General features: G+C 39.3%; 1 protein-coding gene and 1 pseudogene across 2 annotated transcripts; one reads left to right on the top strand and one right to left on the bottom strand.

The window, feature by feature from the left end:
* Positions 1–25,064: 25,064 nt before the first annotated feature.
* LOC308705843 (aerolysin-like protein) lies at positions 25,065–25,999 on the top strand (annotated as a pseudogene). Its single transcript has one exon. The product of its transcript is annotated as an aerolysin-like protein (transcript).
* A 9,309-nt stretch (positions 26,000–35,308) lies between these two features.
* Positions 35,309–53,952, bottom strand: LOC308705838 (uncharacterized protein; the record flags this gene model as incomplete). Its single annotated transcript, XM_081391082.1, has 7 exons — positions 35,309–36,677; positions 49,295–49,349; positions 51,548–51,631; positions 51,825–51,892; positions 51,978–52,061; positions 52,321–52,418; positions 53,892–53,952. The coding sequence occupies 7 exons, from the start codon at positions 53,950–53,952 to the stop codon at positions 35,604–35,606; spliced, it is 1,524 nt and encodes a 507-aa protein (XP_081247208.1). The 3' UTR covers positions 35,309–35,603.
* Positions 53,953–72,089: the final 18,137 nt, after the last annotated feature.

Below are 72,089 nucleotides of genomic sequence, written 5' to 3'. Positions count from 1 at the left end.
AAAAAAAATTAAATGAGATTTAAGACGAATAAGTACAGTTTTTCAACCATCTAAAGTTTTTTGAACAGACATTGTTTAGTAAAAATAATACAATGGGTTAAATTTAAGCAAAATCATTTATATCATACATAAGTCTTCTAAAAGATAAATAGAAGATACAAATGTATTCAAACTTTAAAGATTTAATTTAAACAGTCTTTTAATTTTAAAAGATCTAATTTAAACTTTTAAGGTTATGCTTTTAAATGAGAGAGAGAGAGAGAGAGAGAGAGAGAGAGAGAGAGAGAGAACCACTCTGTGATTTTATATTATATTATATCATTTATATACTTTTAAAGAATAGAATGATTTATGTAAGATGGATTTTATTTTTGTTTATCAATTTTAACAATTGGTTTCAGTAGATATTTTTATAACCATTTCATTTATATACTTATAAAGAACAGAATGTTTTTTTTAACTTTAGTTAGTGTGAGATACACTTCACAGTTTCACTGTTACCTTTGGAATGCGAAGGAGCAGAAGGAGGGGGGTGTCACGGGGGGGGGGGGCCTCTGTTTGAGAGACTTTTTAATTAAGACTTTTAATAATGTATTGAATTTAAAAACATTATTACGACTTTTAATAATGTATTAAATGTAATAAAAAAAATAAAAAAAAATAATAAAAAAAAAACATTTTATAAAGATATCATTTGAAATAAATTTAGCCCTAACACAATGTCTCATTCTGATCGCTGAATAAACCCTAGGAGTCAGAGACCGTCAGGTGGTGCTGTAAGAGAGAACCACCCTGTATTTTTATATTATATTATTAAGCAATAAATTTATATACTTTTAAAGAATAGAATGTTTTTCAACTTTAGATAAATTAGCAAGATATTATTTTATAACCATATCATTTATAGTTTTAAAGAACAGTATGTTTTCAACTTTAGTTTAATTAGCACGATAATTATTTTAAAGGATAGAATGTTTTTTGTATGACATTGTTTAATCAGTGTCTGAACACCACGTTTCAAATGTCAGAGCTCAAATGCGAAGGCTGGGAGAGGGAATCCTGTGACAAACACAAACAAAAACACACACACACACACACACACACACACTCTGGCTGGTGAGGCATTCAGGAAAAACTTCTTTTTCTTCTCACTTTTCCAAAGGGGTCCACAATGCTCTGGAATGCGGAGGATATGCTGACACATATCCTATATATATATATAACTGCTTGTATAATTGTTTTTCAATGGTCGTGTGACACACTTACACAGTCTTTTTCTTCTCACTTTCCAAAGGGGCTCACAATGTGCTCTGGAATGCTGACACATTTCTTACATATATATATAACAGCGCCTTCAAACTTTCTGGCATACAAACATCCTCTTCAAAAACACATGATCTAGGGATAAAAAGGTTCAAATAGGGCAAAAACTTTCTGTCAAACCACATGATCTAGGACTAGCTACGTCAATAGGGCAAACCATAACAACATATGCCGGAAAGACACCGGAAGGCCAACCTGTCAAAACACATGATCGAAGGGGTAGGTAGGGTCAATAGGTCAATCCATAACAATACAGGCCGGAAGGTCAACCGGAAAGGTCAATGACAACCGGAAGCCATCAATCATTTTGACACATGGTATAGCATATTAACTACTCACACCACCACAAACTTCACGAGGGCTGAAATCCCCAACATTATGTTGCACACTGTGTAAATAATAACATCAAATAATAATCACTAGAAAAGCTTGAGACATTAAAAAAAAAATGAAGTGTATAACATTTCTTAACGCTCAATGAACAGGCCGACACCACATGGTGTGACGTCATATTAGCACAGACATTACACACAAGATAACTTTTTAAACTTGACAGTTCTCTGAATTGACACAAAACCATAGATCCACAAATGTTATTCATCAAAAAATATAAGCACAAAACATCTTTACCCATGGATTAACTCAAATTCTCTACAATTTCCCGAGAGTGCTCCCTCTCTCTGCCCAAATAGTGAGAGCGTGCGCGCATTGTATCGTACTCAACACACACACAGGACCCACCCCCTAACTAGGGCAAGAAGGGCCTCAGTTACCATGGCTTATAACTGATAAGAAGGTTTATTGCTCCAAAAAAAATGTTGTCACACTGTAAAAAATAAAACGGTGTTTTATTCAGTAGAGTTGATATTTTTAGTATTCCAGACAGGAAAATGTGTATTAATATAAATGTATGCAGAAAACCATGTTAGACCAATGTTTTGCATATCAATGATGTGTAAACATGTTTTTGAGAATAAACTGAACATAGAAAACGTATTAAGCACAACAGCCAATTAGAATGCGAAAAGCGCATGCGCATGTTGTCTGACATCCGGGGTTTCAACATGGATCTCAACGCGGGCTTTCCTCTCCCTCGAAGTTGTCTTTCTCTCATCTGCAAGTTATCCAGTTAGGACTATCGGGATTGACGGCGTAAAAGTAAGTATTAAATTACGTTTTGAAACTACACTTTAGTTGTGGAATGATTTAGAAGAATTGGATGATTTTCAAAAAAAGCATTTAATCGAAAATATTTCGTCAGAAGATGTGCTAGTTTGAATTGCACTGCCATCGTTGTAATACTAGCAACCTAACTTAACATCCCACCAATTTTTTTTTCGGTGTAGAATTCCACCATTAAAGTGTGGTGTTCAGATATTATACCTATGTGGCCAGAAATATATTGTAGCCTATTGTTTCAGTACATTTCGTGTAAGTTAATTGTACCACATTCTAAGTTGATGAGCTAAACTTGATGAGGTAGTCATGCCTGTCTATCAAGAACTAGAACATATTGTCTAACTTGCAGCTAGATGCTAACAGCAGAGGTGGTTTAGAAATCATAGTACTAGACTAAGTTAGCTAACTAGCACGAAATCAAGGATCTTTGGTAACAGTTAGCCCAGCATCCAGCTATTTTGTTCGGAGTAACCTATGTTATATGGCTAGTGAAGATATTTTTTCAGCTAACTTGTCATTGTAATATTCTATTAGTGGTTTTACTCTTAATCTGATTTACACCTTAAAACATGATTAATGGCCTTACATTTTGGTTATGGTATATATACTTTTATGGAACTAAAATCACATTATTTACTTGTAAAAAATGCTATGGAAACACACTTTATTTAGCTAAAGTAAACTGGCATTTTAATTATTTCCTTGAATGAACAATATAGCCTCCGGCTTGATGTAACCTAAGCAGTTTTTTTGCATTGTGTGGGTCCTATGTAATATTTTGTATTATGTAATATTAAGTCTTTGAATGTCATAATTATATGTTTCAGGTGAGAGAATTGGCACCACATGCATTGCAAGTTTTGCGATTATTCCGCAGACCAAGACAGTCTCATCAGACATCACCAGCTTAACCACAGAAGACCAAACCATTGGCCGTGTGTTCACCCCAACTGTGTGTGTGTCTTCAAAACTCAAGGAGCTTTAAGGTCACATCTTTCAAGAAATCATCGCAAAGGTGCATCTGTTCACCATCAATCTAATTATACATTCAAATGTGAATGTTGTGATTTCCAAGAAATATGTTCTGAAAGAGATTTTTTTAAACATCTTGGAAATCACCTTAAAATTCAGGAAAGTGTTCCTTGCCCGTTCTTAGGTTGTGAGTTTAAGACAAACACATATTCAACATTCAACTCCCATAAATGTAGGAAACACAAACATTACACATTGAAAGATTTTAGAACTGTGATTCAGCCTGTTGTGATTTCTGGAGATGACATTGCTGATGAAAGTGTAGGTGATGAAAGTGTGGCTTCAACGTCCTTTCAAGATGATGTGTTGAGGGAAGACAGAGTAGGTCATTGTGAGTATGAAACAGTAGAACACAAAATTGCAAGTCTTTTCCTTTGTATGCAGACTGTTTTACACGTCTCAAGAAGCGCAGTTCAACGAATAGTTGAGGAAATTCGGGATATATTGACATGCACAAAATTCCATGCCTTTCGCTCCGTAGCAGAGGTTATTGAAAAACACAATATTTCAACCGAAGGCACTCTGGTTGGGGAAATAGTTGATTCTTTATTTACATCCACCCCATTAGTAACTACAACCTCTGTGAAAGGCTGTCTATCTACTGACCACCGAAGAAACTTATATTTCAAACAAAATTTTCCTCTGATTGAGCCTGTAGAATATCTGTATAGACAGGGCAATAGGAACTCATTTGTCTATGTACCATTGGCATCAGTGCTAGAAAATCTTTTGAGACGCTCTGATTTTTCAGGTGCATTAGTTTTCAGACAGGAAAGCTCACCAGGTGTTTACAGGTCTTTCCAGGATGGTCAGTACTTCAAGCTGAATAGTGCTTGCCTTGGTGAAGATGTAGAAATCAGCTTAGCTCTGTACATCGATGAGTTCGAAGTGTGCAACCCTTTAGGTACATCCAGAAAGATCCACAAGGTAGTTGCAGTGTATTGGGTCATCTTAAATTTACCAGCAAAGTTCAGGTCAGGTCTGACATCCATTCAGTTGGGAGTTTTAGGGAAAAGTGTTGATGTCAAGAAATTTGGGTATGACAGATTTTTAGAGCCACTGATAAAGGATCTAAAGCATGTTGAGCAAAATGGGGTGTTTGTGGAGGCTTTACAGAGGTCTGTTGGAGCAAAGCTGTTCTGTGTCTGTGCAGATAATCTTGGAGCACATGGCTTAGCAGGGTTTCAAGAAAGCTTCACAGTAGACAAGTTTTGTCGTTTCTGTTTGGTCAGTCACAGTCAAATAGGTACTATAAAACCAAGAGAATTCCCTTTGAGAACTATTGAGCAGCACAATAGGTTTGTGGATGACATAAAGCAAAACCAAACTCTTACGAGTGTAAATGGGGTAAAACAAGAGTGTGTGTTAAGTAAGCATTTGGCTTCCTTTCATCCTGTGACAGGATTTCCCCCAGACATTTTACACGATTTTTTTGAAGGGGTCATTCCAGTGGAATTGTCATTGTGCCTCAAAGATTTAATTTCTAAAAGATTTTTCACACTTGACAAGCTTAATCACAGCATCAGTTCATTCCCATACAAGAACACTGACCAAGTCAACAAACCAAAGATCATTACTAAAGCAGCCCTCTCAAAGGGTACTATTGGGGGCAATGGGCATGAAAATTGGGCGTTGTTGCGATTACTTCCCCTCATGGTTGGTGGTTGTGTTCCAGAGAATGAACCATCATGGGAAATATTAATGGATCTAAAAGAGATCGTTCAGATTGTTGTCTCTGACAAATTCACAGAGGAAACATTAAGCTATCTTGCATTCAAGTTATCAGATCATCACTTACTACTTACAACCACATTTCCTAATTTTGTGTTGAAGCCAAAACATCATTTCATTGAGCACTACACACACCTCATACGCTGTTATGGTCCGTTGGTGGACCTCTGGACCATGCGGTTTGAATCAAAACATGGTCTCTTCAAAAGAGTTGCCCGTAATGTGCATAATATGAAGAATGTGCTGATGTCTTTAGCTACGAAGCATCAGCAGTTGATGGCATACCATTTGGATGGGCAAAGTGTCTTCAAGTCAGACCTTTACATTGACAAAGTCAGAGCTGTTCAGGTGGGATCTTTGGACATTGCACAGAGATCTGCTGTGTTAAGAAAATTCCCAGATGTGGAAACAGTCTCTGTCACTCGTAAAGTGCAATTCTTTGGAACAGAATATGGTCAAGGCATGATCATCACAGCTGGGCAATGCTATGGTCAGCCACAGTTTTTCAAGATTTTGAGCATTTTAGTTGATGCTGACAAAGTGTCATTCCTATCCAAAAAGCTTGTAGCATGGTACCTTGAACATTATAGGTCTTTTCAACTTGATGACAGCAGCTATGGTGAGGTCATCGTTCTTGATATGAATGACTTGAATCATTACTATCCTTTGACAGCCTACTCTGTTGGAGGAAAGCTCTGGGTGACCCTTAGAACACATTCGCGCTGAGAGAAAATGGTGAGCTATCTTAAGATTTTTTTCAATGTCAATTGATGAAGATATCAAAATTTTACTCTAAGCTAAAAGTCATTGTTGTTGTTTCTTTGTAGGCTTTGCTACTCCGTGTTGTGGTTTCTGATGATGAGGCACGGCGTGTTCATCTTTCACAAGTGCCAGAGTCAGTGGATGCCCTTATAGACGTGCTAAAAGAAAAGCTACAGCTACAGGGAGACTTTACATTACAATTTGAGGACCCTGATTTCGCAAACGCACTTTGCACTTTGTCAAACATATCCGAACTACCCCATGATCGTGCAGTTTTGCACATTAAGTGGAAAATTGCATCCCAGCCTGACAATAGTGATAGTCAGTCCCTTGGATCCATATCGTCGTTGGATACGGCAAGCTTAAATTCTCCAGTGCACACCTCAACTAACCCCTCACCAACCACTTCAGGGAATTTGCGCAGCACTTCAGTTTGGCCTTCTCCATTTACTATCCCCCCTCTGTCTCATGATGTGGAACTGAAATTAAGAAAGGCAAATGAAGCTTATGAAAAGACCAAAACAGGGATTGATGTGACAAGAGACATAAAGACGGACATTCTGGACAAAATTACTCAAGTGACTTTTGACATTACGGCATATCCTAGGCCTCATGAAGTCGAATCCATTGCTGTCGCTTTGATATCCAAGTACCCGTGCCTCAAAGAGAATGATGGCAATGGTTATGAGGGATGGTTGACCAGCATTAGGAATAGGTTCAGTAACTTCAGAGCAAAGCTCCGAGTGGCTGGTTGCAGTGAAGTCTCTATCAATAGCAAATCCAAGGGAGACGGTGACATGACATACACTCTGAAAAGGGCTAAACGTGGTGAAATTAACCATTGTCCTAACCATCCAAATGAACATGATGATGCTTCACTTGAGGAACAAAGAATGCTCTTGGTGGAAGCATCAAAGAAAGCCCGAGTAGATGACTCACTTATCAGAGTGAAGATGGACCTGACATTCTCCCTCAGGAGAAGGGAGGTAGTTGAGGAGCAACCCATGGTCATGGTGATACAAAATCGATGGCCTGCTTTATTCTTTAAAGAACAGGTATGTTTTTTACAAAGCTGACAGTAATGTTTTTACTCTTGTCATTTAAATAGCTGTAAACTTTCATTTACATGGTAATATTCAGAGCAACACTATTGCTTTACTCACTGTTCTTCTGTACATGTTAACAGATTGGTGAGGAGTTTTTTCGCATCACCAATAAGAACTTACTGGGGACATTTAGAGCTGCAGTGGAGAAATACACTCCGAAACTCCTTCGGCTCTACCGTTCCCGGAAAGCATCCTTTGGAAAGGACCTAGAACACATCCTGATGAAGCTTGATGATGAGGTATGAGTTATAGTAGAGAAAATACCTCTGCTCACTGAGGTGAATGTTTCTTTGTCTGATATAAAGACATTTTTCCCGTCTTTTTTGATAGACCTCTAATATTATCCGGCACCGCCAGGATGCTGCACTCAGAGGACTTCCCATTTTTCTCTGTGAGGAACCTGGACAACTTTTCAAGCAATGTCTTATAAGTGTCAATTATCATAACAGAATAACCACTCATCATTCCAGAAATACATGGAGAAAAAAGTAACATAGAAAGATGGGATGGAAGAAGATTGCCTCAGCTACTAGTGAACACACAGAGCACACAGTGAATCGAACCTGCAAGCCTTCGATTACAAGCCCGAACCCCTAGCCAGCAGGCCACGGCTGCCCCATTACAATTACAAGATGAAGATGATGTGTGTGTTTTGTGTTGTGTGTTGAAAATCACCTTTTAATGTTTTGACATCTCTATTATAGGAAACTGATCCAGATGATGTGGCCGTAAAGGGAGTGGCTGTGGGGGTGCTTTATGTCCTCGAGGACTGTGCTGTGGAAACCTCCTCTCCAAAGGTGCAAAACATTTCATTGATTGTGGAGGAATCTGTAGTTCTACAGGACATCGCTGATACTCCCACTGCTGTGGCATACCTTTTTGGCCTTTTATACGCCCTCAACATTTCCTACCCAAAACATCTCAAGTACACTTTTGATACTCTACAGAGCGTCTTTATGGAAATGGGACCTAAATGCACAAAGCGTGTCCGATCGCTTAAGAACAAACTAGCATTGTGAAATACTGGAAAATGAGGCCAAGGGCAATTTCTGTATAGGCCAATAGTAATATGAATGTACTGTTCTTATTAAGTAGCTCATGTTAACAATAGTTTGCACCTTCATGTGTGGTTGATTTCAATGTTTTGTTTTTTTGCACAAATGCAAGAGACACTTATGGCATTCTTAAGGATATCGTTAGGATATCTTTCAAGTTTTTTGTTTTGTTTTTTGGTGTATGGTGCTTACAGTACCATACAATATCCCAGATCTCTCCTGCCTTGGCCTTCTCTTCTGTTTTGCTCCTTGGCAACTCTAATGCTGATGGACTCTTCTAACCAAATGTTCAAACTTCCACACATCCCAAGAGGATTGGTTACAGTTGCTCAATAACCATCATAATACATGCATAAGATCATCACAGACAAACATTTACATTAAACACACAATCATATGCACACAGCCTAAAAAAACACCATATTTTATTTTGTATCATGATGCTCTAACGTAATGCTGGATGGGCTCTTTTAACCAAAATGTTTTTGAACTTTTCGCATTGCCCAAACAGTAATTCTGTGTAAGTTTCAGGTTTTTGTGGACGTATTTGATGTCAAATTTTATGTGTATTAATAGTTTTTCATTTATGGTGGTTGTGTTGATTGCATATTTACACTTTTCACATTTTAATTGTAATTTGACCTGTATAGGCCCATGTTTCTGAGCCCCAGAAGTTCTGGATTGTAAACCTCTTAAATTGGTATCCTTTCTGTGGTTTCATTTTGGAGTTATATGGTATGTCATTTGACATGCATTTATAGTTCTTGTATGTTGGTTACAATGGTAACATTTACTCCCAACACGTTTTCATGTTCAGCTACTGTGAATTACGGCTGTTAGGGCTATGTTCTGAGTGCCAGAACACTGTGACAATGTCTACTGTGACATTTATCTTAATTGAAAACATTTATGTGGCCTTTCTGTGTTTATTTTTCATTAATATTATTTTGAAGAGGTTTAATTGCATAGTGCCACCTATTTTTTTGTTTTTAATCAGTAAAATACACCCTTGGTCACAGTGAAATAAAATACTTGAAATGTATGACATTGTTTGTTATGGATTTATTTTAGTTTGTGAATTAAAAAAAAATATGTAGGCCAAAGGAAAATAAGTGAGTTTCCAGTATAGTGGAAAGAGAATCAATATATTCTTGATAAACATTTTCTAGTGCTGTGAACGAGGCTATTGACTGAGCAAACATATATTCATTGGTAGAACGAGGAATTTAAAGTGCTGTTCATCAACAGAACTAAGTAATATTAGTAAGGACAACAACATTATTGTTGTTGGGGTAATCACATGGCTAAAGCGCTGTCCCTTATCAGAACTAAATAATATTAGTAAGGACAACAACGTTATTGTAATTGGGATAATTACATTGCTAATCGTTGGGAAAACATAAAAATGTGAATGCAATGTGTTGCCTTGAATTTTTCAATATTAGCAATGATTTTTTTTTTACAGTGCAGGTGGAAAAAGCAGAGGCCATATAAAAGCCCAAACCCAAAGCCCTTAAAACAGACTTTCCTGCATTCATTTATAGACCAACTGATCTATAAATGAACAGGCATCCCAGGACACTGTGTGAATGATTTACTGTCTTATGTAGTGTCTTTTTATTTTTTATTATTACAGGGACAGTTGCATATTAATAAACATTCCTGTTAATATGCCAGAGTTAGCCAGAAGGCTATTCTTCATCTGCAGTCCCTAGACAGAGGGTAAAAGTCACTCTAAAAGAGAATTACATGTTTACATAACAATATAAAAATTACAATACATTTAGTAAGAAATACTATTATGTTAAAATGTGCAATCGAAACACAGCAAACCATCAATCAAACAAACATCAGACAAAAACATGACACACACACACACACACAAGGCAAGAAGCCAGCAGTGGGCAGCGAGAGCAGGTCTAGAAGTAAGTTAATGTTGACAGTTCTGATAATCAACAACCATTTCTTTAACTGGATCTTAAATGTACTGTATGTGTTTAATTTCTGATGCTTCCACTTGTAAGGCCCGCTATATTGGCCCAATCTGCCGGTCCGCCAATACACGGGGAAGGTTATCACGTGTTCTGTCCTCACTCATGCAAAGTATTGGTTGGTTAAATTTACAATACATTTAGTTATGTATTCTCTCGTTTATTTCATCTGACTCCATAAATGAAAGGGTTTTAATAATATCTGTGCCTCACTAAAAGTGAGTGAATGCTTGACTATTCCTTTTAACCATTAAATGAACAATGTCAAGATCAGTTAGAATAATCACATTAGGATTTATTATGTGAGGTAAATGTATCATGCCAATTTCATAATCAATTCAAAGATAATCGATACAAACATCAAATGCTCTGGAATAGAGAGAAGATGCAAACCCAACTTTAAGAAATACGTGAGGCTGAGAGATCTATCTCTCTCAGCCTCACGGACCGATCTGAAGTACAGAAAAGGCCCCGATCTCCCTGCTGTACTCCATTAAATAGACAGACCTCTTTCACATGTAAACATGTGCTAACAATAGTAAATTTGCATTCAGAGATCACACCTTCATGGGGGTGGGAGACCATTTGCTTGAGAGACTATCTCCCTTTGTGTGTAAACTCTTAAAACCTTATTACCTTTTGTTTTACTTATTCCGAAATGAGAGAATTGTACCCGTCGCACTGTGACATTTTAAACGATACCAAACATGAATATACTCTGTGATCATCATTCACATTAAACTATACATTTTCTTGGGTGAAATCAGGTGATCATCTGAGCATGAGAGAGAGGGGGTGAAGGGAGAGGGAAGGAGATGTAGATTAGGATGACTCGGAGGTGAGACTTTCGTCTCAATGGTGCACGAGGAATGGTAATCTCCAGAGAGGTCCTTTTGTCCTCTCAGGGCCTGGTCACCCACAAAACAGACTGTCTGGAATTTCCTAATTTATCAATTCTTACACACTCAGTAGCAGCTCGAACAGAAAAAGCAGTTTGACCAAATACACATTTCCTAAAGGGAATGATACAATCTCCCCTTGCTGTGATCAGCTGTTTGGATGTTGACAAACTGATGGAGAGGAGGGGATGTTAAACCATGAATCATTTTATACAGAAGACATAGATTTGAATATTTGACCATGTTTTCCCAGCTGAGTAATCTATGTTTTTGTAATATTGGACAATGATGAGAAATTCTTTCTTTCTTATCCAGAATTTTAACAGTTCATTTGTAAAGTGACTGCAGAGGTTTCAGAGATCTAACACTATAGCTTGTGACCAAATGTAAACAGTAAGTGATATGTGAGAAGATCATAGAGTGCATGTACACTTTTGCTGCCTGTGTGGACATTTGATGGCGAATGTGTTTAAAGTTACTGAGGTTAAATCTGAATGATTACAGACCCTTTTTACATGTGTTTACTACTTTGAATCAATTAAAACCCCCAGATATTTGTATTCTGACATGATATGCAGCCTTTCCCCTGAAAAAAACTCCGTATTTATACCCGCACCGCGGAGTGTGTGTTGCGAATTGCATTGGCTCGTTCAATAGTACTCGAAGATGACAGGCTCCCTAGCATGATCCCATTCAGTCGACATCGACTACTTTGAACGTGAACGAATGAAAGGGAACCAACATTAAGGGTATTTACCACCTGGTTACATTAGTAAATGTTGAAATGAACATGAACTAAGATTAATAAATGCTGTAGAATTATTGTTAATTATTAGTTCATGTTAAAGTAGTTAAAGGTTGTATCAGCGATTTCAGGCCCAAACATAAATTATCACATTCATCTAATCTTTCCTAACGATCCACTAGCTGCCCGCCCCATAAGCAGGCTTTAGATCTCTGAGATCTGCACACAAAAACAATTGGTTTCACCACCACTCAAACCAAAATAAATAGTGTTCCAACCAATCACCGACAGGGGGTGGGTGTTGTGAGGTTTTGCGCTCGTGCACGGCTGCACGCGAAAACCTCAAAACACCCACCCACTGTCGGTGATTGGTTGCTGCATCGGAGAGAGGGCCTGTTTTGTTCCGGAAATGAGAAGCTGAGTTCCCACTGTAATAGTGTGTGTGCTTTTGCTGAATCAGATTCAGAACTGACAGCCATGCTTTCCCGGGTCTTTCTCGGATGTGCATTGAAAACTTAGCAGTATGGAGCTATATTGGTGCCAAAATATGGAACGCCAAAAGTGCCAAATTCTGCATAAGTTTTCACCTCTCTCGCTACCCTGGATAGTGGGGTGGCTGTGCCTCTGGCGAGGGTAGTTCTGTGCTGGAGTTGAGCTGCGCTTGTCGACTGAGCAGCTGAGATAGATCAGATAAGCTATTTCAGAATCTATCTATAGTGGTTGGAAGGATTGTTCTGCCTGGTCGATAACGTGGCGCAACATGACAAATTTCAGCAGTACGTAGTATGCAAGTTACCATGTAATGATCAGTGACATCATCACTTTGCAGTATAATATCTATATCGGTTGGATTGGTTCCATGTGATATAATTAAATCTAGTGTATGATTAAGACAATGAGTGGGACCAGTGACGTTTTGCTTGACCCCAAAGGAGTTTAATAAATCTGTAAACGCAGCCCCTAACGTATCATTTGTGTTATCTACGTGTATGTTAAAATCTCCAACAATTAATGCTTTATCGACATTGACCAAGAGATCTGAGAGAAAGTCTGCAAACTCTTTTAGGAAATCAGCATAGGGCCCTGGAGGTCTATATACAGTAGCCAAGGCTAGAGATAATATGGATTTCTTTCTTACATCTAAGAGCGTAATATTTAGCACAAGTACTTCAAACGAATTAAACCTGTGACCTGTTTTCTGAGTAACATTAAGAATATCTCTATAGATTGTTGCAACACCGCCGCCACGACCAATCAGACGGGGCTCATGCTTATAACAGTATCCTGGTGGAGTAGACTCATTAAGACCAAAATAATCATTTGGTTTAAGCCAGGTTTCAGTAAGGCAAAGTACATCAAAACTATTATCTGTGACCATTTAATTTACAATAACCGCCTTAGGTGTGAGCGATCTAATGTTTAGAAGACCTAGCTTTAGAAATTGGATTAGAAATTAGATTTTTCCTAGATCCTACAGTAGATTTAATGTTTGACCTCACTAAACGAGGAATAGACACAGTTTCTATATAATGTTCTACATTGGTACTTATATCAATTGAGTTGGGACAGCAAAGACTGTGATTTGGACTTTGACTTACTAGTCATATGGTGTGTAACGTCTTGGAGATGTTGTCCAACAGAAGAGCCACTCCGATTCTGCTGGGGTGAAGGCCATCAGCACGGAAGAGCCTAGGTCGCTCCCAGAACAGATTCCAATTATTTACAAAGAGCAGCTTCTGTTCATTACACCATGACATTAGCCATTCATTTAGAGCAAATAATCTACTGAACCTTTCATGTCCTAGTCGGTACGTGGGAAGCGGTCCAGACACGATGATCGTTGTTTCAGGTGATGTGCTGCGTACCGTCTCGATCAGGCTCCTGTAGTCCTTCTTCAGAACCTCCGTCTGCCACAGCCTGATGTCGTTCATTCCCGCATGCAGCACGACAGCTCCGATGCGCTCGTCACCGTTTAGGATCTCGGGGACCTGCACAGCGACATCAAGAACACGAGCACCAGGAAAGCAGTGAGTGCGCACCTTACCTTTACCTGAGGAAGCGTGGACATGCTGGACGATGGAACTGCCGATGATCACAGCGTCGCATTCCGTCTCGCGTAGAGGGGAGAAGCGGTTCCGGTTGGAGATCTCGAAGACCGGGAGGGGCGGAGAGGTCCTGGCTCTGGTCCTGGCTCGCATCTTCCGCTGTGGAATCACCCAGGGTCCATGGTGTTGTGTCGGTGCCGGAGTGAATGAAACCAGGGATGATCGCGTCCTGGGTGCTCGGGTCCTGTGCAGAGAAACACACGGAGTAGACGAGGTCGGAGTCAAAAAGTTACTAACCACTGACTTGTGAGCATCGGCGCGTGATGTTTCAAGCGCTGATTGCTGATCTCCCAGCTCGGCTTGCCTCTCTAGTAGGTCGCTGATCTGCTTTTCCACCGACTCCAGCTCTAACTGCACCGAATGCAGCTCGAACGTGTCCTCACCTGCACTCAAAAGTAACGTTAGACACACATCCGATATATTCGCCATTATAGCAGATGAACAATAAATTAGCAGTGATACTACCAATATCACTACTAATTTAGGACTGAAATCCAATGCTAGCGGGCTAAGGCTAGTAGCGGAAGTTCAGAATGTTGGATATAAGTAATCAAAGCAATCTGATTGTTTTTATAAAGAATAGTATTGGAGATATGTTCACACGCTGTAAAAATAGAAAATTTTCGTTTGTAAATAAATGTGAAAGAAGAAAATCAAGGATTATGAATAAATTTTGACAGAGCTTCAAACACAAACAACACGCTTAGTCGTGACGCATGCGCATGCCTCCTATGACGCAAGGTGACGCAAGTAATGTGCTGTATTTTACACCTTTGAACAGAATACTTTCAATATCATTATGTTGTTCTAAGTCAATTAAACACATTTAATTGTAATCAGACTACACTACTTTTTCACTTAACTAAAAGTCAATATTTTTGTTCAGTGTAAAGTTTTGTGAACTTAGGCTACAGAAATAATAATAATAATAATAATTCATTACATTTATATAGCGCTTTTCTCAGCACTCAAATCGCTTTACATAGAATGGAGGATCTCCTCAACCACCACCAATGTGCAGCATCCATCTGGATGATGCGACGGCAGCCATATTGCGCCAAAATGCCCACCACACACCAGCTTACTGGTGAAGACAGTGATGAAGCCAATCAGTATATGGGGATGATTAGGAGGCCATGATGGACAGAGGCCACTGGGCAAATTTGGCCAGGATGCCGGGGTTACACCCCTACTCTTTCGAAAAACATCCTGGGATTTTTAATGACCACAGAGAGTCAGGACCTCGGTTTTACGTCTCATCCGAAGGACGGCGCTCTTTGACAGTATAGTATCCCCGTCACTATACTGGGGCTTTAGGACCCACACAGACCACAGGGTGAGCACCCCCTGCTGGCCTCACTAACACCTCTTCCAGCAGCAACCTGGTTTTCTCAGGAGGTCTCCCATCCAGGTACTAACCAGGCTCAGCCCTGCTTAGCTTCAGTGGGCAACCAGTCTTGGGCTACAGGGTAACATGGCTGCTGACAAAATGCACCAGAAATGTGCCAGAAATACTATGTCATGATGACGCACTACTTCACTAGAGTAAAACTGCGCTGTTATGTTTCTGTAATCGCGATGCGTGAGGAAACGGAAGCTTCCCAAACAAGAAGAGAACAAAAGGAGCGCCACGTTTGGGTGTTTGCAGATGAGACGTTATACTGCAAATAATCAGTCAAGTAAGTATATCTTGATGCTTTCTTTATTTAAATTTTTTCACCGTAACAGATATTGCGATTAAGAGTGCTTTTTAATGATAGTATACGCAATATACTCGGGAGGTGAATTAATCATGTTTCCAATAATTTATTTATGATTGCATTTTAATGTCTTACATCGTAATGTGCTCACGTGTGTGGGCGTGTTCGAGGAATTTGGCTGCTGAAATGTGTTTTTTTTTTTTTTTACCTACTTTTTAAATAATTTGAAACAAACTAAATGACTTAAAGTTAAATTTGCATGCTGAATGCTGATCCAATATTGTAACACTCTAAGACATGTATATACATTTAATATTAATCAATCTTATAACCACCATACATATTTAATATATCACCCACCTCTAGAAATAATGCTTGTAATGTATTTAATTTCGTTTTGCATTTGAAGGTTGAGTTGTTCAGTTACTATTTGTTTTGGAATATGTAATATTTTTGTGCTTATCTGGATTTAAACATTCATTTTGCAGGATCAGTTCATATTTGTTATTGGATATACATTGCAAGCAGTGTGGAATCACAGACCTGTATTGATGAGGTGATGTTACAAGATTTATCATGAATTGTTGCCAAGACAGCACACCTTGATCAAGCTAAAACACTGCTATCAAGTCACTAACTATCCCTATAGCTTGTAAATGTTTTGAATCTTTTCCATTTGCAAGTAATAAATTCCCACCTGTGCATTTACATATGCCAGTATAATCATCATATATTTTACAGGTAACAAACCAAAGGAAGAAGGCTGCAGCATTGCTGTGTCAACCGTGGTAAATAGCCTAGAGGAACATCCTTCATGTAGATATGTGCGACAAGCTTAAAATTCAAGATTACCTTTCTCAGTTTGCATGGGTCCTGGGTTTGCATGGGTCATATATCTATATTTGTGTAATTGATAAAGTTATGTTTAATTCCCTGTAAAGTAGCAATAAAAATGTTCTCTATTTTTAATTACTTCAAGCCCAGTGTCAGTGAAGATGGCGTGGTCAGTGGAGTCCTGGTGTTTGTGGGAAATAGAAGTAACCTTGCCCAGCTTTCTACTACCCTGATGACTGAGGTAATTCATCACATCACACATTCATCAACAGTTAGCAGTCAAAAGTTTACATACGCTTTACAGAATAAACTGCTTCATCAGGGTAGTATTAAATAAAAAGAGAACATATACATTTTTGTGATCCCTCTTATTGCTAAAATTATTAACATTTTGCAGATACTGCAAGGTGTATATAAACTTTAAAGCGCAACTGTATATCTATCACTTTCATTCATTTGAGCCAAATATAATAATGGATTGGATCTGTTTTATAAACAAATGTTTTCTTTCTGTTTTTTTTTTTTTTCCTCAAGGTATTTTTTTTTACTTTCCTGCCCCTTTGAACATTTCCATTCACATTTACTTTGGAGAGCACCTGGGACATTGACAAAAACAGCACTTTCCAACAACTTAGTGACACATGATTTTGGTTTTCTTGTTTTTGTGCCTTTGGATTTCTTCAGTTTTTGTTTTGTTTTTTTGTTTTTAGACAAACTTATATTCACTGTAATGCTGGAGTAAGCATTTTGTCCTGTTTAATGTTGGTGCTATGTAAAGGTTTAAGAGCTAAAATTAACAAGGTTCGGTAACACTTTAATTAGGTCTCATTTGTTAATATTAGTTTATGTATTAGCCAACATGTATTTTTTTTCCTACTATGGAAGTCAATGGGACCAGTTAACTGTTTGGTTACTGACATTCTTCGAAAATATATTTGTGTTCAGCAGAAGAAATAAATTCATACAAGTTTGAAACAACTTGAGGGCGAGTATGATGACAGAATTTTCATTTTAAAGTGAACTATCCATTTAAAGGGTAACTAAACCAACTTTTTTTAGTTAATGATCTGTAAGAATGGGGCTTTATTAGTGCTGCTCATTGATTCGAGTAACTTTTTTGACATTTGGGTATAAAGTGTTTTAATTCTACAATATATGGTGTAAAAACGTCTGAGTGCTGCCCTCTTCAGGTTGAACGGTGGCTACTGCAGTTGAATTTTCCTATTGGATGTTGCGGTACTGCGTGACGTAAGCAGGTTCCAGCTCACCACGCCCTCCCTTGGTACGAGCTTACCACGCCCTTGGATGAGCTAGCGTAGATTTATCTGTAATGGTAGGTAATACAGTGGTAGGTGTAGTGTTGCTAGTGGCAACAGCACTGCTGGACTGCATAGCTTTCCTGCAGACTTGGAAATTAGGCGCCAGTGGTTGCATGCACTTGGCTTGGAAGACCGTGAGTGTGAAACCTGCATTTTACGCGGAATTGCTTTTCCAACGCAATAGAGGTGGAAATGGGCTTCTCCACACAGCTCGCGCTGAAAAGCGACGCAGTGCCAAACGCTGCTCCTCCTGCATGGACTCCACCACTGCAGCGGCGTCTTGATGTGAGTGATCATATATATTTTAATCACAATTTATGGTTAGGCTAAAGTTAATCCTCTGGGGTCGACAAACGCGGCAGCGCATTTTGCTGGATTTTTTCACATAGCGGCAAAATATGAAAATGCCTATAGAGAGCGCGCGCTATTGACATCAACTCGATAAAACTCAGATGAATGTACTTTACGTCGTCTTGCGACCCTGTGAGTCACTCTCCATTTTAGAGAGTCTGACAGCAGGTCTCAGGTGCATGCCCCCTCCCGCTCACGGTTCGTCCCCTCTATCTCCGCTGGGGTCTGCCCACTTTTCTAGCATTTTTCAAATATTGCCAGTGGGTGGAGTCAGGCTCTCACCAGGGGTTTAGTTACCCTTTAAGGTGTTGTAACTGTTTGTTTATGTATAGTGTTTCTTGGGTTTTTCTTGTGCATCAACAGAAAGGTTTTTATGTATTTATTTTAGAGATTGTTTTGTCAGTAAATGTAGAGGGTTTTAAATTGAATTTGTGTTGATTGTAACTAGGTTATTAAGATATTTTTTTATTCAAATTTGAAATAAATTGCAACTTTATTATTATTTTTTTTTTAAATTACAAATGTATTTAATTATATAATAGTGTACATGTATATTACATTAAAGTATATTTTAGTTCACATTAATTGCTTGTCAGTTCATTAAACAGTACACTTTAACTACTACATTTTAAATACACTATATGCAATTATAAAAGTACTTATTACATTTGTATTAAAGTCCCATGTAAGTTGTTTAAAAAAGCATTCAAAAGTTCAACTAATTGCATTTAATATGAAGTTAATTTGTGATACATTTGAAACTAAATACAAATAAAATGCACTTAAGCGGTGAAAACATTACATTTAATTCACACTTAAGTGTATTGTTAACTGACATTAAAGTACATTTTAGTTCACATTAATTGCTTGTCAGTGCATTGAGCAGTGCACTTTAAATCAATTTTAAAGACACTAGAAGCAATTATGAAAGTAAATATAAAGTTGTATTAAAGTCCCACTTAAGTTGTCCCCAAAAAAATCACTCTTAATGACAACTTATTGCATTTTATTTCAACTTAATATGTGAAATATTTGAAATCAATTACACTTAATGTGCATTCAGTGCACCGAAAACATTGCATTTAAGTCACACTTAAGTGTATACATTTAAAGTATATTATTTGTATAATAAGTACACTTTATAAAAGGACACTAAAGGTCAGTGAGAGACTTCTTCATCATACAGTTGAGTAAAAATCAATGTCACTCAAGTCTTCTTCATTGTGATTTGTTCTGGTGATTGGTTCTGAGCTAATCATATGACTGTTAGTTCTACTGTGTTAAGCTCGTTTTGGTTAAATATATATGACCTTTGGCCTAAGCATCCTTAGTCTGTTTTTCTCTGTACATTTAATTTTGAAAATACCCATTAGTCTACATAAAATATTTCTGTCACAAGACTCCCACAAAATATAGTGATAGGCTTTGCCTTTTCTGCTAAGCTTATCAAAACGTCTCTTTCTGTAGCATTTAATTAAAAGACCTGAGAGTAGAGTACTGAACTCAATGGAGCGGTTTAAGATTCCCTAACTACAGATTAGACGAGGTTTTGTAAAATAGAAGTTAAGTATCAATTTAAGTTAATTTGTTTCTGTACTATGAATTTGTGAAGAATCCTAAATTAACTTGTCAGATCTTAACTTAAGACTAAAGATAGAAAGTTTCTGTAAAATGCCCCCTGGACTAGAGTTAGAGTTAGAGTTAGTGATTCATAGTTTGGCGAGGCTGACCTCTGTTGATAGTTAGAAAAACTATTCTACTTTATTTTACTTTTACATAGGTTTGCATTCATATTTGCATTCAGACCTAACCTATTATCAGAATGTTTTTATTACAAGCTGCATTCCGTATGGTTTTAATATGACACTCTACTTTGTGAGGTGGGGGGAGCTGATTACACTGGAAATCATTGATCAATCACTCTGGGTGTGTTTTAAGGACTGCCTGTCCCTTTCAGAGCTGTATTTAAGCAGCAGACTGACCAAACACATCACACTTTTCCAGCTTTGACCAGGCGAGCTGCTCTTGAGAAGAATTTCAGACTGCAGTCATCCATGTAAGTGTAACCCAGATTAATTCAGTATTATAAAATATTTTTTTTGTAAATTAATGGGGTTCACAAAAACGTAAATAATTAAAGATTGGTAATGATAACAAACCCTTTTCCTAGAATAAATTATGTGGGAAAAATAATTTGTTATTTTTAGGGTTATTGGTTCAGCCAATCAGAATACTGTTGATATGATCCGCCCACTGAGCAGATGCGCAAGACCGGAAAGTGGAGAAGTCTGAGAGAAATTCGTCTAGTTTAGTCATCAAGAAAATTGAGAAATAACTGAGTAAAACTATAAAAATAGTCTTTACATCTCTTCAGAATTGTTAAAAGAGGAAGATATTGAGTGGATTCTGTAGTCGTTTTGCTCCTGTGACGACCGATGGGTTAATTACATCGTCGTTTTGCTGGAAAGTGAATATCTGGATGTGGTGAGTTCATTTATGTATATATGCTGAATTTAATGTTTAAATAAGAAACACAACACTACTTTTGTGAGAAAACAGAAGTTTTTCATTTGTTATGTCCATAAGATTTATGTTGTATTTTTGGAGGTTATTGTACAATTTCATAGTGCTGAGTGAGTTAAGTTATTTTCACTTGGAGTCAAATTGCTTCACGTGCATGTCTCGTGCGCGTGCCTGAAAAGAGAAATGTTTATTAGCAATGTAATATTGTAAAAGGTACTATATTGAAAAATATTGATTACTTTTATTTGTATGTTTAAATGTTAATTTACTCTGATGTTGAGATACTTACCTTATGTGATGCCATTGTTGACTAAATGCGGTGGTGCATTTCTGGCCTTTTAAACAGGTCAGGTTTTTGAGTTTATTCTCATGGATGGCGAGCCAACCTAATCAGATACTGGACGAAAAAGAAGAAAATTCATCTTAAAGGACCAAGAGAGTATTTTGATTTCATTTTTTTTTTCCCTGCTCAAGGTAAAACTTTTCCTGCACAGAGACTGTTTTTTTCCTCCATACGGGACTGAGATACCTAATAGAAGGGACTGATATCAGAGATTGAATATTTGAAAATTGAACCTATCGTCGACGTGTGTGTGATATTACAAAATTGTGGTTGAGTCTGAAACGGTTTTGTCAATTTGCTGTTGGGTACATTATTAATGTATTTCTAGTGTGAAACTGACAGTGATTTGCTTAGTGACTTGTTGTTTTATTTCTTTTCACTGAATTGAAGTAATTCACTTCTAATTGTTTATTTACTTTATTTTATTGTGTTTACTTTAAAAGGGGAAAGGCCTGTGCATTTAAACAAACATTTATAAAAGTTATATACTTACCTTAACTGTGGTGTCCTGTCATCCCTCAGCAATAACCCTCCATCTCCGTAGTCGAACATAACAATCTTCTGATCTCCTAATTGGTCCATAAAGTGAAGTCCAAATTTATAAGTAATAACCCATTACATAAGTATACTTTCACTCAAGGGCACTTGACTTAAGATGTAGCTAGCTAACAGTTTCTAATACTTTGCATGAGATTATCCAGCCCAATTTTCTTCCACTGCGTATCTATAGCACGAGTTCATGTTTTCAGTTGCCATGCTCTTTATGCAAAATTTACCCATTGACTTTAATTGGTTGTCTAGCAACCGCTTTCCAACAGGTCATTTTAAATGAAAAGTCAAAATATGTTTAAGTTTGGTTTAAAATGTTATGGGTAGGTTTAGGGAAAGGTTTGGGGTTATATTTACGAAAATAATTATCAATCTGGATCTGGGCATTTCCACTGATGAGGCAAGAGAGGCGGCTCAAACAACTGGATGAGAAAAAAATCCATATTATAAAAATAAATATAAATCAAAGCAAATATTACCAAATGTGACATTAAAAAGTGTATAAATCACTAGTTTTTCGAAAGTAACACTGTCCAACAGTGGCATCCGCGGGTAAAGTCACAGCGGGAGTCCGCTGTTTTCCTCTTGGCCACGACTTATGTTGAGGAGCTGCGGGAACATTTTAGGCTTGTTGGACTTGAACCGGCGCTGCACAGACCGATCGGTTTATGACATCAAAGTACCGCGAGAGCAACTCAGAAGCATAAGGAGCCGTCTACTCTCTATTCGCTCTCGCGGTACTTTGATGTGATTCACCGATCGGTCTGTACAGCGCCGGTTCAAGTCCAACAAGCCTATTATCAGGAGTGCTGGAGGGCGGGACACGATGCTACATAAACGCTTTTTGACTTTCTCAGTTTGTGTAAATCTATAGGGTTCAGAGTATTTATTTTTCCCCACAGTAATTTCACACATGTCTAGTACAATTATGTGGTTTTGTTTTATTAATACAGTGTATATGTTTTTCTTGATATACCCCGATAGAATGGAAGTGAAATGTGACAACATGCCCCATAGGTGGAGTTCATTGTAACATGACCATTTGACAGCTTATAATGGTATCTGATCTAATAAAAAAATAATAATTAAAAAAATAAATATATATATATATATATAGTAAACCTGTTGTAGGAGACTCCAAAACAACATTAGGAAACTTTAAAATAGCAGAATAGGGGCACTTTAAAGAAACATATCAACTGTTAAATAACATATTGGAGATTAAAATAATATCAGATTTGTTTAAATTTAAAATCAACACCAAAAATAGAGATGCAAAATTAACATGAGAAAGAAATGTACTTTTTCTATGGTTAAATGCATGTTCTTTGATATCTCCCAAAGATTTCTGAAATTTGGAAGCAATTTCAGCTCGTTTCAAGCCGCAACATAAAAGAGGGATCACCAGCGTATTTCACGTAGTATAACTGCGTAGTGCGTCTGTGTTATACGTCACACGCATCACACATGACCAGCATCGGCCAATAGTGAGCCTACGTGGTGAAGTACAACACAGACGCACTACGCTATTACACTACGTGAAATAGCTCGAGGCCCAGAGAGAAGGAAATGAATAGTGGAATAAAGTCGTTATTTTTGTTTACTTTTTGCGCACAAAAAGTATTCTCGTCGCTTGATAAACTTAAGATTGAGCCACTGATGTCACCTGGACTACTTTGATGATGACTGTATTACCTTTCTGGACATGGACAGTATACCGTACATACATTTTCAGTGGAGGGACAGAAAGCTCTCGGACTAAATCTAAAATATCTTAAACTGTGTTCCGAAGATGAACGAAGGTCTTACGGGCTTGGAACGACATGAGGGTGAGTCATTAATGACATAATTTTCATTTTTGGGTGAACTAACCCTTTAATTGCTACTTTCCATGCCAGTCCGGCCCAGCCGGTATGGATATGGTTTCATTTTCCATGTGGGATTGATACTAGCACTCTTTGCAATGTGTTCCAATGTGTCAGTCATTGCCTTTATAACACAAGAGTTACAGACGTATGAGAAACAAATATAGTCACTGCATTCAAGGTTCAAGGTAGTTTATTTGTCATTACAATAACAGGTTATGTAATGAAATGCTTAGATCCCACCCCCACCCAACGTTGCCATACAAATGATAAAATTAATAACCTATCTGGAATAAAAACATCCTATCACATCCACATGAATAAATAAATATACTAACAGTAAGATAAATATAATGACAATAGATTAAACAAACAAAAAAAACAAGTAGCCAACTATGTACAGTGTTAATAAGTGCCAGTGACCATACAAATAATATGCTAGGTCCAGTTAGCTAAGTAGCAATTGTAAAGTGAAATGACAGTATAAAAGACAGTCTATATTTGGTGCAGAATGAAGGAAGTGCATTACGAGTTATATAGCCTAACGGCCAGGGGGAAGAAGCTGTCCCTGAACCTGTTGGTCTTGGTCTGGATGCATCTGAGCCTCCTGCCCGATGGCAGCTTGCTGAACAATCGATGGCCCGGGTGACTAGGATCAGAAATTATCCTCTTTGTTCTCCTCCTGCACCTCTCGTTGTGAAGATCCTGCATGGATGGCAGGTCAGACCCCGTTATGCGCTCTGCTGTTTTTATAATCCTCTGTAGTGCCTTACGATCGTGGGAGGTACAGCTGCCGTGCCATGCGGCGACACATCCGGTCAGGATACTCTCAATAGTACATCTGTAAAAATTGGACAGTATTCTTGCGTCCATGCCGAATCTCCTCAACCGTCGGAGGAAAAAGAGCCGTTTTCTGGTCTCCTTAACCACCATATTAGAGTGGATGGACCAGGTCAGGTCATCGCTAATGTTAACGCCAAGGAACTTTATGTTATTGACTCTCTCAACTACAGACTCATTGATGAAAATGGGAGCATGTTCTCCTCGCCGCTTCCTCCTGAAGTCCACAATTATCTCCTTTGTCTTACTGACGTTGAGTGAGTAAGACAAAGGAGAGTAATTAGTTATGAAGGATGATTGGATATTTCTGTTAGTAACTTGTTTACTACACTCAAATAGCGCACTTGACCAGCTACATAGAGCCAGACAACAGACAAGTGACCAATCCTGAGTGGCGAAGTCACAACATGCATGGTTAGCCAATGGTGCAGAGACTTCCGAGCCGAGAATGGTTATTAATCGTGCCGTGCCGAACCAAACTCGAGTGCAAATATAACATTAACCATTCCTTACCACTCTTAGATCCGTTTGGCCTGACAGTGGAAAAGCGGCTAATGTTTCCCAACCCTGTTCCCAGAGGAATGCCAGAACTGCACATTTAGCATGTTTGCCTATTCAGACAAACCTGATTCAAGTCAGCTTATTAGTAGATACTTCAAGACCCGGAATGAATGGGGCAATTAAGAAAGAAGTCCAGCGTGTACTGTTGTTGTGTCTTCAGAAACTGGGTTGGGAAACACCGCATTAAAGTGTAAAGCTGATGTTAAATCTGATCTGATATTTCTTTATATCTGATATTTCTGTCCGACACAATGAATCTACATCTAATTGGTGGACAAGGAGGTAATACATTCTCATTTACTGGTCAAAAAAACGGTGCCAGTTTAGAGAAGATCGCAGTCTGGGTGGGAGGATGGCAGGTTAGGGGTGTCAGGGTCTGGCTTTCAGATGGGAGAGTTGAAACTTTTGGAGTAGGTTCTGGACCGTATCAAGAGTACAAGTTCACACCTGGTGAGTGTTTCACCTCACTGTCCCTGTGGGGGAACGGAGCAGGAACACGTCTTGGAGCCATCAAATTCAAGACCAGTCTGAGGAGAAAGTTTTTTGCAAAGATGACAAGCTGGAGTTTAAGAAGAGAATATCCCATGGATGTCGGCTCTGGATATTGTTTGGGAGTTGTAAGAAGAGGTGGTTCTGACATTGACAGCATGGGATTCATGTTTCTCAAAGCAGTTGAATCAACAGTTCTCACTGACGTCCACTATCCCACTCTCCACCAACTGATACCAAAGGTGACAATAGAAGAAATCAAATCCCTCAGTTTCAGGAACAACTCATCCACCACGGACAAACAAAAGTTGAAAGCTCAAAGAAAATAACTAACAAATCTTCATGGTCTGTGAGTGCAAGTTTATCTGCAACATTTAAAATGGAAGTGAAGGCTGGGATTCCAATGGTTGCTGAAGTTACTAAAGGATTCAGTGTCACCATTGGATTTCAAAGCACTTATGGTCAGGAGCACACAGATGAGAGAACCGAAACTCTATCTACTGATGTAGAGGTGCCACCAGGGAAGAAGCTGGATGTTTCAGTCACTATTGGCAGAGCCACTTTTGACCTGCCTTACACTGGCACAGTGAAGATGACCTGCAAGAACGGCAGTGTGTTTGCATATGGAACCAAGGGCACATACAAAGGCGTCACTTACACTGATATCAAAGTGGATACCAAGGAATCTCCTCTGTAATGTCAAGACAGATTGCACATGTAATGCACAAGTTCTTTGATTACTTCTAATTGTGTCAATCATGTATCAGTTGCTTTACATTCAGACTTCATTGTATTTTTTGGGGTGGTGTTTGGGTGTTCAGGGGAAATATATATATTCAATATTTGTTGTCTTCAAATAACTTTATATAATACCAATACACAAATATTCATACAGCTTCATACTTTGTGCAATCAATTAAAAATAATCTCCAGATACTGATTCTGTTATAATGTGTTTAAAATGACATTTAATAAAAAATTATATTCTATTCTATTTCTATTTGATTTGACCCTTAAAGTAACTTAGTGATTTAACTAGATGTACCGCATGGCGGTACAAAATATGACCGCCGCTCAGGCCTGCACTGGCTTTCCACAAAAAGAAATGACGTGGAGCAATTTGGCTGTATTGCGTGTTTATGTATATACCTAAAAAAAGTAGTAGTATGTGCATGTCTGTCTGTGTGTGTGTGTATGTGTGTGTGTTTGTGTATGTGTGTGTCTGTGTGTGTGTCTGTGCGTGTATGTATGCGTGCGTACATGTGTGTGCGCGTGTGTGTTTGTGTGTGTGTCTGTGCATGTGGATTTGTATGTGTGTGTGTCTGTGCGTGTGGATGTCAGTGTGTGTGCATGCTTGCGTTTGTTTGTATTCCTGCATGTGTGTGTGTGACAGTTAGGGTTGCCAACTTCAGAAAAGGAAAATGCGGGACAATCGTGGTTATTTATAGGAAAATGAGGGACACTCAAAATATTTGTACTGTATCACACAGTGTATGTCATTTCAGTGTCTGCAGTTAAGTTTGTGTTTAAAAGGTTATCAGACATAAACACATTTGTATTGCTTAACCTATTTATGTATTTAATTCTAAAAATAATTTTAATGTCATACATGAAAAAAGTCACATTACAAACAAACAGTACAAAATAACAAATAGTTCAAAATAACAGCATTTATCTAAAATAGAAAGCTTTTTTAACATTATACACTAGGCTTACAGTTCAAAAGTTTGGGGTTAGTAAGATTATTTTTTTGGAAAAAAAATAAAGAAAGTAATTGCCTACTTTTATTCAGCAAGGATGCATTACATTAATCAAAAGTGACAGTTAAGATAATGTTACAAAAGCTTTCTATGTACTTTCTAAGAGCTTTAAAACATTAATAATAATCAGAAATGTTTTTTGAGCATATTATTCCCTCAGGTAGATTACATGTTTTCTTGCGTGGCTGGATGTTAGACTCATGAACAATAATCACGTTGTTTGCATTCGCCAAAATTGATTAGCCGAAATCAAAACGTGGACAGTGAAAGGAAATTACCGTTAGCGCGAGACGAGTCCGGCTTGAAGCGGAAGCGACCAGACGGCAGAGGATGTTCGCAAATCAAACAATGATTTGTCTCAAAACAGTGATTAAAAAAAGCTGTGATTGGATGATGACAGGTGTCGGTGATCATTCTCAAGTGTCGTGGTCAGCACTGCTGCTGTTGCTGTTGTATCAGTCAGTGGTTTATCAGCTTGTCAAAAAACGGGACACGGGAGGTCACGCAAGGGACAAATAAATTAGGCCCAAAATGCAGAACGTCCCGCCTAATTCGGGACAGTTGGCAACCTTAGTGACAGTATCATCCTAAACCAGCAACCCTTCGCTCAACACCACCATCTACAGGCCGATGAGTGTACAGTCACTAAATGTGCACATAAATTAATTTATTTTATACCCCCCCATGGATGAAATTCTACGAAACTTAGCATACCCCCAGAGGATGTCAAGTTAATCATACACATGAAATATGGTGCAGTTCTGAACATCTCAACTGAAGATAGGGGCGATTAAAGCAGAATAATATTGCATTTTCATTTTTTATGGGAGGGGCGCAAATCACAAATGAGTGATTATGGGCTAGGTTGATGTGGGCCCTTAAGACCAACATACCATCAAAATTTCTTCATCCTCGGTGCCACGGTTCAGGTAGTTATTTAGGAAAAACTGCATTTTTTGGGTTTGGGGGGGCCCAGCACGGGGGGGGAGTGGCCCCCGGGGACCAAACAAATTTTTTCCGTAAAAGTCTAGTGGGGCTACATGCCCACCAAATTTCATGTTCCCCGGTGTTTCGGTGTCCCTGGTATCGTTGACGAAAAATTCAGTAGATGACGAAAAAAAAAAAAAAAAAACTTTGACAATCCCTATATGACCGCTTTCGCTAGCTACGCTAGCGGCGGTCATAATAATACTATACAGTATCTCTGTCGTTCTATGATGCTGTAGTTCATTTGAATGTGCAGAAATTGTTAGGGTTAGGGTTGGGATCTCAGTCAAGGAGTAATTTCTCATAATATAGTGACACTTTATAGTTAACTTAATGTATTACTAACTTACATACTTTGTAACATGAAGCGCCTTTTTATATGGATTAAAAGATAGTCCAATCACAGCGAGTTCTGCGACAAAGTCACAGCCAATGACAACCCATCTGAATAGAGGCCTCACACTTGTTTATTTATGGTAAATTATGACAGATCTCTTTCACAGCTGAAGGGATTGATTCCTTAAATATTTAATATTTAGAATGTTACATTGATTTTTTCTGTAATTAAATAATAATAAAAAAATAAAAAAAAACATTTTTTTCTAAGCAATGTCCTACAGCAGTGGTAATCTTGCAGTATTCAACAAAAGATAATTGCATTTACTAAAGTGCTTCTAACATTTACAGAGTATGTATATCAATGATATAAATGTAACCACTTCTTTGGAATTAAAATAAATGTAACAAACCACTGTATTAAAAGGTTTAATAAAGCTACATGCCAGACATTTTTTAACTCCATCTAAATGTAAATGTAACAGACTCACAGAATATTGTCCAGTGTGTCATTTCTGTAATACTCTCTCAGCACAAAACAGAATTCAGAAGGTTTTCCTGAACATCTTCAATCTTTCGGACAAACTCGATGATGATACTGTACATAACTGTTATTTCTTTCTGTAAAGAGTGTTGCATAACTAAACGTTAAATGCATTTATGTAATAAGTTCACTGATATGTGGATATTTCCATTATTAAAAGTATCTCTTTATTAGCAAGCTATATTCATATGAGTTTGTTAAAAAACAAACAAAAAAAACACGATTTACATACAAGCGGGCCAGCAGTGTAACTGGTCTGATTATGACAAAATAATCGAACATCTGTTGTCATTTCCACTCTTGCAAACAGGAAGGTTATGAGGCGTGGAGAAACATCATGTATCGTTGAACATGAACAGACAGGGCAGTGGCGGTTCTACAGTGAATTACACCAGGACCTTCGTAGTGGGGAGCAGAGAGTAGTAGGTGATGGGCAGGGCACAAGGGGCTACAGGTGGGTGGCAGCGGACGGTGGGCTTTCTCTATGTTCACAGAATAACAGTGGTGAGTACAGAATCCAGCAGTTAACTACGGAGTCTTCTTACCACAGGGCAGCGATGGCAGAATGCAGTGGCGGATATCAGGTTCTCTATGTTCACAGAACAGCAATAATCAGTACAGAATCCAGCAGTTAACAACTGAGTTTTCTTCCCACAGGACAGCGATGGCAGCATGCAGCGGCGGATAGCAGTTTCTCTATGTTCACAGAACAACAGTGGTGAGTACAGAATCCAGCAGTTAACAACTGAGTCTTCTTACCACAGGACAGCGATGGCAGGCAGCAGTGGCGGTTAACGGTTTCTCTATGTTCACGTTAATTCTTGGTTCCCCACCGGGCTGGACGATCTCCGACTGAGCTTTCAGAGTGCTGGTAACATCAAGCTTTCAAATACTCATGCATATATCAAAACCACTATAAATCTTCACACGTGCTCCCTTCAATCGTCAGACACTGCAATGACACACCACTTAAGAGTGAAAAGGGTACCTTCACTTCAGCTCGTCGGGCCGGCAGATCCACTATGGTGATACATTCAAAGGGAGACACCACGTTCGATCAACAATCCAGAATTCAAAGCACACTCGTGCCTTCAAACTGCCACCTCTGCCTCTCGTCAAGTTTCTACAGAAACTGTATTTCGCTACGCTACTTGTTTTGGAACATCAACAAACACCACTAACCACTCGGTGAGTTGCACAGTTTTGAAAACTGTTAAGGGTTGTTTTAAAGACATGTTTGTGCATGCCCATAGACAGCCACTCTGAAGCGGTCAAAGGCGATTCTAAACAAATCAAAAAGTCGAGACAGGACCCATCTTCAACATTTCTGTGTCCACCACTCTATCCATCCATCCATCTTCTTCCGCTTATCCGGGGCCGGGTCGCGGGGGCAGCAGTCTAAGCAGGGATGCCCAGACTTCCCTCTCCCTAGACACTTCCTCCAGCTCTTCCGGGGGGACTCCGAGGCGATCCCAGGCCAGCCGGGAGACATAGTCCCTCCAGCGTGTCCTAGGTCTTCCCCGGGGTCTCCTCCCGGTGGGACATGCCCGGAACACCTTCCCGGGAAGGCGTCCAGGAGGCATCCGGAAAAGATGCCCGAGCCACCTCAGCTGGCCCCTCTCGATGTGGAGGAGCAGCGGCTCTACTCTGAGCTCCTCCCGAGTGACCGAGCTTCTCACCCTATCTCTAAGGGATCGCCCAGCCACTCTGCGGAGAAAGCTCATTTCGGCCGCCTGTATCCGGGATCTTGTCCTTTCGGTCATGACCCAAAGCTCATGACCATAGGTGAGAGTAGGAACGTAGATTGACCGGTAAATCGAGAGCTTCGCCTTGCGGCTCAGCTCCTTCTTCACCACGACAGACCGGTACAGCGACCGCATTACTGCAGAAGCTGCACCGATCCGTCTGTCAATCTCCCGTTCCATCCTTCCCTCACTCGTGAACAAGACCCCAAGATACTTGAACTCCTCCACTTGAGGCAGGAACTCTCCACCAACCTGAAGTGGGCAAGCCACCCTTTTCCGACTGAGGACCATGGCCTCGGATTTGGAGGTGCTGATTCTCATCCCAGCCGCTTCACACTCGGCTGCAAACCGTCCCAGTGCATGCTGAAGATCCTGGTCTGATGGGGCCAGCACGACAACATCATCTGCAAAGAGCAGAGATGAAATCGTGTGGTCCCCAAACCTGACCCCCTCCGGCCCCTGGCTGCGCCTAGAAATTCTGTCCATAAAAATTATGAACAGAACCGGCGACAAAGGGCAGGTCTGCCGGAGTCCAACATGCACTGGGAACAAGTCTGACTTACTGCCGGCAATGCGAACCAAGCTCCTGCTCCGGTCGTACAGGGACCGGACAGCCCTTAGCAAAGGACCCCGGACCCCATACTCCCGGAGCACCCTCCACAAGATGCCGCAAGGGACACAGTCGAATGCCTTCTCCAAATCCACAAAGCACATGTGGATTGGTTGGGCAAACTCCCATGAACCCTCCAGCACCCTGTAGAGGGTATAGAGCTGATCCACTGTTCCACGACCGGGACGAAAACCACACTGTTCCTCCTGAATCCGAGGTTCTACTATCGGCTGGATTCTCCTCTCCAGTACCCTGGCATAGACTTTCCCAGGGAGGCTGAGAAGTGTGATCCCCCTATAGTTGGAGCACACCCTCCGGTCCCCCTTCTTAAAAAGAGGGACCACCACCCCGGTCTGCCAGTCCAAAGGTACTGTCCCCAACCGCCACGCGATGCTGCAGAGGCGTGTCAGCCAAGACAGCCCCACAACATCCAGAGACTTGAGGTACCCAGGGCGGATCTCATCCACCCCCGGTGCCTTGCCACCGAGGAGTTTCCTGACTACCTCGGTGACTTCAGCTTGGGTGATGGACGAGTCCGCCTCCGAGCCCTCAGCCTCTGCTTCCTCAATGGAAGACGTGACGGCGGGATTGAGGAGATCCTCGAAGTATTCCTTCCACCGTCCGGTGATATCCCCAGTCGAGGTCAACAGCTGCCCACCTCCACTGTAAACAGCATTGGTAGGGCACTGCTTCCCCCTCCTGAGGCGCCGGACGGTTTGCCAGAATCTCTTCGAGGCCGACCGATAGTCCTTCTCCATGGCCTCACCAAACTCCTCCCAGGCCCGAGTTTTTGCCTCCACAACCACCCGGGCTGCAGTCCGCTTGGCCCGTCGGTACCCGTCAGCTGCCTCAGGAGTCCCACAAGCCAGCCAGGTCCGATAGGACTCCTTCTTCAGCTTGACGGCATCCCTTACTTCCGGTGTCCACCACCGGGTTCGGGGATTGCCGCCTCGACAGGCACCGGAGACCTTACGGCCACAGCTCCGAGTGGCCGCGTTGACAATGGAGGTGGAGAACATGGTCCACTCGGACTCAATATCTCCAGACTCCCTCGGGATCTGGTCGAAGCTCTGTCGGAGGTGGGAGTTGAAGATCTCTCTGACAGGGGATTCGGCCAAACGTTCCCAACAGACCCTCACAGTACGTTTGGGTCTGCCGAGTCTGTCCAGCTTCCTCCCCCGCCATCGGATCCAACTCACCACCAGGTGGTGATCAGTTGACAGCTCCGCCCCTCTTTTCACCCGAGTGTCCAAGACATACGGCCGGAGGTCAGATGAAACAACCACAAAGTCGATCATCGACCTCCGGCCTAGGGTGTCCTGGTGCCATGTGCACTGATGGACACCCTTATGCTTGAACATGGTGTTCGTTATGGACAAGCTGTAACTAGCACAGAAGTCCAATAACAGAACACCACTCGGGTTCAGATCAGGGGGGCCGTTCCTCCCAATCACGCCCCTCCAGGTGTCACTGTCACTGCCCACGTGGGCGTTGAAGTCTCCCAGTAGAACGATGGAGTCCCCAGTCGGAGCACTTTCCAGCACCCCTCCCAGAGACTCCAAGAAGGCCGGGTACTCTGCACTGCCGTTTGGCCCGTAGGCACAAACAACAGTGAGAGACCTATCCCTGACCCGAAGGCGCAGGGAAGCGACCCTCTCGTTCACCGGGGTGAACTCCAACTGATGGCGGCTGAGCTGGGGGGCTGTAAGCAAACCCACACCAGCCCGCCGCCTCTCACCATGGGCAACTCCAGAGTGGTGAAGAGTCCATCCTCTCTCGAGGAGTGTGGTTCCAGAGCCCAAGCCGTGCGTGGAGGTGATCCCAACTATCTCTAGTCGGAATCTCTGAACCTCACGCACAATCTCAGGCTCCTTCCCCACCAGAGAGGTAACATTCCATGTCCCTAGAGCTAGATTCCGCGTCCAGGGATCGGGTTGTCTAGGCCCCCGCCTTTGACTGCCGCCCGATCCACTTAGCACCGGCCCCTTGCGGTCCCTCCTGCAGGTGGTGGGTCCACGGGAGGGTGGCCCCACGTCGCCCCTTCGGGCTGAGCCCGGCCGGACCCCATGGGGGGAGGCCCGACCACCAGGCGCTCGCATACGAGCCCCAACCCCGGGCCTGGCTCCAGGGTGGTTGCTGTGTTACAGTTTGATTAATGTAAATTATCGAGTTGTTTATCTCTTTAGTGTCCCCTGCATTCACCTTGTATTGACTGCCACAAATATAACATAGAAAGTAATTTGTTATTTAAGTTATTTACTGGCTTTATTCCTTGCTTGTGGTTACTTTAATGACTGTCAAGTTAATAGTATTTGTCGTATTTCTGTAAGTTACTCCGTAAATCAGCACATTAGTCAAAACTCCTTTACAGTACCGCTTGGCAATTGATCATTCTGTGAAGGTCTAATTACATGTGCATCCCACAGACATGCGATTTCATCCAATTTGTCCTGCAATAAAAAATTAAATATTTTAGCCAAGGCGGAGTCGACAGGCCGAGGTGGAGTGATGAGCTCTGATACTGGAGACCAGAAGACCAGAGGCAGATCCACACAACTGAGTGAGTTAGAGAAGTCAAGGGCTGAAGGGAACCAGCAGAGTCAAATAGCACGACGAAGAAGATATACTCAAATAAGCTTTATTTAATAATACAAGATCACTCAAAACACAGAAATACATAAAGGAGACGACATCCAGACTTAACATTGAAGTTAACGAGAACCGAAACACTGAAACACAGGGATATTAATACAAGGAACAAACTAAGGGAACTAGAAGAACACATTCAGAATCTAATAATCAATGATTAACCATAGCAACAAACTAGAGAGTGAATGAGTAACCAAATGAACTAATATATGAACAAGAGCAAACAGAGTGTAAACCAAACCAAAACAGAACATGAGAGAATATACATGTTACACACAAAAAAACTTTTTATATATATATATATATATATATATATATATATATATTCTACTGTGCTTATTATTTATTAAACCTTCATTTTACATTTAAGGTCATAGCCAGTGAAATATAGCAAAAAATAAGTGACAAATGGTTTGTAAAACATAATTAGAGTGCCATAATTAATGCACAAACAATTAAGAATACAGTCGAGTCTTACAGAAATTATTATCTTAGTACAGTATGTGTAGTAAGTGTATACATAAGACATTAATATGAAGTAAGAAGAATATCATCATATTCTGTGTATTTGAGATTACTGTTGGAATCCTTTAGATGCAGGTTTGACTTTAATTGATTTACCCACAAATCACTAAAAACTAATATAAAACACACACTGTTAAATTCTTATTTAACTAATAGAAATCAATAAAAGCTAAACATCATAAATACTGTATATATCGGCTGAGACTCGCAGGCAATCACAGTCATGCTGATATAGAGCCATATCGCACCGCTACTCATGTGATATTGCGTTTATACAACAGTCAATGCATTTTTGCACACGTTTGTCTTATTGTTAACAACCTTGTTTCAGTCCCTTTCAACATAAAAGTCTTTGCTTCTGACTCAGACATCTAATGGTGTAATAATGTAACTTTCACTGAAGTTTTAATCACAATCACTAATGGGCCCTTTCTCAATACCAAATACGACATGTTATTAATATTATTTATTGAAAAATAATAGGTAAATAAACAATATTAGCCATTGTAAAAGTATAAGTAGTTTGTACAATAGGAAATAAACAAGCAAACAGTTCAGTCAAAAGTACAAAAGCAGCGCTAGTTATAGTACAGGATTACAGTTAAATAAAAATATAAAGCTATAAATCTTAACTTTTCCCTTTGCCAAATCAATTTCCTCTGGAACAAGTTATGGATTAATAAGGCCAAAGACTGTCCACTTGATATATGCAAAATACCTCATGTTTAAACACTATCTACATAAGAGCCAGAGACAAATTCCCGAAGGATTGGCGGAGATGATGCTGTTCTCGCGGGTACATGAGCGCTGAACTACATCACCTGATCATCTTTGTTTTTTGGCTTTCTTTGCTGAAGGTCAGGAGCTCACATCTCTGAAAACGTCTAAACAAATTGTCTATATTTGTGATATATATGGTGAAATAGTTCCAGTGCTGATACTGGTAGAATATCGCATGGCTGGAAAAGGCTTTCAGCCAATCAGAATCGATTGGATTCTTGAATTATACTCTTGAATTCTGGTTGATTATGAGCAACATATTACATATTTAGAAAGAAAAAAAAAAATATGAGTGAGTGATTCCTTCACTCATGCTCATGGATAAATCAGTAGGATGTTGCATGAGCCTCCAACTGGAATCATATCTATATCTTTAAACTATTTAAATCATTGTCTATTTCTTTTTCTCTTGCCAATGTATATTTTTTAAATTCCTCTCTTGTTTTTTCTATTTCCTTCTGGACATCGCAAAGATCATTGTGTGTTTTCCTCATGTGAGCGATGGATTTGAGGGCATTGGAATAGACCTTTTCTGGATCATCTACTTTTCCCTTTCTCATCTGGTGAATGTCTACAGAATCCATCACTATGAAGGCGACGTCAGCTATGACTAATAGTCCACCCAACACACCTGAGACTGCTTCTGCTGCCACTCGTCCAACTCTTGCAGTCCGAGTAACAATTCTACCAATGTTTGCCAACAGACCTAAATTCATGAGTTGTGCGCCACACAAAACGTTTCTTTTGTCTACATTGCATGCCATTCGTACATTGTCAACAGCCGGGTTGCCGAAAAACACCCTGAACTTTGTAATTTTTCTCAGTACCTTTCTCAGTCTATTCAGTGGTGTGAAAATTGGTTCGCTTACAGATTCATACTTCTGCTGAATTTGTTCAAGGCTCTCTTTGAATGATTTTTGTTTTACTGTATCAGTAATGCTGGAGGCAGCACCCGCTACACCACCTGCAACTCCAACACCAACACCAACACCAGTTACAATCAGAGATGCTCCAAATGTGAACGGTGCCAAAATTAAACCAGCCAATGCAGTGATTCCTCCAGCTGCCCCGATCACTGAACCTGCCAGACCCCCCGCTGTGGCATTATAATGTGCAGACTCCATCGAATCTGTTATTTTCCCCCACTCACTAACTAAAACCTCAATGTCTTTATTGTGCTTGTCGTAGGCCTTGTTAAAGGCATTAATAGACTTCATCAACCTTTGCTCAAGTGCTTCTGGAATTCTCTTATTTCTCTTTACTGCATCTTTCAGGAATGGTTGTGCTAGAATCTCATCAGCTGAAGGTCTGTCTTTACGGTCACAGCTGAGCATTTGTCTGATCAACTCCCTCAGTTCCTCTGAGTATCTCTCTGAGATGGGAGGGGGGGTTCCTGTCATGCTGGAAGAATGTAGTACTTGACGCTGCATGTGATTTGCCTGTGGAGGAAAAAAATAAAACAAAATAAGTATCTGGTTAGTGTCAGCAGGGGTTGAAGAAAAAACTGAAATAAACTCTGGTTGCTGTAACTGTGCTTGCTCTGGCAAGAACAGCAAGAGAAAATGTGATCAGATGCTGTAGGTTGATTGATGACGAGAACATAATCATCATATAGAGTCTTAATTGACTGATATTATGTCTGAGTTTTATATGGGTGATATGTTATTAGTTTTGTTTTATTGTTGTGTTGGTGTTCTACAGCATGAGTCCAGCACAGTTTAATCAGAACATCTGAATACGTTTTAAAACACAAGTTACACATTTTGAATTCCTGGGAGATTTTCTCACACACAGACATCAAGATTCAGCTTATGAGTCTCAACAATGATGACATGCTTCATGGCGCAATGCACTCTGGGAGCCATGGGTGAGTTTTATACGATTCTCCCAGAATGCTTGCGGCATTAATTCTCATGAGATCAGTAAACAAGGCTGCTTTGTGAGGAGTACAACTGTTAGTCAATAAAAAGCCAACATTATTTGATCACATTTTGTCTTGCTGTTCTCGTCATAAACAGATACAGCAGCCAGACAAATACTGATGTTAAAGAGTCAAACTGCCCAACTAAAGCAAACACTGATCACCATAATGGAGGAATCAAACCAACTATTATTTTAAATAAAACATTAGCATATAAACCTCTGTTAATTCTCAATACAAACTTCTGTAGATGTATGACAGAAATAAAGTCAGTCTGGTTAGTAATAAGTGAAGCTGGTAGTGCTGTTCTTCCTCTGCCAAGATCTTCGGGCTGTTTACATGACTCATTTTTCATCTAAAAATGTAAAACTATTTATGCGGTTTGGCCGTTTGTTTATACGACAGCTGCGTTTTGGGAGCCTGAAAATGCAAACTTTGTGGAAGTCTTGAAAGTGGAAGTTTTTGAAAACGATCTCTGTGTAAACAGCAAAAACCCATATCTCTGAACATGATGACGTCACGCACATGCGTATTATGTGTACAGTCTATAGTGTTTCATCGCCATCTAATGGCCTGGCAGCAGAATATTTAAATTTAAATTAGCCCATGATTTACTCACCCTGAAGCCATCCTAGGTGTATACGAATACAGTCGGAGTAATATTAAAAAATGTCCTGGCTTTTCCAAGCATTATAATGGGAGTGAATGGTTGTCTGTCTTTGGAAGTCCATCAAAGCGCATCTATTCATGTTTAAAGTGCTCGACACGGCTCTGTGGGTGTTAATAAAGTCCTTCTGAAGTAAAGCGATGCATTTGTGTAAGAAAAATATCCATATTTAAAACTTTATCTGCTAAAATAACTAGCTTCCAGCAGATGGCCGTACACAACGATTTACACCAAAAGAGTCACACTTGAACTTGACAAGCAACATAATAACCAAGGGGGTAATCCATCAGCCGGAAACCGAAGCTTCCTCGGGCGCCGCCATTGATTAGCAGACCATCACCTGCTGTTGTCGAATGCGCATGCGTCGCGTCTGAAAGCGTTGTTGTCTTTGGAGCTCCATCGATTTGATTTATAATTCTTGATTTTACTCTTTAAACTTACTTACAACAAACATTTTCTACTTTTCCTCTGAGAAGCACTACTGCTCAAACCTCATAGTTACAACGCGGACTGTTGAGCAGACGCGTCTCAAGCCTATTAGTGATCCAACGCTGGATACTCCTATAGGTTACGTCCGTGGATCACGGCTGAACGCGTCTTCTCCACACTCACTTACAAACATTTTTCGCCTATCGTGCGTCTACTCTACACCCGTACCACTAAAAAGACGGATTATATCTAAGACTTCAGTCATAAATTAGTATTAATATTGTTAGCATCACTGGTAGCGTAGTTGCTAACTTACTGTCCATCTGTCAAAATGGCGAATATATCAGATGTAAGTAGTCTACCTTTTGGTGCAGGTGAGGACACATTTGAGCTGCACGCGGTGCAGTCTGAGCTGGAAGCTGTTGAGAAACAGATCCACGACCTTTTAGTGAGACAAGCCAAACTGATAGACCGGCGGTTAGCTCTTGAAACATCACACGCCGATGCACACAAATCAGTGATTAACGTTACTAACCCGCTGACTCCGACATCGTCTACTCCGTGCGTTACTCAGCATCGGTCCCGAGCGCCGAGGTCGCGATCAGCCATGGTCTCGTTCACTCCGGCTCCAACACGCCACCACGAAGCCTGGATGGTTCCGCAGCGGAAGACGCGAGTCAGGTCTAGACCAAGAAAACTCTCTCCGACCCTCCCGGTTTTCGAGTTATCCACACAAAACCGCTTCTCCCCTCTTCGCGAAACAGAACGCGATGCTGTGATCATCGGCGATTCCATCGTTCGGCACGTCCACGCTACATTAGGTAAAAGTAAGGTGCACAGTCACTGCTTTCCTGGTGCTCGTGTTTCTGAAATCGCTGCTCACGTTCCCGAGATTCTGAACGATAACGAGCGCGTCGGAACTGTGGTCTTGCACGCGGGAGTGAACGACATCAGGCTGCGCCAGACGGAAGTTCTGAAGAAAGACTTCAGGAATCTGATCGATACGGTACGCAGCACATCGCCTGATATAACGATCATTGTGTCAGGACCGCTTCCCACGTACCATCTAGGACATGACAAGTTTAGTAGATTGTTCGCGCTAAATGAATGGTTAATGTCATGGTGCAGTGAGCAGAAACTGCTCTTTCTAAATAATTGGAATCTGTTTTGGGAGCGTCCTAGGCTTTTCCATGCTGATGGCTTACACCCAAGCAGATTCGGAGCGGATCTTCTGTCGGATAACATCTCCAAAATGTTAAATACCTTTTGACTAGTAACCAAAAGTCCAAATCATAGTCTCTGCTGCACCAAATTAACTGATATAAATACTAGTGTAGAACATTGCATAGAAATTGTGTCTATTCCTCGTTTAGTGCGATCAAATAATAAATCTACTGCAGGATCTAGGAAAAATCGAATTGTTATTAAAACAGAAAATGTTGCTATTAGTAAACCAAAACAATTTCTAAAGCTAGGTCTTTTAAACATTAGATCACTCACACCTAAGGCAGTTATTGTAAATGAAATAGTCACAGATAATAGCATCGATGTACTTTGCCTTACTGAAACCTGGCTTAAACCAAATGATTATTTCGGTCTAAATGAGTCTACTCCATCAGGATACTCCTATAAGCATGAGCCCCGTCTGATTGGTCGTGGCGGCGGTGTTGCAACAATCTAAAAAGTATCTCAGAAAACGGGTTATAAGTTTATTTCATTTGAAGTACTTGTACTAAATGTTACGCTCTTAGATGCTAGAAAAACATCCCTATTATCTTTAGCCTTGGCTACCGTACTGTATATAGACCGCCAGGGCCTTACGCTGATTTCCTAAAAGAGTTTGCAGATTTTCTCTCAGACCTATTGGTCAATGTCGATAAAGCATTAATTGTTGGAGATTTTAACATACACGTAGATAATCAAAATGATGCGTAAGGGGCTGCGTTTATAGATTTATTAAACTCCTTTGGGGTTAAGCAAAACGTTACCGGACCAACTCATCGTTTTAATCATACACTCGATTTAATTATATCACATGGAACCGATCCAACCGATATAGATATCATTCCACAAAGTGATGATGTAACTGACCATTACATGGTAACTTGCATATTACGTACCCCTGTAATATATCATGCTGCGCCGCGTTATCGATTAGGCAGAACAATCCTTCCATCCACCATAGATAATTTTTCAAATTGCTTATCTAATCTGTCTCAGCTGCTCAGTGAACCCAAACAAACAGATGAACTAGAGGAACTAACTAGCACTATGAGCACCATTCTCTCTGGAACACTGGATATTGTTGCACCTATTAGACTAAAAAAGGTCAGAGAGAAAATTAAAGCACCATGGTACAACAATACTACGCGTGTTCTAAAGAGAGAAACCCGTAATTCAGAGCGTAAATGGAAACAAACTAATTTAGAGGTTTTTAGAATCGCTTGGAAAGACAGTACGCCACGTTATAAAAAGGCCCTAAAAGTAGCCAGGGCTGAGCACCTCCGCAAACTAATAGAAAACAACCAAAACAATCCTAGGTTTTTATTTAACACCGTGGCTAGACTAACAAATAAACAAGCGTCACCTGAACAAAATATTCCGTTACAGTTTAGTAGTAATGATTTCATGAATTTTTTCACTGAGCGGTGGCTTTTTCTATTTTCTAATTTGTACAACTGTGTTCCACCTGCCCTCCGGACCTGTGCATCTAATCAAGATGACATCCTTCGAAGAAATTAATGCCCATGTACTTAACAGGGCTGAAACTTTTGCCTTCTCACAAACTGATGCAGAGCGGATACTCTTTAAAACCACACACTCCCTAGAAAACCATCCATTGGCAATAGAGGAGACAAAAATCAAGCTCCTCCGCCTGAAGAAGAAAGAAACACGCCTTCAACTCCATGGATATGCACTAAGTGAGTACTGGCGCAATAAACGCATTCCTCAAGGTCTACGCATACAGAAAGCACCCACCATTGGCAAGGAATCAAAAGACTTTGTGAAAAAATGGTGTGAAATCTTGAATAAGTGCTCCATGGACTTGATGCTGCTAATAGTTGAGGAGGTTACAAAGCAAAAAGAGGATGTTATAAAAGACATTGAAAGCCAAGAAACACTAATAAAGGAGAAAGTTGGTGATGACATCTCCCAAATCCTTGATTCGATTAAACAAACCCTGAAAACCTTTGAAGATGGTTTGATGACCACTAAAATCAGAAAGTACAAAAGGGATGCGGATGACTACCAACAAGGAAAGGTCTATAACTTCCTGTGTTCTGAAGACACCCAACCTTCCTCCAGGAGACGCCAGATCACTCAGCAGAATGAAACCACCTCAGCTGAGAGTGACATCCCCACTGACTCGGACTCCTCCTGGGGTTATCAACGTCCTAAGGGGAGATCACAACCAAAAAACGATCAAGGCAGAACAAGAGGAAGACGAGACGTGGGAAGAAGAAACGCAGACACCAGGAACAGGCCCAACACGCGTCTGTGGGTGAAAACCCGGTAATCAATCTCTCTAACAAGGTACTGACCACGCATGAACTCTCTGCTTTATATAAAGGACTAAGTTTTGTTCCTACATGCTCAGTTGATTCTTTTGAAATTAAAATAGATTTATTTCGCTTTTTTAGAAAGCTTAAACTGAAGCACATGTTTGGTGATTCTGATATGCAAAGATCTGATAAATCTGTTTTTAGGAACAAGAGTAAATTCATTCCTAGCTGTGAAAATTCTACTATCCAAACATTTTGCAGGGTGGTTGAAAAAGAAATTCTGGACAAGTACACTAGAAACTATTCCTATTCTAATATGACCTATCATGAAAGATTGGCCATAGAAGAACTCTCTAGAGATAATGATATCATTATCAAACCAGCTGATAAGGGAGGTGCGATTGTGGTGCAGAATATGGCTGATTATAAAAAAGAAGCTTATCGCCAGCTAAATGATGAACAGTTCTACAGGAAGCTTAAGGTTAATCCTACCTTAGATTTTCAAAAGAAAATTATTGATGTCACGAACATGGCTTTATCTTTGAACTGGATATCAAAAGATGTGTATGATTTCCTTAATTGTGAACATCCTGTGATTCCTATATTCTATATGCTACCTAAGATCCACAAGAGCCTTATAGAGCCTAAAGGTCGACCCATTGTGGCTTCTAATGATTCCCTTTTGGAACCCTTGTCTAACTATGTGGATCATTATATTAAGCCGTATGTTTCTAAACTTCCATCCTACATCAAGGACTCTACTGATGTCATTAATAAAATCTCAGAAATTAACGATCTACCTGGTGATATTTTTCTGGTCACATTAGATGTAGAAAGTCTCTATACAAATATACCCCATGAACGAGGATTAGATGCCTTAGGTTTTTACCTCCAAGATCGCACTGATTTTCCCCCCAGTGAATTCATTTGTGAATTGGCCTCTCTAGTCCTTAAGCTAAATTACTTTTCCTTTGTAGGGGAGTTTTATTTACAGCTAAAAGGCACATCCATGGGCTCCACCTTCGCTCCAGACTTTGCCAATTTATATATGGGTATGTTTGAGTGTAACTTTGTCTTCAATCTTGACAGGAACCCCTTTTGTCAAAAAATCCTTAAGTGGTACAGATATCTTGATGATATATTCTGTCTTTTTCAAGGGAAAAGGGAAGAACTCTTAGAGTTTGTGTCTTTTTTGAATGGTGTTTATGCTGATTTAAAATTCTCAATTGAATATGATCTACAACGTGTATCTTTCCTTGACATGTGGATTGAGTTAAAGGATGGAGGCCTCATTACCACACTTTACAGGAAACCCACTGACCGTAACACCTTCCTTTTGGCAAGTAGTGCCCATCCTAAAGCCTTGAAAAATGGCTTACCTAAGAGTCAGTTTTATAGACTAAGGCGCATATGCCATTCTGATGAAGATTACATAGAAAAGTCTTTGGAAATGAAACAAAGGTTTCTAGAAAGGGGTTATTCTGCTCAGTGTGTTGAGGACGCCCATCAGGCTGCCCTGTCGAAATCAAGACAGATCTTATTGACAAAGAGTATCCAGGAAGAAAACAATTTTTCAGTAACTTGTATTACCACCTATACCCCTCAGGCTCACATGTTTAAGAGTACCATCCTTAAATATTGGCACATTTTGACCTCAGACCCAGCTCTCATCCAACATTTTAAAGATCCACCCCTTTTTGTTTACAAAAGAGGGCCAAACCTACGAAATAAATTGGTTAGAGCCAATATATTACCAAGTCCCAGACAGACACTTTTAGCTCCCCTCAAACATGGAAATTACCCTTGTGGTAACTGTGCCCAGTGCCACAATACGTGGAAAACAAACACTTTCACACATCCTAGAACAGGGAACTCTTTTCCAGTAAGAGGGGTTATCACATGCAACACTAAAAATTTACATTTACATTTACATTTATTCATTTAGCTGACGCTTTTATCCAAAGCGACTTACAATTGCTATACATGTCAGAGGTCGCACGCCTCTGGAGCAACTAGGGGTTAAGTGTCTTGCTCAGGGACACATTGGTGTCTCACAGTGGATTCGAACCCGGGTCTCTCACACCAAAGGCATGTGTCTTATCCACTGCGCCATCACCACCCATATGACCCATACACCCATACAAAAATGTTGTATATATGCTTAAATGCACGTGTGATATGATCTATATTGGTAAAACTATTCGCCCTCTGAAGCAAAGAATTAGCGAACACAAAAGTTCAATAAGACGAAATGATATGAATTATCCTGTTGCCCGCCATTTTAATAACCACTCGCATCCTCTATCTTCCCTCAGGTTTCAGGGAATAGAACAGGTTACTTCTCAGAGAGGGGGTGATGTTGACAGGCGACTATGTCAGAGAGAGCTGTATTGGATCTATATGTTAGAAGCACTACAACCACTGGGTCTCAATGAGGAGTTTGATATGAGCGTGTTTCTTTAATCTCATCACTATAGACTATTCTATGTTTTATGATGGTCATAGCCTGATATTTACATAGAATAGTGGTTTCTTTCTATTTGTGTCGATGCAAGGTTATCTTGTAATGTATTTTTCTATTTGAAGTTTTGATGTAATTTATGTGTTTTTGTGTTTTTTTTGTTTTCAGTAGACCCTGTACCTAAGGCTATACTTGATATAGGCTATGTTGAACTACATTTCCCATGTTCCCTATCCCTGTAGCCTTAGCCATGTTAACACAGGTGTCTGGCATTATGCAATTAGGAGAGGTGATTGGCAAGAGCCCTTTTGTATGGCCACATTCACTTTGTTTGTATGCCTGAAGAAGGTTGCAAGACCGAAAGCTTGCTAATAAATTGATCTTGCACAGTGTTTGAGTGTGCGGCTGCTGTATTTGTACAATTTTCATGAATTTTTTCACTGAGAAAATAGAAAACATCAGAACCACAATTGTAAACGTTCAATCCTCAATCGCGCCTTATAACTCAGCCTCGATTATCACCCCGCAAGAACAATTACAGTGCTTTACAACTATAGAACAAATAGAGTTAAATAAACTTATCACTTCATCTAAAACAACAACATGTTTATTAGATCCCATACCAACTAAACTACTGAAAGAAGTGTTACCTATAGTGGAAGAGCCTCTCCTCAATATTATTAACTCATCTTTATCTTTAGGTCATGTTCCAAGAACATTTAAACTGGCAGTTATAAAACCACTCATTAAGAAACCACAATTAGACCCAAATAACCTAGCAAATTATAGACCCATTTCAAATCTTCCTTTTATGTCTAAAATACTAGAAAAAGTTGTGTCCGCCCAACTGGGCTCTTTCTTACAAGAAAATGACATCTATGAAAAGTTTCAGTCTGGATTCAGGCCGCACCATAGCACTGAAACTGCGCTCATTAAAGTCACAAATGATTTACTCTTAGCTTCTGACTAAGGCTGTATCTCAATACTAGTTTTACTTGATCTTAGTGCTGCGTTCGATACTATAGATCACACAATACTCTTAGATCGACTACAAAATTATACTGGTGTTCAAGGACAAGCATTAAGCTGGTTCAGATCATACTTATCTGACCGATACCATTTTGTCTATTTAAATGGAGAAAAATCGATCATAACTCCAGTAAACTATGGAGTGCCGCAGGGATCTGTGTTAGGCCCTCTATTATTCTCAATATATATGCTGCCACTTGGAAATATTATAAGGAAACATTTAATTAGTTTCCATTGTTATGCTGATGACACTCAAATATATATTTCATCACGGCCGGATGAAAACGCTAAATTATCCAAATTGACAGAGTGTGTTAAAGATATAAAAGATTGGATGACGCGCAATTTTCTTTTATTAAATCCAGACAAGACAGAGGTAATACTTATCGGTTCAAAAAACCGCCCACAAAACCTCTCACAATACAACTTTAACATAGTAGGATGTCCTGTTACTTTATCCTCTACAGTAAAAGACCTGGGTGTTATACTTGACTGCAACCTGTCTTTTGAAAATTATATTTCATATGCTACTAGAAGACAGACGGGTCGCTCACGTCACATCTACGTCGTCAAGCTCAGTTTGAGTCTGCGCAGTACGCTCAGCCAACAGGAAGTGAGTGCTTCTAATTGACTTCACTTTTCTCCGTTGAATCCAATGGATTCGCTGTGTCCATTTCTTTTACTGTCTATGGTAATAACAGCAATTGACACCTCTCGTGGTTCAAACAAACAGGACTGGGCAACCGCGTCCATCATTACAATAGCCGCGTTTCCGCTAGTGTGTCCCAGGGCCAGTCACTTCCACTGTCACTTCCGGGGCTTGATCGGGCCTCGTCGGGGCTTACTCGGGGGTTTTCTGGCCTGTCGAATACCTTGGTCCAAAGCGGGCCAGCTCGGGCTAGAGGAGTGTTTACGAACAGATGCAGAGTTTACCTGAGTCTGGAGACGCCAGCGCCGGATGATTCTGTCAGCATTAAAGACTTTTAAAATAATTTAACTCAAAACTCACTTTCATGTTTGAATCCCATCTGTTTGTGATCCGATATGGATTCTGATCACCGTATAAGGTAGAAATATTTGTATGCGATGCAAGTCTATGCACGCTAACAATTACCATTAAGCAAAGTCAATATGAACGCTTGAAGAAATCAGGCGTTTCAGTAATTTCTCTGACTGAAAATATAACTAGCCTACTGGGTGAGAGTGCTAAAGTTCCTCAGGTCGTATTTTGGGTGGCATATTATCCATATTATGTAGAAATTATCATTCTTTCTAAATGTGATGTAAATATACAGAAGTCCTGAACCGCAACGTAAAAAAAAAAAAAAAAAAAAAGAAATCCATAAAAAATAAAATAATTCTAGCATTTCAAAATTAAAGTCGAAATATTTTGAGAATAAAGTCGAAATATTTAGAGAAAAAAGTCTTCCGTAGAAGTTGCGTGTGTGCTTGTTTCACATTGTCACACAGGCATTCATTCGTGTGTGTGTGTGTGTGTGTGTGTGTGTAAACTGGATCTACACAAAATAATAGCTTTTTACTTTTATCTGGCCTTTCAACAAAAGGAAATTCTACAGGTCTACCAACATGGCATTAGGCTATAGGACGTTATAAAATATACTGCGCCGGAATAGACTTTAGCCTACAGGCGAAAACACTTTTCAGACTGGATCAAGATATCCAGCTTTATGAATGAATGAATGAAGGAATAAATGAATGAGGCATTTATATAGCGCTTTCATATGTCTACTGTAGGCCTACACCCAAAGCGCTTTACAATCATATCAGGGAGTCCGTCCTCAACCACCATCATATATATACAGTGCTATGCATAAGTTTAGACACCCATGCTAAAGTTGACTAAAAAGAAGAATAAAAAATCATCTTTTGGAAATTGAACTTAATGCCTTAATTTAAAAAAAATAGGAAAAATCCAACCTTTAAGGACACCAATTTTCTTTGTGAATGAATAATGTAGCCTTCACCATACCTAGAGATTTGCATGGGGTACTTTCCATAAGATCATCTCTCAATGCAAATCAAACCAGCTATTAGGCTAACTGAAATAAAACCATGCCAATCTCTAGGTATGGTGAAGGGTATGTGATGATGTGGGGCTATTTTAATTCCAAAGGCCAAGGGAACTTTATCAGGATGCGTAGTATCCTTGATCCATGAAGTAACTGGCCTTTAAAAATAAAAATCTGCCTGCCTCTATGGGAATTTAACATAGGGGTGTCCAAACTTATGCACCCTGTATTTTAAGGAAGAACATTTATTTATTTACGATACATTATTCATTCACAAAGAAAATTGGTGTCCTTAAAGGTTGGATTTTTCCTAATTTTTTAAATTAAGGCATTAAGTTAAATTTCCAAAAGATGATTTTTTATTCCTCTTTTTAGTCAACTTTAGCATGGGTGTCTAAACTTATGCATAGCACTGTATATATATATGCTGTCAAACGATTAATACATGTGTGTGTACGGTGTATAATTATTTTCTATATATAAATACACACACATGCATGTATATATTTAAGAAATATTTGCATGTATATACTGTGTATATATATTTATATTATATATAATTTATATTATATATAAATATTTTATATATAAATAACACATTTTCTTAAATATATATATGCATGTGTGTGTATTTATATATAGAAAATAATTATACTCCGTACACAGACATAAATTATGTAAACACAAACTTTTATTTTGGATGTGATTAATCGCGATTAATCGTTTGACAGCCCTAATATATATATATATATATATATATATATATATATATATATATATATATATATATATATATATATATAATATCTGAGGAAATCACAGGATTTGGCCAAATGATTGGATACAGAATGATGCACTTAAAATGTATCCAGAACGTATTTATGGTGAAGAGGGAGACAGTGTGGTTACTGTTAAGTGTTCTCGAACCAGATGGTGTTGCCTATAGACGAGCACGAAAACACGTCAAAAACACTGCCACATAAAGTTTGGATTGTGGTGCCGACTCTGTCGGTGCTCGTCTATAGGCAACGCCATGGTAATGCATGTTAGTAGATTAGCACCTGTAGAATTTCCTTTTGTTGAAAGTCCAGATAAAAGTAAACGGCTACTATTTTGTTTAGATCCATGTCCGAGGCAGTTCGACTTCACAAGCGCATTTCTTTACACACACACACACACGACTGGATGCGCACCGTTAAGAATGCACACACACGCAACTACGGAAGACTGTATTCTCATGTTTCGACTTTATTCTCAAAATGTTTCGCCTTTATTCTCTATATGATTTGACTTTATTCTCTAAATGTTTCGACTTTATTCTCTAAATGTTTCCAACTTTATTCTCTAAATGTTTCATCTTTATTCTTGAAATGTTTTGACTTTAATCTCGAAATGTTTCGACTTTTTTCTCGAAATATTTAGACTTTATTCCCGGTTATCATCAGCTATCTTCAATAATGCTCAATCATCACTCAGTTAATCGCTTAATTATCTCATTAACTCCAACACCGATTCAGTGTTACATGTATCACCCTGTAGTAGTGCACACTGAGCAGTGTTCATTTAATCTGGGATAACCCATGTGGGACCTACATGAAAACTGATGACAAAACTGACTCCATCCCAGTTAGATAGTCCAGGTCAAGTCCATGTGGGCTCCTCATGAGTTTGCTGGCTGGGAATCTTATTTTTTGCAAAAATAGCTTCTTCTTTTTTTTTTATCACCACATAATATCATTCATATTGTGATATAAGATGTTGGTCATATCATCCAGTCCTATCATTGTTGAGAGTTTTAAATATTTATTAAATATCTATTTTTTATATTAATGTTTAATTGCAATATATTTGAAAATCAAAGAAAGCCTTTTATTCAGTTACCATGAAAAAGCACTGTGCTCTGTGTTTGTAGATTATAAAGGTAATTGAAACAGACCCATCAAGTTATATTTTTGTAATTTGCATCTGTATGATTTAATACAGGACTTTTTGAAAAAGAAAAAGACAATTACTCACCCACACATCAAGCATGCAGAGATCATGGAGCAACCATCCCAATGACCATATGTCACTAAAACAGACGATGCACGACAATGAAAATTAAGAAGTGTACTGTACTCAACTGATAATTTAAAGTGTTTTTAGGGGTTCAAGCATGAAATGCTGAAACCCTATTGTAATTGTAATTAGGGGTTCAAGCATGAAATGCTGAAACATTATTGTAATTGTAAAGATTTGTAAAACGCATCGTGCAGGCCAAACCGTAAGGCCTAGAGACTTGAAACCTGGCCAGATGGTAGGCCTCAATTTGGGGACAACCTATCAGAGTATGACCCTGAATGGCCCATAGGTGGCGCTACAGCAACCAAAAGTTCAAAATTGCTCATAACTCTTAGACCGTTTGTCCCAGGATCAAGTGTCTTATATCGTTGGAATCCTTGGCTCAAGGCGGACAAAATGCCTATCGCCGATTTGCTCGGCCTTCAGGCGCCAATTTCGAGTAAATTGAGGTTTTTTGAAAAACCTACTTTTGTGAACTACTCTTAGGTTTTTAGCCTGATTGGAACCAAACCACTGCAGAAATATTCTCTGGACAGTGACTATCAATAATCATCAAAAAAAAAATCTTAATTTAAATTCACGGTTGCTAAGGGGAACCAAAATGTTTGAAGGCACCAGGGCCACTTTTACTAAAACAATTATAACTTGTGTCCCGAGTTTAGCAAATATGTCTCTTTCCGTTTACATGTTCATGAGCTCAATCTGAGGTCATTTGATAAAAAATTGCTATGATTGGCCACTTGGTGGCGCTATAACATGGGAAAAAGTAATAAAAATGGCTATTAACGCACTCAACCATTAGTTAAAATCCTGAATCCTTCCCGAGTCCAACGATACCAAACATGCCAGGTTTCGCCTTATAGTTTGTGTATCATTGTCATTTAGTTCAAAATGTTCAAAACTAGTGCAGTACAATTCTCTGGACTCTCTAGATCAATAATTATCAGAAAAAGTTGAACTACTTCATTTGGATGGCTATAATGGGGTCACTTCAATATGTGGCCTTGACCAAGTGTCCCCGAAAGCCTATAAAAACAAGTCAGAACATGTGACATAAGACTCTAAACAATCATGCCAATTTTCAGACAGATCGGACAAAATTTGCCTCTATAACAGTTAAAAATGTGAACATGATATGAATATAATGGCATGTTAAGCCAATAAGTGGTATTTTACTGCCCCCTGCTGTTTAGAATAGATACTTTGTCATACTATTTAATATTGTTCTTTAATTAATATTTAGACTTTATAAAATCACTCTTTTAACATTTACAATCACATTTAGTGAAAATTCATCTTTTGAAGTATTACTACTGACAATTGTGTCACATTGAGGAATGTGAATCCTGAAGGAGACTTGCAAAAAACAGTTTGATCACATCATATAGTTCAAATGTCTGTATCTACAACATAATGTGTGTGTGTAGTCTTAGGTTTCTGAATACATTCTGAATCATCTGATTAATAGTTTACAAAGACTTTGTGAAATGTTTATAGACCATTCAAATATATTTTCATAATGACATATCCCAATAGCATTGAAAAAACAACAACAACAACATTTTTATTTGTGTGTGTGTGTGTGTGTGTGAGAGAGAGAGAGAGAGAGAGAGAGAGAGAGAGAGAGAGAGAGAGAGAGAGAGAGAGAGAGAGAGCATATATTATGGAGTTAACATGGAAAAACTGGTTTGCTTTAGTGCAGAAAACTGGGGAAAATCATGAGGTTTAAAGTGAAAGTGAGCCAATAAGTGGTCTTCTAGTGCCCTCTGCTGGACATTCTACTTATTAATGAAGTCTTTTCACATGTGCTTTTCAAGGTAAATCAAGGTAAACTAAGATAAAATCATGGTAAACTATGCTAGAACAGGGTAAATCATGGTAAACCCTGATAAATCATGATAAACTATGGTAAATCATGCTAGAATGTGGTATATCATGGTAAATCATGCTAGAACATGATATTTTCCATCTTCCTAAATAAAACGTAATAACTTTTGATGCTTTTGTGCTTAAAGGCCTTAAATGCCTTAATTGCTTGAACCCTGATAAATGCTGCTTGCAGCTTTAATTTTGTTTTGATTTTGTTTACAATTAAAATAGTCACCCTTCATGTAAAGACCTTAAGGAAATTGTAACTTTTAACATTTTAACAAGCATTTTATAATGCTAAACAGACTGATATTTGATATACATTAAATTATCCAATACCTCTTGGAATTATATTTCTTCTGATAAACTTCTGGGCTGATGTAGAGATTGGCACCCACAACTGTTTTAGCATATTCATCAGCTCTGCAGAGGAAAAACAAGTCAAGTCAAGTCAAGTCAAGTTTATTTATATAGCGCTTTTCACAACACAGGTTGTATCAAAGCAGCTTCACAGTATTAAATGTAAACTCAAACCTATAAAAGTCCAGGGCTTTTAGTTTTGGCCAATAATTTTCATTTTTATCCATCACTAGATCATATTTTTGTATTAGTTTACCTGTCCAATGCCTTTGAGCATCCAAAATCTCCTAGATTGATGTAACCATCTTCAGTCAGAAAGACATTCTACAATGACAACAGAAATCTCATAAATCTTACAGATTTGACTTGATATGAGATGGGATTAACTGAGCTTTATCAGTGCATATACCTGAGGTTTAATATCTCTATGAATAATGTTCTTCTCATAGAGATGCTGGAGAGTCAGACAAATCTGAACCAGCCAGTCAAGGATCTGCGCACATAGAGAAATCCCAATGTGTGAGTGTGTGTTTTTTCCCAGTGTGTGAGAGTGTGTATGTGAGTGCGTGAGTGTGAGTGCGTGAGTGTGTGTGTGTGTGTGTGTGTGTGTGTGTGTCCACAAGGATTGTGTTTTTTTATGGGTCATATTATACTAAATCATGTTTTTAAATCAAAAAGTTTGGAAAGTTTTATGTGAGGGTTGTTTAAAGGACAGATAATGGAATATACAGTATTCTGCATAAGAAACTCACCTGTTTTTCTTCAAAGGGTTTCTGGTTTTGCATCACTTTTGAAAGATCACCTCCTTCACAATACTCCATCACAATATAAATTCGTCCGGCATCTTTATCTAAATAAATCAACATCCAGTCAGACAAAAATGTAACATAAAATCTCATATTGTATTAAAGAAAGCTAATTTTCCGACATCTATACAGATGTTTTTGTTTAGCTTATTGTGTTATCCTTCTTCAGTCTCTATACAGTATATGTTTGTGGTAAGTAGTTATATTATTATTTTTTATAAACACAACAAAATGCCACATTTTTATTTGGAATAAAAGGAAAATTAATGTGCAAAAAAAAAAAAAAAAAAAAAAAACCTTCAAATGAATCCACATAAGTAGCAATATATCCAAAGTTCAGAGTTTTCAAGATCTCAACTTCATTTTTGACAGTATCCAGCTCCTCCCCCTAAGAAAAGAAGAAAAATTATTTCCATTAAAAAGTAACACTCATCTTTATTGTAAAGGAAAAGCTTTCACTTCTAAGGTCAATACTTGAGTAAGATTTAGTAAAAGCTTACATCTCTGCAATTCATCTGTTTGACCACATAAAGATCTCCCTCTGAGTCTTTCACAAGAAACGCTATCCCTGAAGCCCCTCGTCCAAGCTCTTTCTTTATGGTGTATCCATGTTCTGTTAGTACTTCTATAATCAAGATTTAGAATAGTATCTACAAAATACTGTAAGCACTAGAGATGAGAAAAACAAAGCTTTTCCAAACTTTGAATCTACTGAACCAATTTCTTCGCAATTCTGTTGAAACACTCGAAACTGGTCAAAACTGTATAAATGCAATGAAAACTCAGGCCAAATATGCATAAAAACACATTTTACAAAATAATTGCACATACATATTTTCTTGAATGTGTAATCTATGCAATCTTCATAAAATACTATTAAATATTAAATTCCTGATATTTTAAGGTTTAATTTGCATGATTATGATGGGCCTCTTACTAGGCTAATAGGAGATAATTAACTACTATACTCATTTATTATTTTACAAATGTGTCATTAAAATGTCTTAAACCGTATACATCTGATTCAAGATCAGGTACGGTCACACTGTCAATCCAAATCAGATTTTTTGTGAATCTAACTAAAATCTGATCTAAACGATTAACAATGACACTGAGTGACGCCAAACAACAACAACAGCGACATTGATAAAGGGCTTGTAATTAAGATTCTGTATTACAACAGAAATGGGTGGGAGAAGCCAGGGAGGAGCCAGGACGAAGGCCCATGGTGGAGTCAATGGAGGGAGGAGCCATGGTGGAGACTTGGCAGGTTTAACTTGGGGGACGATGGATCAGTAGATTTATTGACATATATTGCAATGTTCAACTTATTGCTTAATAATAATAATAATAATAATAATAATAGAAACAACATGAAGTGGATTAGATGTAATATTTCAGTCCCCTTTGCTGCAGTCTACTCTCGTCTACCATTGCCATCAGATTGTGCTTTCTGAAGGAGATTTGATAGTTTATACGGCTAACATAAAACTGGTGTTGCTTAAATTTATACTCACTGTCCACACTAGGAGATATGTCCAGGCCGTGGTCTGAGGCACTGCTGCAAAGTTTGTCCATCTTTAAGGGAAAGAAAATGATCCATCATATTTACATTTCAAATAATATTTATCAAAGCCTTTTAGTATTTAACATATAATTCAACTGAATACTAATTGGTTCTTGCGGAAGCTGAAACGTGCTGCGTTAGACGAGAATACACCTCATTGGTTCTTGCGGAAGAACAAAGGTGCTGGTAACACCTCATTGGTTCTTGCACGTCAAGCGAACATTCTTGATCTTCCGTTTGCCACAACTGATGTGTGAGTTGATCAATGTTTATATGTGAATAAAAGTTTAAACTAAATATGTTCATCATATAAACCGATCGTGTGTCTTCAGAAAATTTGGATGTTCAATTTTTATTGTATACATTTTTTGAAGCACACTTCTTCAACTACACTTCTTTTACAGTCTGGTTTGGTTCAGATACCAAATCAGACATCAGAAGACTACAGCGGACAGTCCCGACTGCTGAGAGAATCATCAGTGCTCACCTTCCCACCATTTAAAAACAAGGAAAAGGTCTCTGGACCCTCAGGACCCCTCACATCCAGACCACTTCCTCTTTGAACTGTTGCCGTCTGGCCGGCACTATAGAGCACTGAGCATTAGAACAGCCAGACATGAGACAAGTTTTTGATCAGGCAATCTACCCCCAAGTTTACTCTACTGTGCAATAAAAAACTTCAATGCTCATCATTATGCTTATATGGATGGGAGATTGGGCTTTCTCTTCATTACCTCTAAAACTGTGAAACTCTTTACCGAATGAGATAAGGTAAGTAAAATATCTTAGCGTTTTTAAATCTTACCTTAAACTCATTTCTTTTAAGGTAGCCTTGCCATTTAGAATTTTCCGAAAAAGCTACTTTTTCGAACTCATCCTAGACGGTTTGTCCAATTGTCACGAAAATTGAACCAGATCATCTTCAGGCGGTGATGACAAAAAGTTTTGGAATTCAAATTGATTCGTCAAACCATTTTTGATAAACGCATGAACAATTTTTACATTGCGCTTGCAAAAACAGTCGTAAGGCAGTATATCCGCAACGGTTTATTGTATTCAGACCAAACTTTGTACATGTACTCACAAGCATGACTTGAGGCTACATGCTGCGTTTCGGCGCAGCGCCACCTACTGAGTCCGGAGATATGAAAAATGGTAAAATTGCCAAAAATCTGCCAAAACCTGCCAAAAAAATCATAAAATTGGTCTCATTAGATTCAAGGCAACATACTGAGTCGACTGATATCCAATTTTACCATATCGGCCATTTTGGCTGTCAGACATTTTGAATTTTGTACCAAAATGCTGTATTTTAAGAACGCATGAACGGATTGTTACGAAACTTGGCATGGGTCATCAGCACGATGTCCTGAAGGAGCCTGAGAAGTTTCGAAACAGCGCCACCTAGTGGTGATTTTTTTTCCAAATGCTTATAACTTTGGGTGTGATCGACTTATTTTCACGAAACTCATCTCATTAGACTCCTGAATCGTTGCCGAGTCCAACGATACCAAACATGCTAGGTTTCGCCTTATGGTTTGTGTAGCATTGTGATTTAGCGCTTACAAAACATTTGCCGATATCTTCGAAACCGCTAGTCCGAACGAGACGAAACCACCATCAGAAGTTTGGAAACATAGGTCAATAGTAAAAAGCCAATGCCCAAATGCGAAAATATTGATAGTAAGGGGTAGTAAAATCCAATCAAAGTCATGTGTCAGTCATTTTTTACGTGTTTTTTCATATAAATGTCTATAACTCCGAAGCGAATTGAGATATTTTCACCAATATTGACACACATATGTATGGGCTCACTCTGAGGACACATGAAAAAAATGGTGGGACTGAGCCTCTTGGTGGCGCTATAATAGAACAAAACATGAAATTCCCATTGACTTCAATACAGTTTTGTGAAATAAAATGCTATACTAAACAAATGCATTGGTGTAATATTACAAAACTCAGAATGTGTCATCAGCACCATCCCCTGAAGGTAGCCAAAATATTTAGAGACAGCGCCACCTAGTGGTCAAAAGTTATAACAAAATTTCCAAAAAGGCTAATAACTTTTAAATAAATCTAGCTATTGAAATGCCACTGATCTTAACAGATTCCTTGGGTCAAGTCGAGAACATAGATACCAAGTTTACCTTATTTGGCCGAACTTCCTGTCCGCCATCTTGATTTTCAGTCAAAACCTACTTTTTCGAACTCCTCCTAGACCGTTTGTCCGATTTTCACCAAAATTGAATCGTATCATCTCCAGACCGTGCCGACTAAAAGTTATGGATTTCGTGTCGATAGACGAAACCGTTTTCGTATAGCGCAGCAGCAAATTTGTACCCTGGTAATCCAGAGTTCTCGCGAGAGCAAAAGTTGAATTTGCTCAGCGAGTTACTCTGGCTTCAAGCAATGGAGCTCATTAAATATGCCCCTCAATCTGAGCTGCACCAATCACAGCGGGTTATCTGATATAGGCGGGCCAGAGGCGAGCTAAACAGATGACGACAGCGCTGTGACGTCGAAGTCATTAGTAAACATAGCAGTTGTTTGAAACAGCTTTGGCCGCCACAATGAACGAGTTAGATGTGTCTTTTTCCCTAAAAGAGAAACAGAAGACGGCGCTCGAATCGTTCCTTTGCAAGACGGACGTTTTTGCTGTTTTGCCGACCGGATACGGTAAGAGTCTAATCTACCAGTTTAGCTCCGCTGATAGCGTATGGGGTTTATTGTTGTGATTGGTCGTAGTGTTATCCAATTGCGTGCAGTGAGATTTTCAAATGCATGCTTGGTGCCGCCTCTCAAACTGGCCGATTTTCATTGATCGATCCCAGACCATTAATCTTTTAGATTTAGGTCTGGATTTCCAGGCTAGCAAATTTGAGGCATGATGCCAAAAGCACTATTCAGGCTTTATCTCTGCAATGCCTTGACATATTGACACCAAACTTTGTATGTGTCATTGTCACTTCACTCTGACCACATCACATCAGTTTTGTAACTGCGCCACCTATTGGTCGAAAGTGATAATCCATTAAATCATATTTTTAATTATTGTTTCTATGATTTTTCAGGCATTTTGCCTAAAATCCTCTTTAAATGTCTTAATTGTTCATTGTTGCAGTTGGTCTGACACTTTCAGACATGTTGGCATGTCTTGTCGTCTTATTCTGCTTGGCCCCGGTAATGGCTGCTTGCAGCTATATTTATTATTATTATTATTATTATTATATTTTACATAGCTGCTTAAATGTCTTTATTGAACTAAGGCCTAATCCTGGATTAATCTAAACCCTGTCTGTGAAACCAGGGCTAATGTTTCGAATCTAAATATATTAAAAAGTATTTTGTGCAGCTGATGTATCAAAATCAGAATGGGGATTTATTGCTTACACACACAATGAATTTGTTTCAGTGACAGAAGCTTCCAGTGCACCGACAAAAACTACAACAATTACACAGATTTAATTAATTCATTATTATTAAATTATATATGGTAAATGTTACATAAATCTGTCCATTCACTTACAATCTTGTTTTCGCGCACACCTGGTCAACATAAATGCATTATGCGTCCTCTGGTGGTGTGAAAGAGGAATTACATGAATAAAACAGGCTCCTACAACATGTAATTTATTTTAGACCAATTGTTTGTATTGTCATGTTAAGTACCGGTAAATATGAATACATCTCCCTCTTCCCTAATTAAAAGAACACTGGACCATCAGTAAGTGGCATACTTATGGACAAGCTTTTTTATGTTTTAATTTTTTTTTATTTCTGTTTACATATAGGAGTATCAGATGTATACTGGCATAACCTACAACGAGTTCGTTTACCATCGAAATGACTTTGAAGCTGTTATATTAATAATAATAATAATAATAATAATAAATTCATTTGAATAATTTTTAAATTAATTTAATAAAAATAAAAATAATTAATTTTAAGATGTCACATGGTCATGTTACAATGTGCATATGTGTATATGGGGCATGTTGTCACATTTCACTTCCATTCTATCGAGGTATCAAGAAAAAAGTATACACTGTATTAATGAAACAAAACCACATAATTGTACTAAACGTGTGAAATTAATGCAGGGTAAAATAAATACACTGAACCCTAAGTACTGTAGGTTTACACAAACTGAGAAAGTCAAAAAGCGTTAGGTTGTGCCCAGTAACGTGCGGTGAAATCTTGTCATGGGTAGGCTGTGACCTATCAATGTGGCATATGTTCATATTCATTCAGTTAATGAAGCAACCCAAGTTCATATCAGGCATCATCACATCGCTGCCTGCATACAGCAAAGTCATATGTGAGGCTAATGCACAATCAAATCTAATAATCAAATTAATGGACACATCTATCTTATGATAGATATATATTATTCAACAAACAAATGTTTTGTGCGGGACACAGTAAGAGAGGGAGGCGGCGCGGTGTCAGCGAACCGACAAGCAGCCTAGTCACTATTGTGTAGTTTGTATTAATGCCATGGTTCAAAAAATAATGTAAAGGTTAAATAATAATTCACTTAGACTTTATAAGAAGCAATTGCGACTTTATTTCACACAATTCTGACTTTATATCTTGCAATTCTGACTTTATAACATGCAATTGCGACTTTATTTCACGCAATTCTGACTTTATATCTCGCAATTCTGACTTTATAACACGCAATTGCGACTTTATTTCACGCAATTCTGAGAAATAATGACATAATTGCGAGATGTAAACTCGCAATTGTGAGATAAAAAGTAGCAATTATCTTTTAAAATGTTTTATTCTGTGGCGGAAACAAGCTTCCATACCTCCTGGCCTCTTCCTCCCATCCATCCTCCCTGACGCATAGCTACCGGGCCGGCCCAGCTATCGGTAGGCGCCGGCGGTTCCGCGGTAGCCTTCCTGAGAAAACGTTTTGGAAAAGACGGGCTATGGACCCAACCAACTCTATAGGAGGGGAGGGGAGAACTCCCTCACATGGTACAAACTATGCAGAGGCTGCGCGCTGCGGTGTCAGGATGCGGAATGTGTGTAGCCTAATGTAACTAACGTGACAAATGTGAAAAAACAAAAATCCTCGACCGGCCCAAAAGTGAAGCGGCCCACCGGGAATTCTCCCGATTACCCACCCCGGGCCTGTTGACAGCCAACGCTAGGCGCCGCTAGATCGGGAAGTGCGGATTGAGTGAGAGCGAGTGGATCACGTGACATGAAGCAAGCTCGGTCTCTGCCTCAATGTTGATAATTCAAGACAGCATGAGAACTGACTGCGCATGCGCAAACCTACGTAAACTACGTTCTATGGACCAAAGAGGCACTGCTAACCTCTGCCTCAATGGTCATGGCCTTGAATTTCCTGCATGAAACAATGGTTTTAGGAGCAAACAATGGCAAAATGAGTATATTATATGTGTATTCCTGAAAATTTTTGTTACAAAAATTAATATTTGGAATAAAATAAATGCAATTAATAATGTGGTGAATTAATAAAGTTCTTGGAATTAATAAATGTAATGTCAACATTTCCTTTGGTGAGGCACTGCCTACCCTGCCTACCCTGACCGCACGTCCCTGGTTGTGCCCCGCTTTCCCCTACGCTTCTCCACAAAAAAACTTGTAGTTTCTAACCAACATGAATTTTGCCTAACTTTCGTATTGCATTTACAATTATATTGATATGAAGTAAAACCGAAAACATTGAGGCAAATACAAGCATTGACGTGCATTTCCCCGGCACACCGCGTCCTTTCTATTCCATAAATAAAAATAAAAAAAATCATTCTAGTGGCCACTTAGAGTCTAATCTGTTAACATGGGCGCCGGAAAAAATATGCGCTGCTTACGCTCTGCTAACGCCTGCAGTGTGAAACCGGCGTTAAAGAGACAGTAGCCTAATAGTAAACATGCTGCCGCTTAAGATCCTTGCACACTGAATCCGAAATTTTCGCATGCGTTTTTTCGTATCCGACAGTCTGTGGCTCTTAACTGTCAAAACACCATTCAAATGCTTGTTACGGATGCGAAAAATGCAGAAAATCGAACCCGATCCGATTTTTTTTTTTTGACGGACGAAAGTTCGTCAGGCAGCGTGCAAGTGTGATTGACATAACGTGAGGTTGTATTTATTTTTTAACGTGCGAAAATTTCGTACGCGAATTTCGCACTCAGTGTGCAAGGGCCTTTATCCTTAAAGAGATAGTTCACCCAAAACCAAACAGTTGCTGGTCCCTATTGACTTCCATAGTAGGAAAAAATATATACTATGGAAGTCACCGGTGTACATCAACTGTTTGGTTACCCACATTCTTCCAAATAACTTTTAGAAGAAAGAAACGTAATCGGGTTTAAAACAACTTAAGAGAGTAAATGATGATAATTTATTTTTGGGGGGAGAATTATCCCTTTAATGTTAATAAAACAACAAAACACAAAGAGGAAATCACTCACTGCTCTTGACTGAGAACTTTAAGTCTGTTGTGTTTTATTTTCATATTTGTTCATTTAATAACTTTCTTCAATGCTACTGTTAAATACACCTATAGCTGAAAAAATAAAACACTGTTTATTTCATTAGTATATTAAGCTGTGTGTGTAATATGTATCTTTGTTCTTAATTTTTAATAACAAAGAAAATAATGACAAAGATTTTTATCTTCGCCACTTTGGCCTAAATGTCTGCCATTCTTTTTTATTTTATATTTTGTTACCTAAGGCTGTAATGCTCAGTCACTTGCAAAATAGTAAAACCAACATGAAAAAGAAAATCGTGAATCGTGATTTTCCTGAAAAAAATCGTTATATGATATTTTTGCCATATATCGCCCACCCCAGGTGTAAAAAAGTGCCTAGATGTGCTTAGATGTGTTATCATTATTGATCATTATATCACACTACAATAATTACTTGTCAAATAAATTAAACATAATGAAACATTAATTTGAGATGAAATTGTTTTATTATCTTACTTCTAGAGATTGCAGTGATGCATCTACAGAAGAGGATTAGGGCCAAGCAATAATAAAAAAATAAAACCATCTCCAGATTAAAGTCATTATAATGCGAAATTAAACTCATTAAATTCTGAGAATGAAGTCGTTGTGTTTCGAGAAAAAAACGTTGAAATGAAATGTAGGGAATAACGCATTCGATCAGTGTTCATTGCATAGCCTACTGATAGTAGTATAAAGTATTTCTTTGTTACTGAAAGAAAGTCTAAAATATAGCTTGACTAAGTGATCCAACTCTGCCATGTCCTCTATCAGTAGGCTATGCAATGAACACTGATCGAATGCGTTATTCCCTACATTTCATTTCGACTTTTTTTCTCGAAACACAACGACTTTATTCTCGATATTTAATGAGTTTAATCTCAAGATTGTATTTCAACTTTTTTTCTCGAAATTTAACGAGTTTAATTTCGCATTATAATGACTTTAATCTCAAGATGGTTTTATTTTTTTATAATTGCTTGGCCCTAATCCTCTTCCGTAGATGCATGACATGGTGAAAAATGACTTGAAATAATACTGAAAATAGGTTAAGATGAATGTTAAAGATGACCACAGTTACTGTGGTATAGAACCGCCACTGTTTGCATTTCCAATCTGATGCATTACCATTGTTGTATTTTTATGCCGCTGTAACCTCTAAATCATTCTAAAACATTCCCATAACCTGTTATAATCATAAATTGTCCTTACCTGCAGGTTAAAGATGCTAGACGTTGTTTCAGGGTCCTCGGCGGTGTCCCGGCTCAGTCCTGGATTCGGATGCACTGGGCGTTTGCTTAGTATTAATATCTAAACTACAACAAAATAAAGATATTTCTAGGAAAAATCACTCCCGAGACTTGTCTTAAAAGTTTTCAGAATCACCAACAAAAAATGGTTTTGTTTTACTTAAAAGTTTTCAGAATAATACAAAGACAACAATTCATAGATTGAAAGATTGAGATAACAGAAATGCGTGAAGGTCTTCACCTGAATTGTGGCCCAGAGAAACAGGAAACAAAGCTTTTTATATTGTTCGTTGTTATTCGGGCTGTCTTAAGATTTTGGGGCTGTCCTAAGACTTTGGGGCTGTCATTATTATGCAGAAATTCCTTATGAGGTAAACAACTGGCCTTGAAATTGTCCAAGGTTATAACAAGTTTGCAAGAAGCACCCATACATCTTATTTTTTGTAGCTTGCACTTGAAAGCTTAATATAGATCTGACTGTTTCTTCACCCACAGCTGTTAAAACCACATCCTGCTTCATCCAGCTTGTTTCTGGCTCTCCTCTCTGGTTGTCAGAGGCTACAAGTCTTTTATTTTTTAAACAATGGTAAAAGTCAGAGAAGCAGACGTCACCCTAAGACCTGCTGAGCTGTTGATTCAGAGAAATAAAGAAAAGCACAAACACTTTAGTTTCAGGGCAAGTTTGCATCATGCTTCAAACGATCCAAGCCTCTCCTGCAAATGCAACATCCAGCTTTTCCATTTGTCTGATAACTCGAGTCTTCTGTTAAGATGGCTTCTTGCATGATTTCTTCTTCCTATGGCGTGGTCTTTGTCCCAATATGAGGTCGATCTGGCTTTGGATATGGTGATGAAAAAATAATGCTTTTGCATTTGCTTGCACAACTTTTGCAAGCAAACTCACCAATCAAGAAATCTCCTTTAAATCACTTTGAGTCCCAGTGAACAGCATGTTGAATTTGTGTTTGCAAGCTGCATGAAACAGAAATAGTTTTAGATTATTTTTTCTTTAAAAAAATTGCATTATGCTTTCTAGGATATTTGATTTGATTTTTAGTGTCTAAGCAATTTAGAAAAACAATAATGTAACAATAATCTTAATAATGTCCTGGATATTATTTCCAACATTTGCAGATATTCAGCTCAGCAATGTACACGCATAATGAGAGGTAAGAACGGTGTTAATAAAATAAGACTGCAATCAAATCCTTGAGTGTCTTTTTCAAATAGCGTCTAAACCTGCAAGAAAAATGGTGACACACACACACACACACACACACACACACACACCTCAGTGCAAGACATTGCTGTAACAACACTATGAAGCACTTATTGTATCTATTTTTTTTTCTATCTAGTATTTTTATTAGTATTTTTTGTGGAGCTGCTGTAATAATTGGATTTCCCTGGTGTGGGATTAATAAAGTCTACTTACTTACTTACTTACTTAACTGACTATAGTACAACATTCTCAGTTCCATGGTTAACCAGATTATCTCTAATGCAGTTTGTACGTGGAGCTTTCTTACACGTACACAATCTCCACACTTGAAGGGTGGTGGTCTAGCTCCACGTTTCTGATCTGTGTATCGTTTCAACTTTAGCTGAACCCGCTGCACACAGTCACGTATGCAATTGTCACTTCTTCACCACGAGCTGTTGTGGTTGACACAGTGTTTAACTTTGTGCGCCTCTTCCTCCCTCTTAACAGTTCAGAAGATGATCCTCCTGTGGTTGCGTACTGCACTTAGTGATGTCTGCCCACAGATCTGTTCTACTTCGATGTGTAATGTTGAGGTGTAAGAGCTGCCTCTTTAAGTAATGAACTCCATTACTTGTGTTTGTTTTCAGGGATGATAACAGACGTGTTATACTTGTGCTACAACTGTTAGGCCTCTGCTACAAAACTTTCACCCTCTGTAGCTCCAGTGCTATGTGCAAAAAAAGTTATTGTACAGCCCTGTGTATTACATATTTCTAGCACTGGTGAAACAACAGGGCCCAAAATGTAACAATCCTATCTCCTACAATTTGACAGTTTAAGGCTTTAATTCAGTCAATGCCCAAAAGTGGTGTCTATTATATTCTAGTATGTCTATTACTGTATATTCTAGTATGCCTATTATATTCTAGTATGTCACACGGTACAAAGACCTTTTACCCAAACATATCTATAGGGTGTGTTACCATCTTTGGAAAAGGATGTATGATATATATGTGTGAGCCGAGCAAAAATCTGGAGTCGTTTTCTGCATGAGACGCTCGGCTTTGTTGCAAAATAAAGTCTAATATTTCTGGCATCAAAGATCTCTGAGAAGTGATTTTTCACAAAAGAGAAAACACAACTTTTGCAAGCAAACTCACCAATCAAGAAATCTCCTTTAAATCACTTTGAGCCCCAGTGAACAGCATGTTGAATAGACTCCATGCACACGATGGCGCCTATCAACTTCCGGTATATGAGAGTGTCCGTCAACCAACAACGGTATGCATGTGTATAATGTAGATATTTTACTTTAATAAAAGTAGTAATACTAGAGTGTAGAAACATCAGTGGTGGAAGGAAGTATTCAGATCCTTTAAGTAAAAGTACTAATACTACACTGTAAAAATAGTTAACCATGAAATTGTACTTGAGTAAATGTACCGAGTTACATTCCACCACGGTGTATAACAGTATCTAGGATTAACACTTCAGCCCATTGATGAGCTGCTGCTGTTCCTCATGCATCTGTCAGTGGGCCTGCCTCTCAGGGATCTAGCAGAACGGTTTGTCATTCACCGCACCACAGCCAGCAGGATTATTGCCACCTGGACGCACTTCCTATACTACCTGTTGATCCCACGTGAAACTGTCAGAGCTCAACTTCCAGAGTTTTCAGCTTTCCCTGACACACAAGTGGTGCTTGACTGCACTGAAATATTCTGCCAGACTCCATCATCTCTCCTGTTGCAGAGTGAGGTGTTTTCCACGTATAAATCTCATGCTACATTCAAGGCCATGACCGGCATGGCGCCCCACAGTGCCATTACATTCGTGTCTGGTCTGTATGCAGGATCCATGAGTGACCGTGAGAGCTTCAAGTTCTCTGGCATCGCAAACCTACTCACACCAGACATGGCAATTATGGTTGACAAAGGGTTCCTTGTGGACAGTCTGGCTCCGTGCAAGGTTTACCAGCCTGCCTTTCTCTCAAGAAACACCCAAATGAGTACAGAGGATGTCATGCAGACTCAATCCATTGCACGTCTGAGGGTCCATGTGGAGAGGTGCATCAGGAGGGTTAAAGAGAACAAACTTTTTTACAGAGAAATACCACTTTCTGTGTGTGGAAGCATTGAGGAGTTATTCAATGTGGCTTGCTTCCTGGTCAACTACCAGTACGGACCACTGGTAAAGGCATGGGCAACTCAACAATGAATAACTCTGGACTCATGTATTAATGACATTTCACTTTTTGCTTATTAATAGTTTTCTAATGAATGTATTTCTAATGAATTTATTTCTAATTCTAATGTAATTCTAATTTTAGTTTCTTATAAAGTTTCTAATGCATGTTCTATAGTTTTGTTAAACATTTACTTACCAGAATTGATTCATTAAACAGCCTTTTGTTGACATTATTAAAAAGGTAATTTAAAAATAAAAACTGTATACACGTATATTCATGAACTCTTTAAAGTGGTGGTAAAACGCCTTTTTTCGAAGGCTTGATTGTGTTTGTGGAGTTCACTGTAATATGTGTTCATGCTTCGTTTTAAAAAAATCGCATTATTTTTCACATATTTAACCATTATTCTACACTGCTCTTTGTTAAAACGCTCGGATTATTCCGGGTTCTATGAAGCCCCGCCCTCAAAAATACGTAATGGGCTCAGATTGGTTAGCTGGCCCAGTGTGTTGTGATTCGCTAACCGCCAAGTGCACGTTGTTTCGGACACGCCCCTTACCCTTACCAGTAGTTTGTGCTAAAGTAAACAACGGCGTTAATATTCCCATACCAGTTTGAGCAGAACCTTTTCAAGAACGGCTGTTAAAGGACGTTTCAGAAAGGTATGTTTTTTATTTTTTAAGACTGCAGATCTATTGTGATCGCTATATGACACTGACTGTTACTTTTGTATATTTAAAACGATTGTAGCTAAATATCTGTCGCCAGAACTATTAATCCAATACGAACACTAAACATTGGCTTTACAACAGTAGCCAAATCAAACACAAACCATGTTTAGCATGCCTGTAGATAAACAATACACAAAAGCTATAATCAAAGAATAATTTACAGTGATCACTTATAAACGACAACAACCACGAACATTCCAAGTTCGCTGCGCTGGTGATATTAAACGCAAGTTTGTATGTGTTTGTCGGATAAGTATGAATTAGCATTTAACAAACTGGTTTGTGGAGACAAACTGCGTTGTCTTTCGTTTACTTCCTCGCTACAACATACAATTAACAATATGAACTATTACAGGAAAACACATCAACGAAAAAATCATACTTACAGTTTGTGGCTCGTAAACAGCTTCTGTTTTTAAAGTTAGAACTGCTCGATCTTTCAGGACAAGCCGTTTTGCGAATCCTACATTGTAACTCGTGTAGATTGAGGAAGCTTTCCTCCGGAAAATGTGCAACATTTGGATTATAATTATGAGGGACCAAGTTCAAAATAAATTGTAACTTAGGAAGACTGAACAAAGTGGACCTGCAATCTGGGTGAAAATAACAGCGTTTCGACGGCATAGCGGCAACGACACTCCACTACCACAACAACTTTTCTCCAAAGCAACATAAAATGGCCTCGCCCCCTTTATGTATTGTGTTCCCAGAGGAGGGGTTTATGTAAATACTGGGCTTAGTGATGTCAGCAAGCCCACAGGAATGTCGTGTAGTCCCTATCAGCCGTTTCTGTAGTTCTTAGAAATTGATTTCTTTAAAAGCAAATATCTCCCTTTACTTTAAACTTTGAACGTTGTAACTTTGCAGATGTTGTTTATGCTCAAACAGCAACATTACACACTAACTAAAGTTAGAAAAGTGAAATCGTGTTTTACCACCCCTTTAAACCCCCTCCTCCACAACTGGTGATGAGATGGGCAGTTACAGGTTACAACTAAGGAAAGTTTCAAGTTCTGCATTGTTTTACACACCTGGCTCAAAGCATGATAGCATTAAGAGGAGACCACACATACAGTAGAAGCATATTTAAAGTAATATTTATTATACATAACAGCAGTGATTCTTAATAAATAGTATGTTTTTCAACAAAAAAAATCATATCAATGCACAAAAAATCTGGCACAAAAAGTGCATATCAATCAAAGGCAACTCTAAATGCAAAAAAGTGGTAGAGAACCCTGTTCAAACTACCATGTAAAAATAAAAATAAAAATAATCTCCCTTCTCACTTCTCCCTTTTAGCCACCTCACAGTCTCTGTAGATGCACTGTATGAGAATATCCTCCTCTGCATTTAAAACTACATAATCACACCACTCCAATCCTGTAAGTAGGAGCTGGCCTGTCACTAGTAGCTGTGAGTCTGCTTCAATTTCAATGTGCCACTCTGCATTTTCAAGTAGCTACAGTCCACATAGCTCTTTGCATTGGGACATTTAATTTCCAGCAGTCCAAAGGGTGGGCTCTCAGTTGGGTCAAACACCAGACCGTCAGGAGATGACCCTAACCAGGGGGCGTCTGGGTGGATGATGAACCCACAAGGCCAGTAATTTGTGTTTTTTACTCTGCAGTACTCCTGGATAGCAACCGGTTCTAGTGCCAGTCCCCTCTTCATTGTAGCCGTTTGAGCCACTCCCTTTTTAATTATTTGTGCCAAGTTTTCAGCAGAACTCTGACCTCTGACATGGCATATTTCCCTGAATCGGGAATAAGCTATTCTTGGCCTTCTTACACGATGCCACTCCACAGTGTTGCTCTGCTCCCTGGTGGCAACCTCTATTTTCCTTGCCATGTCTACTGTTATGACAAGTGACTGTAGATGGAGGTGTTGTTGGTGACTGCAGACAAACTGACAGCTGGTAGGCTCCAGCCTATAGCCATCTACAGGTAGAGGTGGTGGTGGAGGGGCATCTGGGTGGCGTACTACAACCCGGCTCACTGGTAATGGATGCTGGTAGGATATGGGACTACCTTTCTTGACTTTTCCCAAAGCGGAGTCAACCAGTGAGACATCCACATGTATCGCCATGGTGGTGAATAAGATTACAATCAAATCTCTTTGATATGTATTAACATAGGTTTAAAAAAAGAAAGAAAAAAAGATCAGTAGCCTACTTGAGTGTCTTTTTCAAATAGAAACCTGCAAGAAAAATTATTCTTCTTGGAAAAACAGGAGATGGCAAAAGCAGCAGTGGAAATACAATGGAAATTGAATGTGGAAAATCTATGTGGATGTGGATATATTTCTTATGTGATCTGTATGTGATAGTTATATGTTAATAGACAGTGTATACAGTAGGATGATGATACTTCACGAAGAAGGCAACATTGTATATTAGAGTATACCTAGAAACACAATAAACCTCCACTCGATGCAGAGTTGTGAAATTATTTAAAAATCATCCTTAATTTAATGGTTATATTGATAAAGTTACCTAATATCATTACATATACTGTATATTAATTGTGGGTTAGTTATATTACTGATAATTCAATATAAGATGGGGATCTAGTAGGAATGACCTTTTTCAAAGTTGAGGATGAACTGAATAAATAACATAAAAAAGGTTCATTAGGCAAGTGCAACCCTAATACTAAGCTTCTAGTAACAGTGTAACAGTTACAGTGAGTAAGCTTCTCTCGCTGCACTCTCAAACACACACACACACACACACACATCAGGTATAGCAAGGCGCAGCTTGAATTGTTTAACCAATCACAATTACCTGTTCATGACTGCTCAACAATTGCTAGGCAGATTTACTAATTTCAGGTTATATGCTGCATTATGACTGGAGGAATGATATAATATACAATAATATAATATCACACAATAATAATATAATAATATAAGCTATTGACAGTGGTTTGAGGTGGTAATGTTGCTCACTGCTCTTTGTGTTAAGTGACATGTTTGAATTCATTGAACTCACATGGCTGAATTCATCATTTCTGGTGTCTTAAATCATCCTTAAAGATATTGCTTAATTTTAGCTAACCCTTGCTTGTAACATAATTTTTTTTTTATGTTCAGCATTAATTTTTCATCATTTTCATCCCCAATTTTTCCAAAAATCTTTTTCCTAGTATCATCCTACTCTATTTACATTATCTATTAAAACATAACTATCATATACAGATCACATGAGACATATATCAACCAGTAAAAAAAAAAAACTAAGATATTTTGTATGTGTTATGTAAAAGCATTATAAATATGACCACATTTGACAGAAATTGTTTCACATGATCTTACAGTCTTAAATTAAAATGTAATTTTTAAATAAAAAATTAATGTAAAAAAAATTTGCATCACAATAAGTGTATTGTGATTGTCACTAACATTTTAGTAACTAAACTGAATTTTATTAGGTTTAGTGACAACATGTTACAATTTCTGGTAAAATATGGCTCTTTTTTTCTAGCCGACATGCCTATATTATGATCATTAAATTGTCATGATGGAAACACGGAAGCAGTTTGCAAGCTCAAGCTCAAACTCTCTCTCTTTATTGAGTAACAGAAATGATGATAGACACAGTCCAGAGAGAAACAGGTTAGTGGCGCAGGGACTTCGATGGTCAGATGAGTGCCGTGATGGGAAGTGATGATGTGACGTGAAGAATCCAGAGTGAACATCCACAGGAACACGAACAGGAAACGAAGAAGGCACAAGACTGGAATGTAGACGAGATCAACACAACCGGAACTCACAAACAACGATCTGACAAAGGAGATGAGAAATGAGTGAGTATATATAGGTGATGAGATGAGCTGCAGCTGGTGACGGGAGTGATGAGCTTGATCGCTGATGAGCGTTAATCAGCCGGCACGCCCACACAATCAGCACACACACACACACAACAACAGAAACACGAGACAAGAAAGAGGCATAGGATTTATGAACCGTGACAGTACCCCCCCCCCCTAGGAACGCCTCCTGGCGTTCCCAGACTCCCTTACCTGCCGATTGTAATCATCGATAAGGGAGTGATCCAGGATGTCTCTAGCTGGTACCCAACTTCTCTCCTGATAAAATAAAATCTAGAGCGATATGGGACCAGGGTCTCGAAGGCACCGGCAGCGGTTGGAGTAACCCATCTGGGGGTCGATTGGAAGTCTTACCTGTGGCACAAACTGAGCAAGCCAAGACAAAATTGTGAACGTCACGAGCCATGAGAGGCCACCAGAATCGTTGCTTGACCAAAAATTTTGTGCGATTAACTCCTGGATGGCAAGCCACATTGGAACAATGTCCCCACTGAATAACGCTGGACCGTAAACTCTCAGGCACAAATAAACGATTCGGTGGACAACGGGCCGGAGGCGTTACCCCTTCTAAGGCCTTCTTGACCTTCGATTCGATCTCCCATGTGAGTGTAGAGATGAATAGAGTCTCAGGTAAAATGCACTCGGGAGTAGACGGGCGTTCGGAACGGTCAAAAATACGCGATAAAGAGTCGGGTTTGATGTTTTTGGAACCCGGGCGGTACGAGAGAGTGAAATCAAAACGACCGAAAAAAAGAGCCCACCGAGCCTGCCTGGAGTTTAGTCTTTTAGCCGTCCGAATATATTCCAAGTTCTTGTGATCGGTCCAGACGATAAAAGGTACCCCCGACCCTTCTAACCAGTGGCGCCATTCCTCCAATGCTAACTTGACTGCCAACAACTCTCTGTTGCCAATGTCATAATTGCGCTCAGCAGGGGATAAACGATGAGATAAAAACGCGCAAGGATGCATCTTATCGTCTGAAGGAGAACGCTGGGATAACACTGCACCTACCCCCACCTCTGACGCGTCGACCACCACCACGAACTGACGTGATGGATCAGGGGTTATCAGGATGGGGGCTGAAACGAAGCAACCCTTCAGTTTGGCAAACGCAGCCTCGGCTGCGTCTGACCACCTGAACGTCGTTCTGGGGGAGGTTAAGGCGGTCAGAGGTGCGGCTAGTTGGCTGAAATTGCGAATGAAACGCCGGTAGAAATTGGCGAACCCCAGAAACCTCTGTAGGGCCTTACGGGAATCTGGACTTGGCCAATCTACCACAGCCTTGATCTTCTCAGGATCCATACGCATTCCCTCAACCGACACGATGTAACCTAAAAAAGGAACAGACTGTGCATGAAAATCGCATTTCTCCGCCTTGACAAAAAGCCCATTCTCTAGCAACCTCTGGAGCACTTGTCGGACGTGCTGCACATGTTCCTGGAGAGACGAAGAAAAAATCAATATGTCGTCCAGGTAGACATATATGAACTGATCGACCATGTCTCGCAACACGTCATTGACAAGTGCTTGGAAGACCGCTGGGGAGTTGGACAGCCCGAAGGGCATGACCAAGTATTCAAAGTGCCCCCTGGGGGTGTTAAAGGCGGTCTTCCATTCATCCCCCTCCCTGATGCGGACCAAATGATAAGCATTATGTAAATCCAATTTTGTGAAGATAGAGGCTCCCTGCAACCTCTCGAAGGCTGAAGACATCAATGGCAAAGGATAAGTATTCTTTACCGTGATGCTGTTCAGCCCCCGGTAGTCAATATAAGGTCGCAGGGACCCGTCCTTCTTCCCCACAAAAAAAGAACCCCGCCCCCGCTGGAGAAGAGGAAGGACGGATGAACCCTGTTGCTAGAGAATCAGAAATATATTTCTCCATAGCCTCCCTCTCTGGAGCAGAGAGTGAATATAACTTGCCCTTAGGCGGAGACGTACCTGGCAGTAACTCTATGGCACAGTCATAGGGACGATGCGGGGGAAGAGAAGCAGCCCGAGACTTACTGAACACCTCCTTCAGGTCCAGGTACTCTGCGGGCACGTTAGATAAATCCACTGCCTCCTCCTGAAACACAGGGACAGAAACAGACGGACAGGCAGACACTAGACAAGACTTATGACAAAAACTGCTCCACGCCGACACATACTTCAATTGCCAGTCCACTCTAGGGTTGTGACGGATGAGCCAGGGGTGACCAAGGACGATGGGTGCGAGGGGAGTGTCCAGAATGTAAAAGGAGATAGTTTCTGTGTGATTTCCTGATGTGATGAGGTTGATGTCTTCTGTGATGAATGAGACGGTGGGAAGTTCCTGGCTGTTGAGAGCGTGTACTGAGATCTTGTGTGTGAGAGGTCTGAGGGGAACTTGGAGTTTACGTGCAAATGAGTGATCCATGAAATTATCTTCTGCCCCAGAATCCAGAAGTGCTTGACAGTCGTGAAGG

This window comes from Scardinius erythrophthalmus (assembly GCF_964197995.2).
Source record: "Scardinius erythrophthalmus genome assembly, chromosome: 2".
Lineage (NCBI taxonomy): Eukaryota > Metazoa > Chordata > Actinopteri > Cypriniformes > Leuciscidae > Scardinius > Scardinius erythrophthalmus.
Note: the sequence above shows the minus strand (reverse complement) of the source record. Positions and strands in the feature narration are given on the sequence as shown.